This window comes from Crinia signifera, chromosome 1, assembly GCF_055691185.1.
Source record: "Crinia signifera chromosome 1, ASM5569118v1, whole genome shotgun sequence".
Classification (NCBI taxonomy): domain Eukaryota; kingdom Metazoa; phylum Chordata; class Amphibia; order Anura; family Myobatrachidae; genus Crinia; species Crinia signifera.
Window position 1 is genome coordinate 92916569 of NC_139217.1, and position 63879 is coordinate 92980447.

The 63879-nt window shown below is 46.0% G+C and overlaps 1 protein-coding gene across 1 annotated transcript; it reads right to left on the bottom strand.

Annotated features, from left to right (window-relative positions):
* Positions 1-22483: 22483 nt before the first annotated feature.
* Positions 22484-24421, bottom strand: LOC146035802 (protein FAM200C-like). The gene has a single exon (XM_083159480.1). It carries the CDS (start codon positions 24419-24421, stop codon positions 22484-22486), a length of 1938 nt encoding a protein of 645 aa, XP_083015606.1.
* Between the last annotated feature and the right edge of the window lie 39458 nt (positions 24422-63879).

A 63879-nucleotide genomic window follows, 5' to 3' on the forward strand; every position in this document is an offset into this window, starting at 1 on the left:
TGACAGGGTCATTAGGTTGACATGGGTAAGGTTGACAGGGTCATTAGGTTGACATGGGTAAGGTCGACATTGAAAAAGTCAACATGTTTTTGTTTTTTTTAAACTGGAATGTCAACACAGTCAACATTAACACTAAACGTAGCTCACACCAAGCCCTAATGGATGGTAGGGCATGAAATACCACCTGTAGGCACATGTCGTGTCGATATGGACACCAAAACGTAGCACTGTGTCCCCCTTTATCACCATTGCCCTGTTACATGATGTGGCTATCTTAATTGACTTAACATTTTCTTGAATGGATGGATAAGGGCCCTCATTCTTATCTGGGAGCGCTGTTTTGGTTCTGCGCCCGTGCATAAGTTTTTCTGCGCATGTGCAGACTCCGTTTGCAAGCGGGCACGGCAAAATAGTTATTCGTCCGGCTCATTCACACGGAGCAGTGCGGGTGGGGAGCATGGGGCGGCGGTGAGGGGCAGTGCCCATGGGAATGCCCAGCGTTTAATGGGCGTCCACCATGAAAATGCTGGGCGTTCCCATGCTAATGAGGCCATGACGTGGGTGCGGAGGGCGGGCAGTGGAGATCTTAGGTCAGCAGATGCCACACGGCTAACGTCACAGTATGCCCAGTTCTCGGACCCCGATGCCTCAAGTCTAAATCAACCTAGACTGACTAAGATTTGCAAGCAGAGTAGAAATCATTCGATGGTCGGTGACCATCGAATGATTTAGGCTCCGCACCCTACCCTGGTAATGGATGTTTATGTAAAACATCCATTCGCACGGGGGCGGACCTAGCAGGTGGCGTTAGAAGGCTCAATAAGCAGCAAACTACTGCTGCTTAGTGAGCCAACCGGAATCACCCCCATAATGCCCAAAAAAAGTGCTGCTTATACAAATGCCCACAGTAGTGCCGCTTATACACACAATGCCCACAGTAGCAGTGCCCGCTTACACATACAATGCCCACAGTAGTAGTGCCGATAATACACACAATGCTCATAGTGGCAGTTCCCACTTAAACACACAATGCCCACAATAGTAGTGCCGCTTATACACACAATGCGCACAGTAGTAGTGCCGCTTATACACACAATGCACACAGTAGCAGTGCCGCTTATACACACAATGCACACAGTAGTAGTGCCGCTTATAACCACAATGCCCACAGTGGCAGTGCAGCTTATGCACATAATACTCACAGTAGCAGTGCCGCTTATACACACAATGCACACAGTAGTAGTGCCGCTTATACACACAATGCCCACAGTGGCAGTGCAGCTTATGCACATAATACTCACAGTAGCAGTGCCGCTTATGCACATAATACTCACAGTAGCAGTGCCGCTTATGCACATAATACTCACAGTAGCAGTGCCGCTTATGCACATAATGTCCATAGAAGCAGTGCCACTTATCCCACAGTAGCAGTGCCACTTTTGCACATAATGCTCACAGTAGCAGTACTGCTTATGCTCATAATGCCCACAGTAGCAGTGCAGCTTATGCACATAATTCTCACAGTAGCAGTGCCGCTTATGCACATAATACTCACAGTAGCAGTACTGCTTATGCTCATAATGCCCACAGTAGCAGTGCAGCTTATGCACATAATTCTCACAGTAGCAGTGCCGCTTATGCACATAATACTCACAGTAGCAGTGCCGCTTATGCACATAATACTCACAGTAGCAGTGCCGCTTATGCACATAATACTCACAGTAGCAGTGCCGCTTATGCACATAATGTCCATAGGAGCAGTGCCACTTATCCCACAGTAGCAGTGCCACTTATGCACATAATGCTCACAGTAGCAGTACTGCCTATGCAAATAATGCCCATAGTAGCAGTGCTGCTTTTGCGTATATTGCCAAAAGTAGCAGTGTTGCATATACACATAGGACCTTATACTGGTTGTTTGCAGCGCTGCGTGTGTTTAAGCCTGCCCGCAAATATGCCCACACGGCTGTGAATGGTTGTTTTGCATAAACCTCCATTCGCAGCCTATGGGGCGACACCCACATCATTTTATGGTCACTGACCATCGAATGATGTGATGCATACACGCAAAACTAAGACACTCAGTTTTACGTGTGACCTGTATGAGGATGTCAGCTGCCTGTTCCCTGGCACCCACGTCATCTGGGCATTACCATGGGAATGCCCAGCGTTTTCATGGGAATCTCCCGGGCCGCTGCACCATGCCCCTCTTTTCGCTGTGGCCGCACGCACATGCGCAGAACAAGAACATTGTGCTCCCGTGCGAATTCGCATGGGAGCGCACCAACCACCAATACATTAGTCACAAAGCTGCCTGACAGCTACTCACTACGCGATGTAGGTACCCACCATTGGCGATACGAGTGGTAGTGGGGAGCCGGCAGGGAGTTGTCAAAATGAGCGATATAGTTTACTCTATTGCTTAGTGCAGTGTTTTTCAACCACTGTGCCGTGGCACACTAGTGTGCCTTGAGCTGTTCTCAAGTGTGCCCCCAGATCTAGAGATGCCCAAATCAGTTTATAGGCACCACCAGTTCAACTGTTATTTACCAGCCTCTTCTTTTCATGTAAAGGGCCAAGGTATTCTATTTTTGTTACCTGTGGGGACCAGTGTGATTGTTTTTATATGGGGGCCATTAGGTTTTGTTTTTTTCCGGTGGGGGCCAATGTGTTTTGCCCTGTGGGGATCTCATGGTGTGCCTTGGCAATATTTAAATCTTGTTTAGTGTGCCGCAAGGTAAAAAGGTTGAAAATCACTGGCTTAGTGTGTATGGGGCTTTAGTGTGCTTGTGGCAGTGGCAGATTTGGGACTCCAGAGGGTGTCTACATGGTTTAACTACATACCCGCCGTAATAGCCGACCCAGCGGGGAAGGTGGCCTCCAAATACTGTTGATGAAACGCAGTCCCACACAATTCTGGACATACGCCATGCCAGAAATGGAAGCTGCTGGGATGGAGTTTTCTGTTGGAATGAATATGCAGGGCGGTGGTGGAAGTGGATCTAGTTCCACCGTATTACACCCCCCCCCCACACACACACACACACACACCAACCTTCTTGATCAGTATTGCCCTGAACTAGCAATATTCCCTATGAGGCTGCTTACAAGGTCAGGCCGCCCCTAGGCACAACATACTAACACCCCCCCCCCCCCCCCACCCCCCCTAGTCACATTGGCTGGTGCACTGCACACAAGGCAGGGGCACCATATGCCATGGAGAATGAACAGATTACACTACAGCCAGGGATGGGACAGATCCCAGCGGTGGGAATTGTGTCTCTCCCTGCTCGCCTTCTCAAGTAGGAGTGCAGATGAGGAGAGAGCCGCCACCAATGCCCAGCCCGCATTCAGCTGCTGCAGCCTGATTCAGCGAGGGATGCCCAGGATTGCCAGGCTGCGATCTGGCCATGAGTATGGCCTCACTTACTTGCACCACACAGCTTATAGGATTGGCCCTTTGCAGTTAATGTGTTAGTACTGTATATAACTATCTGTCAGTAGAATATATCTGCAGTCATTTACCACCCTGTCATCAATGTATATTCTCTACTGGAAAGATATCGTACACAGTGTGCACAATAGTTGTAACACAAGAAAATACTTCACTATGTACTACTACTTGGGAGCTACTACTTAGTTCTGATGTGGACGCACATAGGGGCCCACTTATCAAATAATGTTTGTGCCTATTACCCTGAAAACACATGTTTTCTGGGTTACCCACAAATATTAAGTATCCCTGGAATGTATATAGGAGGGACCGCTGTAGATATCTCCATTGCCTTCCTGCATCAGCCACATCACATATAGGTTTCCATGGGGGGTGCAATGCTGCCAGATTGATCAATTCACATTCCAGAGATAGACCCTGGCAGCTGCCGCCATCTAAAGGGGGCTATAGCCCACTGCTGGGCAATTGCGGCCCTCCAGATGTTGATGAACTACACATCCCAGGATGCTTTGCATTAGTTTTGCTATGTGGCCATGCTGAAACTGATGCAAGGCATGCTGGGATGTGTAGTTCATCAACATCTGGAGGGCCGCAATTGCCCAGCCCTGCTATAGCCTCTTGTAGCCTATGGGTACACTTCCCATTTGCAGCCGGAAGAGGGTTCCCAGTCACCAAACTCTGCACATCGCAGGGATACGGTTGCCACCTGTCCGGGGTTACTCCGGACAGTCCGCTCATTTAAGCTGTGTAGACACGGGGGAGATATATCGCTCAGTGTCTCCTTTTTATCAGCGACCAGAGATAGTCACTGATGAAAGGGAACCTCTGCCGGGGGAGCCACAGAGGGAATCAGCTGGTCGCAGGAGCCGATTAAAAGGGGGCTAAAAACGAGAGCGTGCACCCGCCGTTTTTTCGCCGGTGCACTCTCCAATCGCTGGCCAGTGATAAATGCCCATGTGTGCGCACCTTAAGACCGGCGTCCAGAGGGGTGGCGTTCCAGGACTATGGAATGTCCCTAAATGGGCTATTCCCAGACATTGTATAGTCCGGGAATGCTACCCCTCCGGACTCCGGTCCTAATTACCGGAGTAATCCGGGATGGGTGGTGGTACCCCTAAGCAGGGATGATATATCCCACTGATGTAATTGCATTCTGCTATCAGTGATAATCATATTTTTGTCCTTTACTCATGTTTTATTATAAATGCACTTATTGAGTAATCAATTTTTTCTACTTATAAGGAAATGCCATAAGGCCCAGATGCTGTATTTATGTTACTCCTTTTAAGTAAATAAATGTATTTAATTTGCATATAGAGGGCAGGCGCATATTCAGTTTAGAAACATGTTAAGTGGACTTACAGTAGCTCATCACTTTAACTTTACACCCCTATGGAGGTGGGAAGCAAAATGATAGACTTTGCTGCCACGTTGTTATGACTGTTCACAACCAATCCAATTTCTGGGCACCAGCATCGCTCCGATTGAATTGCCCCCCCCCCCCCCCCTATGTCTAGTCATCTTACCTACAGTACATACATATTGTATAGGGACTATAGAGTTTGTGAAAATGTAGATTTCATATTTCAGTTTATATATAACTGATTGAACACATTGCAGCCAGTGTATGTACCCAGTGTTGTGTTTGTATCTCCACGTAATACAATGGTTTAAGCTGCTAATGAAACTAAGCTGTAATAACGCTTAATTTGTCCTTATTGTAGCTGTGAGTGCTGAGCACAAGGCTTCCATAGCTGTGTATGCAGTGCACAGCTCAGCCTCACATGCTAGCTGCAGGGAGAGGGAGCAGGCAGGGAAGTGCACGCCACCGTGCCACCAGGGCGCATGACGCACAGCCAGAGGGGGAGGAAGAGAACAGGGGGGACCTTCTTTCCTCCAACTTTATTCTCTCCCACGATTGCCTATTTGAGAAGTTCCCAACCAGCCACCCCAAGTCCAAGTCCGAGCCCCTTGACTGCATCTGAGAAAGCCTGTCCAGAGTCGTTAAAGCAATTAAGTAAGCCTTTAATAGGCTGTTCCGCCAAGTTCAAGGGAGATCTTTGCGAGACGTTTGTTCTGGGGATTTCTCACACGACTTGCTGACACGTCTATCTTTATGAGAGATGGCAAGCTTTTTGTTTACCCTTCTTTATTTGCCCGGACCCATCGGCAGGTGTGGGGCTGGGGCTGGCACACGAGGCTCCTGCAGGCTTTGGCACACGAGGCTCCCGGACGCACTCCCCTCTTCTTTTTTTGGAGAGGCTCAATTTGTAGTCTATTATCCTATAAGAAAATGTCCCATTGAGTAACTGTGAATAGTCTAATTTTTTTTTTTTTTTAAAAGAGAAAGAAAAGAATTGCAGCTGCTCCTATACGTGTATTATTATTCAGTGTCACCTGCGTGGGGAAGGGGGCACCACGCAGCCACCGCCTCCCCCAGCCCTCACTACTCATTTGCCTAATTTTGGTCAATTTAACAAACTTCAGGAGAAATGATTCTGCCATTGTTGGAGAGAGCAGAGCTTTCTGATCGAATTAACAGCATGTTTTGATCCGGTAAATGTCATTAAAGGGAAAGAAACAATCGCGTTTAAAGATCCCTGGGTAATGCGCCAAGTGGAGACGCCTGAGCGCAATCATGACAAAGGCAGCAGTGGATACTTTTGTAAACTTAACATTGCTGCATTCTTTTTCCACTTTGACACAAAAAAAGGGTATTATATCATACTTGAATACGTTTTAATCCAACAATTGTCTAAATTTCTGCAAACATATTTGCACAGCATTGTCATGCTGGATGTCTGGGTGCTGTTGTGCCAAGGAGCCTTTCTTCATCCATCACATGGAGCGCAGGCACTTTCTGCATGTCTGTGCCTGGGAATTGGCGGATTGTTCATTGAAGCTGTCTTGATGGTAGGTTGGAAATGTTCTGAAAAGAACAGACACATTGCAGAGGGTTAGAAGGAGGGGAAGGCTTGGGCACCCCAGGGCCCCCTTATCCGTCCCATAGTCTGGAGCGCGTTCAAGGCACGTTTAATGCATTGGGAAAGCCTCTGGAGCGTGGAGGGAAACTTCTCCTCGCACATAACTCGCCAGTTTTGTTATTTAACAAGGTACAAACGCTGTTTTCATGTTGATCACGGGGATTTTGCCTATAATCACTTAATGCAGCGTGTTCAGCTGTTGTGGCCATAGACACGTTCAGCTCAGTGGCATACAATGCCCATTGCCAGATACCCATACAAACATATATAATACATTTTTTTACAATCAGGATCTCTAGTGTTTTAAAGTTACAGTAATGTTAATTCCTTTTTAATTTATTTTTTATTAAGATTATGTTGTAGTTAATAATAATTATAAGTGCTGTACTTTAATTACATTTTATACATGTATTATTTAGTTTATTTTACAAGTATGTTCCTTATAGTGAAATAAAATATATACTGTTGAACTGAACACTTCATAAGGCGTGGAAGACTGGAAAACATACATGATAGGGTATGGGATGTACTAATTATACTTACTATATATTGGCAGGTATGATCCCACATCCAGTATTAAGCAGGCATATCCCAGCACCAAATACAGGAACAATGACGTACAGTATTCTGCACACTTTGTAGCTGAATGTGAGTATACAGAGAATGTAGCTGTATACAGTTGACCATATCTTTGGCAGCAGAAAGCCTCCTTCTGATTGGGAGTCAGGCGCAGGTGGGATTGCAGTGGTACCGAATTCAGCATACAGTGCATGCACCATAATAAGAAATTGGTGAGTGTGCATACGCCTATGGGGCACATTTACTGTATCATTTAATATTTGCAATTCATTTTCCGGGGTTAGCCACAAAATTAAATACCACTGGCATGTGTGACAGAGGGACCGCAGCAGGTTTTTCCGATACCTAGTGAAATCCTCCTTTCCCGCTCGCAGCCACATCCACCATAGATTTCTATGGGGAACGCAATGCTCCCCGATGTACCAATATCCAAAATGCAAATATCAGCCGCTACCGCCATTCTGAGATGGTGGTAGCCCATTGTAGCCTATAGGCTAATAACCGCAGCACCGGCTGAGCAGTGCTGTCAGCCTGGGGTCAGCCGTAACCACGCATGCACAGACCCACCCGGCAGAGCAAATCACGGGGAAGGGCTACCTATCCTTGTATCTGCTTCTTAATGCATACCACCAACAGGATTGTATATTGCAATGAGATCCTTGGTGGTAAGATCCCACCCAGATCGCATTGTATATGCTATCCATAGTAAATGGGCCCCTCAATCACATATGGACAGAGATAGCAAGTGCGGAATGGATCGAACAGATCACTCTTTCCATAAAAAAGGTGTTCTGGGAAATAACTGGGTGACAATCATCGACATAAGTAACTTGCATGTTGTGGGGGTGTAAGCCAGCTTCAATACTGTAGTTTGCGGATGAATATGGGTCACCTGTAGTAGAGTTGGTGCATTGTCAGATAGTAATGGTGACAGCTGTGGCTTAGATGCAAACACAGTGGGATGGCGGCCAACCTTCTATTGGCAGTCATTTGGGTATTACACACTTTTTTAAAACTATAGATTCAGCAGTTCTTATGATGATTTAGGTCCAAAGGACTTAGGGTCCCACTAAAGAAGGTAACTATATACAATGCAAACTCAGTGGAATATTACCTCACAGAATCACATTGTAATATGCCATCCTTATGTCCTGATGTATCTCCCTACACACGCAGAGCCCGAAAAGGAGCCCATCATTGCATTGCGCTCAGCCGGGTGTGTGGGGGGTGTCTGCGAATGTGTGGTTAGCGCTGATCCCCGACTGACCCGTGTTGACCACACTATCCCGCCGGCAGTGCGGTCTGTAGCTCATAAGCTACAATGGGCTGCCGCCATCTCAGAATGACGGTAGCCCCAGGACCCGATGCTGTGCAATATTGATACATCGGGAAGCATCGTTTCCCCCATAGAAACATATGGGGATGTGGCTGCGAGTGGTGCAAGAGGGGTCGCAACACGTATTGGAGGTTCCTGCTGCGGTCTCTCCTGCCGCCCGCCACTGCCCTGTATGCGGTTTGCAGTGGCTGCATGTACGGGGATCCCACCGTCTACTCCAACCTGCTATGGCAGCTACTACCAGCAATCTACATCCATCAGCTACCTGCCACCAGGCTTTGGAGCTCCTCTTCAAGGAGGAGCCGCTGATGGTGCCAGCAGCTTGGACAGCACCCTGGCCGTGCTCTGCCCCATGCAGGAGCACATTGCCCCCCCCTAGAGGAGATGGTGCAGGAGCTGAAGAATGAAAAACAGCAGCCAGAGCAGCACCGCTTGCACCCTGCAGGAACAGGAGGAGCAGCTGAAGGGCCAGATGCGGGAGCATGCCAAAGCACAGCTGCCAACCGGTCTTCTGAGGGCCCTAGCACAGCCTGTCTCAGATGTGTACCAGCACATCTGAGTCAAAACACCGACAGTCGGGTTCCCGATGGCTGTCGGCTATTTTCCCTCGTGAGGGTTCATGACCCCCATAGAGGGAGAATAGAATAGGTGGCTCGCGTAGCCCGCAAGGGGCTTTGTTGCGCTCGCCATGCTGTCTAGGTCCGGCCAGTCGGGATCCCGACGTCGGGTTAATGACTGTCAGGATCCCGACTGTTGGACCCCTGTACCACACCCCTGGTGGCTCTATCCTCCAGACCCTCTGGGGTTAGAAGAGTGGGGCAAGAAGCTCAGACCACTGAATCTACAAAGAACTGAATCTACTGAAGGAGGTAAAGAACTGAGCAAATTGATAGTTGAGGGGGCCAAGAACTATTGTGTGTGGCATAATGTGTAATGAGCGTTATGGTGTGTGGCATGTGTAATGGGCACTATGATGTGTGGTATTATGTGTAATGGGCATTATGGAGTGTGTGGCATAATGTGTAATGGGTAGTATGGTGTGTGGTATAATGTGTAATGGGCATTACGGTGTGTGACATTATGTGAAATGGGCATTATGTGTAACAGGCATTATGATGGGTACATTTTTAGTGGTGCAGGGCCGTACGCCCGCAGCTGCACTCTGCATATATGTGGTTAAGGGGTCTACCTGGTGTAATGTGTACACAGGCTGTGTAACTCTCATTTACTCTTAATAGTGGCACTACTGTGTGATTTAATGTGAATAATAGACACTGCTGTGGTGTAATGTGAATTTGTACTGCTATGTGGCCGTGACCCTTCCCCATGAAGTCTTGCCCCTTAATTTTTTATGCTTGCCTTCAGCGCACACTGGCCTTGTTTTCAGTATGGATGGGGGCACCAATTCCTTTTTCTTGCACAGGGCACCACAATGTCTTATTACGGCACTGGCTCCCTATGACTGATAGACACAGTTGGTCTATCAGTGATGGGGAGCATGCAGCTGTACCCCTGAGGCTACTACCAAAGTAAGATAATGTGTTTTTTTTCCATTTAAAGTCACTTTTCTACCCAGCTGCTGTTGCTTACCCCCTTCTCATGTGTGTGTTTGTCTACCCCCCCACCTCTCTCTCTGCACATGTTACATATGCCCCACCTGCAGTGCACATGGTTTTGTCCAGCTAAGAAGGAATTTGCCTCTAAGAGTGAACTAGAATAAGGCCCTATGTGTCAGTGTCAGCATCAGCATCTTTCTTCATGTCAGTGTGTCATCATCAGTGAGTGAGCATTGGCATGCAGAGGAGTATGTTGGCATAATAGTGATATGTGCAGGCTTTTAATAGCATAATAGTACCACTTGGATGGGTCTGTTGGCATAATAGTGGCATGTGGAGCAATCTATTGGCATAATAGTACCACTTGGAGGGGTCATATGTAATAATAGTGGCATGTGGAGGAGTCTTATGGCATAATCGTGGCATGTGGAGGATTCTTATTGCATAATAATACCACTTGAAGGGGTCCGATGGCATAATAGTGGCATGCTGAGCAATCTGATGGCATAAGAGCAACACGCGGAGGAGTCTGATGGCATAATAGTGGTGTGTGGATTAGTCTGATGGCATACTAGTTGTATGCAGAGGAGTCTATCAGCATAAAGGAGAAGTTAGATGGCATAATACTGGCATGCAGAGGAGGTCGTAAGTGTAAAAATTAGAACCACCCATAGACGCCCATGTTAAACTCATACCATGGGAGCCAATTGAGTCCGCTCCTGATTGGCTGGGGGATGACTCATTCCCTGACATCAATGGGGCTTCCCTCATTCTCGGGGAGGAGGCTCAAGTGTCAACACACTTGCGGCTCCTCAGGTCCGTTTGGGGCCAGGTCAGTGGATGCTAATTGGAATGAAGGGGATGCCGATGTAGAGCGAAGAAGATAATATGATGAGTATTAAAGTTTTAGTTTTCTTGGTGTCAGTGTCAGTTATTGGGCTATTTTTTCTGATATGGAACTACAAGTACAAGCAGGCCCATTAACCCCTTCAGTGGTGGGGTTTTTTTTTGGGAGCGCTCCACACTGGGCGAGTTTTTTATGGGGAGCGCTCCCTTTAAAAAAAAAACACCACTGCCCCCCTGGGTCCGGGCAGCGCCGCTGAACTGTCAATCAGCGGCTGCCCGGACCTGCGCCCCCCCACCGCATCGCTGTCCCCGGCAGCCGGCTTGTCATAAGCTGGCGCCGGGGACTTCTATTGAAAACCCGGAGGGGAGGGAGGGAGGAGGAGGCGACGCCGCAGAGGGGAGGGAGCCGGGCAGCGCAACGCTGCCTGAGATCAGAGTGAACTCAGCAGCGCTGCCCGACTCCAAACAGTGGCAATCCCGAGAATTTTCCGGGCCTGCCAGACTGGGCACTGAGGCACAGCCCGGAAAATTCTCGGGATTGCCACTGAAGAGGTTAATGCCCCACATCCTTGGACTTTTGGTTCTCCAAATCCCTGCATGTGGGGGAGGCTTGCTGGGACTTGCTGGAACCCAATAGTCAGGGCATTTGTCAGGTGGCGTGCGGCACTTACCTGCTCTGAATATACACTGCCTAGCGCGTGGGTCTAAATCAGGCCCATTGTACTGAATACGACTTTTCCACAAAGTATGATTACTACTCAGGTCGATCTAAAAAAAAATATATATATATTTATTATTTTTGTGTCCTTTTGCATGCGCCATCTGATTTGGGTGCTCTCCAGTCATTTACTTTAATTTACTGTATTCCTGGCACATTTGCTCTTTGCATACATAGGTTTGCTGAATTGGTGCCGGGATTCCGACGGTCCTTTCTCCGATATCGGAATCCCGGCAGTCAGAAGCACAACAGTCCACGTGCCCCATAGAGGACGAATAGAACAGGTGGCCCGCACAGCTTGCCGACGAGCCCAAAACGTGGCAAGCCCACAAGGGGCTTGAATGCGCTCTCCCCCCTGTCGGGCTCCTGACAGTTGGGATTCTGATCTTGGAGAAACGACCACCTGAATCCAGACTGTCGGAGAGTTATATCATACCCTGCTTACTACTTATGCAGAGTTGCAGCATGTGGCTCTTGAGCAGTAGGAATGCCAAACAAGACTTAATTTTGCTAAATTTCTTAGCAATGAAGGCAAATTTGAGGAGAAGAAATGCGGAACATAGACAGGTGAGGAGGAATGCAGGGGCACAGACTGGTGAGAAGGAATTGAGTCCTTCTCACCAGTACCACAAGCATAACCCTCTGAGACACTTATGTATTATATAGCTTCCCTCCTGGACCTGCAACTTGGTGGGACTGCTATGCTATTACTGATGCCTGTCCTTGTGTTTCCCTCCTATGTCCCTATATATTGTAAGCTTGCAGCAGGGCCCTCTAACCTCCAAGTCTGTCTGTTGTTACCCAGTTAGTTTTATCACTGTCTTCAATTGTAAAGCGCAAAGGAATCTGCTGCAATATATAAGAAACTGTAAATAAGGAATGCAGGGCACAGACTGGTGAGGATGATGAATGCGAGGCACAGACTTGTGAGGAGGAATGGAGGGCACAGACTGGTGAGGAGGATGAATATGATGCACCGAGAAGAGAGGAGGAATGTAGGGCAAACAGGTGAGGAGGATGAATGCAGGACACAGACTGGTGAGGAGGATGCAGGGCAGAGACTTGTGAAGAGGATGAACGCAGGACACAGAGAGGTGAGGAGGAGGAATGTTGGGCATATACAGGAGAGGAGGAGAATTGCCAGGAATAGACTGGTGAGGAAGAATACAGGGCACAGACAAGTGAGGAGGAATGCGGGGCAAAGACAGGTGAGGAGGAAGAATTCAGGATATAAACTGGTGAGGAGGGCGAATGTGAGGCACAGTCTAGTGAGGAGGAGGAATGCAGGGCACAGACAGGTGAGGAGAAAGAATGCAGGGCATAGAAAAGTGAGGGGGAGGAATGGAGGGCAGAGACTGGTGAGATGGAGGACTGTGGAGCACAGACTGATGACGAGGAAGAATGCGGGTTACACACTGGTCAAGAGGAGGAGAACTGAGCGGAACCCATACTCACCCATCCCTTGCTCAGATTGATTCCTCTTTTCTAGTAGGCATCCAGGGCATTAAAAAAACACAGGCTGGACCAGGTCTGAGGTGCACAGATTATTGGTGAGGAGGCCTGAGGTGCACAGATTATTGGTGAGGAGGCCTGAGCTGCACAGATTGGTGAGGAGGCCTGAGCTGCACAGATTGGTGAGGAGGAATGAAGTGCACAGATTGATGAGGAGGACTGGGGTGCACAAACTGATGAGGAGCTGGACTGAGGTGCACAGATTGATGAGGAAGAGGACTGAGATGCAGAAAGGGGTGGAGGAGGACAGGTGCACAGATTGGTGAGGAGGAAGTCTGAGTGGCACAGACTGGTGAGGAGCATGTGGAGCAAGACTAGTCAGGAGAAAGAATGCAGGGCATGGATAAGTGAGGGGGAAGAATGCAGGGCAGAGACTGATTAGATGGAGGACTGTGGAGCACAGACTCCTGAGGAGAAAGACTGCGGGTTACACACTGGTCAAGAGGAGAACTGAGCAGAACCCATACTCACCCATCCCTTGCTCAGATTGATTCCTCTTTAATAGTAGGTATCCAGAGCATTACAGAAAACACAGGCTGGACCAGGTCTGAGGTGCACAGATGATTGAGGAGGAGGCCTGAGGTGCACAGATTGGTGAGGAGGACTGAGGTGCACAGATTAGTGAGGAGGAGGACTAGGGTGCACAAAATGGTGAGGAGGAGCACTGAGGTGCACAGATTGATGAGGGAGAGGACTGAGGTGCAGAAACTGGGGAGGAGGAGGACTGAGGTGCACAGATTGGTGAGGAGGAAGTCTGAGTGGCACAGACTGGTGAGGAGGAATGTGGAGCAAGACTGGTGAGGAGGAGGACCAATCAGCACCCATACTCACCTATACCTTGTACAGATTGCGTCCTCTTCTCTAGTAGGCATCCAGGGAATTAATAAACAAAAAGAGGTTTGAACAGCGCTGGGTTTCACTGAATGATGCTGCAGTGCATATCAATTGTCACAATAAATATTTATTCTAAACATAAAATTTAAATAGGACATATAGTTAAAACAGTGTGTATACACATGTGGATTAATAAGAGACCATATTGGCGTTCTCAATTCCTGATAAGTGGTCGGTAAAGTGCTGAGCAGCGTTTATACAGGTGGGCTGCTGGTGGTTGGTATAGTCAAAGAGCCACGCTCATAGATATGTGTGGCATGGCGACGGTGATGTGAAGAGCTTCTCCAAAGGGACGCTGGTCCAGAACCACTGGTTTGTAGATTTATTATCCAGGGTATTAAAAATAAAAAATAAAACACAGGCCGGACCAGAGGAGCTATATCTGGATCCACATACAGCTCCTCTCCGCTAATGCCACATCCCATCATTTGCAGAGCACCAGCCAATCAATGCCTTTACCTTGGGAATTGGCTGTGAGGGGCCTGACTGTCAATTAACATCAGTCTAGCTGTTGATTGACAACTGTGCCACCCAAGCTTTGCCACTGTGCATGCTACAAAGCCGCACTTCGCTATCAGCACAGAGGATTTATTAACCAGGGGTGGCTAGAAAAACACAGGTGCATCAGGTCCATTTTCTGGGTGTTCCTAGTAAGCTACTGCAAATTACTTTGTGCCGGAGAGGCCTTGGCATCTTAGGATGGGTGCTCTGTCTGTTTACAGTTGCATGCTTACTGCTACTGATTTTCATTGTATAGACCTACTGAGGAGGGTTATGGTATGCGTGGTCGACCCCCTATGGTCGACACCACTGAATAGCTTCCCTCCTGGACCTGCAACTTGGTGGGACTGCTATGCTATTACTGATGCCTGTCCTTGTGTTTCCCTCCTATGTCCCTATATATTGTAAGCTTGCAGCAGGGCCCTCTAACCTCCAAGTCTGTCTGTTGTTACCCAGTTAGTTTTATCACTGTCTTCAATTGTAAAGCGCAAAGGAATCTGCTGCAATATATAAGAAACTGTAAATAAGGAATGCAGGGCACAGACTGGTGAGGATGATGAATGCGAGGCACAGACTTGTGAGGAGGAATGGAGGGCACAGACTGGTGAGGAGGATGAATATGATGCACCGAGAAGTGAGGAGGAATGTAAGGCAAACAGGTGAGGAGGATGAATGCAGGACACAGACTGGTGAGGAGGATGCAGGGCAGAGACTTGTGAAGAGGATGAACGCAGGACACAGAGAGGTGAGGAGGAGGAATGTTGGGCATATACAGGAGAGGAGGAGAATTGCCAGGAATAGACTGGTGAGGAAGAATACAGGGCACAGACAAGTGAGGAGGAATGCGGGGCAAAGACAGGTGAGGAGGAAGAATTCAGGATATAAACTGGTGAGGAGGGCGAATGTGAGGCACAGTCTAGTGAGGAGGAGGAATGCAGGGCACAGACAGGTGAGGAGAAAGAATGCAGGGCATAGAAAAGTGAGGGGGAGGAATGGAGGGCAGAGACTGGTGAGATGGAGGACTGTGGAGCACAGACTGATGACGAGGAAGAATGCGGGTTACACACTGGTCAAGAGGAGGAGAACTGAGCGGAACCCATACTCACCCATCCCTTGCTCAGATTGATTCCTCTTTTCTAGTAGGCATCCAGGGCATTAAAAAAACACAGGCTGGACCAGGTCTGAGGTGCACAGATTATTGGTGAGGAGGCCTGAGGTGCACAGATTATTGGTGAGGAGGCCTGAGCTGCACAGATTGGTGAGGAGGCCTGAGCTGCACAGATTGGTGAGGAGGAATGAAGTGCACAGATTGATGAGGAGGACTGGGGTGCACAAACTGATGAGGAGCTGGACTGAGGTGCACAGATTGATGAGGAAGAGGACTGAGATGCAGAAAGGGGTGGAGGAGGACAGGTGCACAGATTGGTGAGGAGGAAGTCTGAGTGGCACAGACTGGTGAGGAGCATGTGGAGCAAGACTAGTCAGGAGAAAGAATGCAGAGCATGGATAAGTGAGGGGGAAGAATGCAGGGCAGAGACTGATTAGATGGAGGACTGTGGAGCACAGACTCCTGAGGAGGAAGACTGCGGGTTACACACTGGTCAAGAGGAGAACTGAGCAGAACCCATACTCACCCATCCCTTGCTCAGATTGATTCCTCTTTAATAGTAGGTATCCAGAGCATTACAGAAAACACAGGCTGGACCAGGTCTGAGGTGCACAGATGATTGAGGAGGAGGCCTGAGGTGCACAGATTGGTGAGGAGGACTGAGGTGCACAGATTAGTGAGGAGGAGGACTAGGGTGCACAAAATGGTGAGGAGGAGCACTGAGGTGCACAGATTGATGAGGGAGAGGACTGAGGTGCAGAAACTGGGGAGGAGGAGGACTGAGGTGCACAGATTGGTGAGGAGGAAGTCTGAGTGGCACAGACTGGTGAGGAGGAATGTGGAGCAAGACTGGTGAGGAGGAGGACCAATCAGCACCCATACTCACCTATACCTTGTACAGATTGCGTCCTCTTCTCTAGTAGGCATCCAGGGAATTAATAAACAAAAAGAGGTTTGAACAGCGCTGGGTTTCACTGAATGATGCTGCAGTGCATATCAATTGTCACAATAAATATTTATTCTAAACATAAAATTTAAATAGGACATATAGTTAAAACAGTGTGTATACACATGTGGATTAATAAGAGACCATATTGGCGTTCTCAATTCCTGATAAGTGGTCGGTAAAGTGCTGAGCAGCGTTTATACAGGTGGGCTGCTGGTGGTTGGTATAGTCAAAGAGCCACGCTCATAGATATGTGTGGCATGGCGACGGTGATGTGAAGAGCTTCTCCAAAGGGACGCTGGTCCAGAACCACTGGTTTGTAGATTTATTATCCAGGGTATTAAAAATAAAAAATAAAACACAGGCCGGACCAGAGGAGCTATATCTGGATCCACATACAGCTCCTCTCCGCTAATGCCACATCCCATCATTTGCAGAGCACCAGCCAATCAATGCCTTTACCTTGGGAATTGGCTGTGAGGGGCCTGACTGTCAATTAACATCAGTCTAGCTGTTGATTGACAACTGTGCCACTCAAGCTTTGCCACTGTGCATGCTACAAAGCCGCACTTCGCTATCAGCACAGAGGATTTATTAACCAGGGGTGGCTAGAAAAACACAGGTGCATCAGGTCCATTTTCTGGGTGTTCCTAGTAAGCTACTGCAAATTACTTTGTGCCGGAGAGGCCTTGGCATCTTAGGATGGGTGCTCTGTCTGTTTACAGTTGCATGCTTACTGCTACTGATTTTCATTGTATAGACCTACTGAGGAGGGTTATGGTATGCGTGGTCGACCCCCTATGGTCGACACCACTGAATAGTCGACAATGTCTAAAGGTCAACACAAGCTGGGATGGTCGAAAGCCAAAAGGTCGACACAACTTTTTCACATTTTTGTTTCGAATGTTGACATGGACACTAAAAAAGTGCACTACGTCCCCTCGCATGGCTCGCTACGCTTGCCAGGCTTTGGGCACTATTTTATTCCCTCACCACGATATAGTGGATGTACCGCCTGTCGGCACATGTCGGACCAATAAAACGTGATAAACGCGTGTCGACCATCCCATTGTTGACCTAAAGCTTGTGTCAACCTTTAGACCCCGTTGACCATGAGTATGTCAACCATTCAGTGGTGTCGACCTACTGACTTTCTCAAGGCTGACCTAAGGTCAGCCTTGAGAAATCTTATGAGAAAAATGCGCATCGGCGGCATGTTTCTGCTGCCGCTGTGGATCTAATCTTATGTGTCCCGTACTCTAATAGTTGTAGACTATACATGTGCCTCAAAAGAAATATGTTATAATATGTATAGGTCCTGAGAAGTGTGCGTATACCTGAACAGCGTGTGTGAGACGCTGCAGGATCACACATGCAAATATCAGGCTTTAACACGCAGCCACAGTATATACTGAAACAAGTGACTGCAGCCACTATATATATTAATATATGGGTGTCAGCTCATGCTTATGGTATACTGAAAGAAGTGAAGGACTATACATGGGCATTAAGAAATATGTGATAATATGTATAGGTCCTGAGAAGTGTGCAGGTAAAATGACAAACTCTGTGAAACAAAAATCTGATCTAGCTTGTGGCCACAGCAAATCTAATATCAATCTTGGATATGATTGTTCATTTATGAGATTAGGGGTCCCTTTTATGAAGGATCGCATTTACAATACAATTTGGGCAGAATATTACCGCCCAGGATCGCATTGTAATATGCAATCCTAGCGCAGGGTTGTATCATTCCCCCAGTTGCAGGGACAGGGCTTCGGAAGGAGCCCGTCCCTGCAATGCACTCAGCTGGAAGCCGGGGGGTCTGCACATGCGCGGCTAGCGCTGCCGACCCCACTGAACGCACTGCCCCGGCAGTGCAGTGTGTAGCCCATGGGCTACAATGGGGTACTGCCATCTCAGAATGGCGGTAGCCCAGGGGTGCAAACCCATGCTGCCCGATGTTGATACATCGGGCAGGTTTGCATCCCCCATAGAAACCTATGGGGGATGCGGCCGGCGGCAGTGCAGGAGGGATCGCAGCAGGGGTCGTAGATTCCTGCTGTGATTCCTCCTGATACATTCCAGTGATACTTAATATTTGCAGCTAACACCCGAAAACGGGTGTTTTCATGGATTTTGGTACAAATGGTGTGTGTGTGTATGTGTGTGTGTGTGTATATATATATATATTAGTGCCATTGATATAAGTGGTTTGAATATACACCCTAAAATTACTTAGAAAGAAGGAAACTATACGTGATACATAGTAATATAGTAATTAAGGCTGAAAAAAGATGTTAGTCCATCGAGTTCAACCTATCTAACTTGTAACTACTGACTTGAGTAAGTTATATCTATAGGATTCCCTTAGTGGCCAAAAATGTATCCAGTTTTGATTTAAATGCATTAACAGCAGTTGCTGTAACCACCCCCACCGGCAATGAGTTCCAGAATATTACTGCTCTAATGGTGAAGAATCCTCTTCTTAATTCAGTACGGAATTTCTTTTCCTCGAGCCTCAGTCAGGGCCGTTTCTAGACAATTTAGCTCCCAGGGCGAAAAAAAAAAAATGCGCCCCCCCCCCCCCCCAAATACATAACATGGCATAGGAGAAATTGAGCGCGCCGTAGGCGCGCGACGAAATAGGGGTGTGGCTTGATATAAGGGCGTGGCCTAGCCTGAAAACAATTACCTTACATCACACTTTTGCGACCTGCGTGACCAGACATTGGTTACCGCAGGAGTTGTCATTGTCCTCCTGCACTTAAGTTGGCTGGCTGAAGGCCACACAGTGACATAAAAAACATAAAGGCCCACACAGTTACCTAGTACACCTCACAGATCAAGGCCAAACAATGACAGGCTACTTAAATCATTATACACTATTTATCCATGATGCCAATTACACATGACGCCGCACACCGTGATGACAATTACACATTACGTCACACACTGTGATGACAATTACACATTATGCCGCACACTGTGATGCCAATTACATATTACGCCGCACACCGTGATAAAAATGACACATTTTTGTTGCACACCGTGATGCCCATTACACCCCACACTGGGATGGCAATTACGCAATACTCCCCACACCGTAATGCCCATTACACATTATGCCCCACGAGCCGCTGCCGCACAACTGATGCCATTTACTAATATGCCCCCACAGTGCCAGATATGCCCCCACAGTGCCACACATATATGCCCCCACAGTGACACACATATGCCCCCACAGATATGCCCCCACAGATATGCCCCCACAGTGCCAAATATGCCCCCACAGTGCCACACATATGCCCCCACAGTGCCACACATATGCCCCCCACAGCGCCACACATATGCCCCCACAGTGACAGCTATTCCCTCAAAGGCCACACATATGCCCCCACAGCGCCACACATATATGCCCCCACAGAGACAGATATGCCCCAACAGTGCCAAATATGCCCCACAGTGCCACAGATATATGCCCCCACAGTGCCACAGATATATGCCCCCACAGTGCTGGATATGCCCCCCACAGCGCCACACATATATGCCCCCACAGTGACAGCTATTTCCACACAGTGCCACACATATGCCCCCACAGCGCCACACATATATGCCCCCAGTGACAGCTATGCCCCAACAGTGCCAAATATGCCCCACAGTGCCACAGATATATGCCCCCACAGTGCCAAATATGCCCCCACAGTGCCACAGATATATGCCCCCACTTTGCCACAGATATATGCCCCCACAGGGCCAAATATGCCCCCACAGTGCCACAGATATATGCCCCCACAGTGCCAAATATGCCCCCCACAGTGCCACAGATATATGCCCCCACAGTGCCACAGATATATGCCCCCACAGTGCCAAATATGCCCCACAGTGCCACAGATATATGCCCCCACAGTGCCAAATATGCCCCACAGTGCCACAGATATATGCCCCCACAGATATATGCCCCCACAGTGCCAAATATGCCCCCCACAGTGCCACAGATATATGCCCCCACAGTGCCACAGATATATGCCCCACAGTGCCAATATGCCCCACAGTGCCGGAAGCAGCATATACAGTTAACTCACTGTGCCTCCCCCTGCTGCCATCGCCTCTGCTGCTGCATCTTCTTTATCTTCCTTCCTTGGGGAGGGGAGGGGAGCGCATCGCATGTCTCTCCTTCCCCTTCACTGAGCTGTCAGCCATCCATACATCGCGGGCTGTCTCCTGATTGGCTGACAGCCCAGTGACACAGTGAGAGAGGGGAAGGAGAGACGCACGATGCGCTCCCTCCCCTCCCCATGGAAATCAATCAGCGGCGCCGGCGGTGGACGGTGAGCCGTAGAGGGGGGAGGAACTGGAAGGGAGGCAGCGCTGGGGGGAGCTGCTGCCGGGCGCCCCGGCTGTTTATTAGAGGCGGACAAGCCGTGCGGCGCCCCGGGCTGCTGCACGGCTTGTCCGCCTCTAGAAACGGCCCTGGCCTCAGTACATGCCCGCATGCCTATTAGTGAACAAATAATCTGCCAATTCCATATGATTCCCAATCCTGTATTTGAGCCTACAAATCATATCACCTCTCAACCTCTGTTTCTCCAGTGAATACATATTCAGCCTGGTTAACCTATCTTTGTATTTTAGTGAATTGAGACCTTTTACATGCTTAGTCGCCCTTCTCTGTACCCGTTCCAATTAATTTATGTCCTTTTTAAGGTGTGGTGCACAGAACTGAACACAGAATTCCAAGTGTGGTCTCACCAATGCCTTGTAAAGAGGCACTATCACATTGGCATCCCTTGAATCCATTCCCCTTTTAATGCATGCCAGTGTCCGGTTTGCTTTTGCTGTTGCACTTTAACAATGTGCACTATTACCCAATTTTTCATCTATGATGACCCCCAAGTGCTTATTTACAGCAGAATTCCCTATAATAACTCCATTTAGCCTATAAGTAGCTTGTTCAATTTTGTTCCCATAATGAATTATATTTATCAATGTTAAAGTGCATTTTCCACCTTTCACCCCATCTTTCCAGTTTAATTAAGTAACTTTGTAGTGTATCCACATCCTCTCCTGAGTTAATTTCCTTGTATTGTCTGCAAATATTGCAATTTTACTCACTTTGTCACTTCCTATATCATTATTATATTAAACAAGGTGGGTCCCAATATTGAACATTGCGGGACTCCACTTTACCCCAGGTGGAATGTATGCCATTTACCACCACTCTCTGTCCCCCATTTGTGCAACCAGTTTTTAATCTAATTACGAATTTTATCTCCTAACCCTAAATTACCTAGTATCATTAAAAACCTTTTATGAGGCACTGTGTCAAACGCACCTAGTAGTAACTGTTAGTAGTATGTCATTCAAAATCTGATATGCTTGCATATCACCATTTTGGTGAAAGTGTGGAATATAATCACTGATATTAGGTATAAATTATTAAGACATTACAATTGTAAAGCTCAACGGAATCTGCTGCGTTATGTAAGAAACTGTAAATGAATAAAATAAATAAATTCGATAAATGTGCATATACAGTGTGAATATCGCACATAAACTTATAAATTGATTGCACTAATTTAGTGGCCACAATCATATCACAAAATCGGACTGTGAGATACGTTATACATACCATAAAAATATCTGTACATGTGTGCCTATGTGCACATATGTATATTATTGTAATCAAACCAGCTACTGATATGTACCAATATCATTTCATGTATTTTATAGAATGTATTTGAACATACTACATAGGCATTACAACAGTGCACAGGACAAATACAAGTCAAGCCAGCAAGGGATGATAATTGCACAAAAGATTTCAGTATACCAGGGGTCAGGAACCTTTTTGACTATGAGAGCCATGAAAGCAAAATATTCGGAAATTTATTTCAGTGAGAGCCATATAATATATTTTAAAAGTGAATTCAACTAAATGTCAATATAAAACGCCTCTGAATTTATTCTTTTAAAATTTAAAAGAATAAATTCAGAGGCGTTTTATACTGACATTAAAATTTAAATAATGTTGTTATAATACTCACCATTAATGCGACTTCTGGTGCTGCATGGATTTGCTGATGTCTTTGTAGTCTGGTTGGTACTTGGTGAGGTTAAGCTTCATGCAAGCGTTGAGACTTTCATCCGTTAAACGTGATCGTAGATTGGACTTGATGTTTTTAAGATGTGAGAATGACTGCTCACATGCATACGTAGATCCAAACATGGTCAACACAGCATTACTCACACGCTGCAGTGTGTGGTATGTGACAGGAAGCGCGTTCCAAGTTTTGAGAATCAGCTGGTCTTCGGTTTGAAGTTTTTTCATTTCTGTCCACATGTGCTTGCTCGCCAACTCCGCTTTCTGTCGTGTGATTCTTTCCAAATCTTCATTCAGTGACTTGAACTTGTTCACCCACATGTCTGAGGCCTTCAGGTCAGCCACTTCAGCTTCAAAATCTCTGATGGAGACACCAGCAATGTAACTCAGATCGGCTGTGTTTAGTGAACACTCGGTTGGATGGGTGATGAACTTAAAAAGACTAGCGTGCTCACGAAATTCTCCAAAGCGCGCTTTGAAGGACTGTAGGAGACTGGATGTGAAGCCAGCTAGCTGGTGGAGATCCAAGTTTTGATTGGGATCACTTGCTGTGCATGCATCTTTAAACTGGCTCAGTTTTTCAAAATGTAGTAAACGACCTGTTTCAAGATCCATAATGAAGAGCTCTAGCTTGTTTTCAAAAGCAAACACAGCTTGTTGAAGGGATAACACTGTATTTCCAATGCCTTGCATTTTCACGTTGAGCTGGTTCAGATGTTCAGTCATATCTACGAGATAGTAAAACTTGAGGAGCCACTCAGTATCGGCTAGCTCAGGATGCTCGATGCCTTTCATTTGAAGGAAAGTCTGGATTTCGTTCAGGCAAGCCGCAAAACGGCTAAGCACCTTCCCTCTTGACAACCAACGCACATTGCTGTGCAAAAGCAGACCAGGATAGTTATTTCCAACTTCATCCAGCAGTGTTTTAAACTGGCGATCATTTAAGGCTCGGGCAACAATAAAGTTGATCACACGAATGACCAGCGACATCACTTCGCCAAACTGCCCATCACACATCTGAGCACAAAGTGCCTCCTGGTGTAGAATGCAATGGAAACTTAGGATGGGTCTATTTTCATGTTCACGAAGAAGCGCCACAAATCCTTTGTTTTTCCCCACCATACACGGAGCACCATCAGTACACACTGAGAGAAGTCTATCCATAGGTAGATTTTTTTCTTGAGCAAACTCCATGAAAGACTTGAATAAATCCTCACCTCTTGTGGACCCTTTTATTGCCAGAACAGCAAGACTTTCTTCGCGCAGTGTGTCACCAACAGCATATCTTGCAATCACGCTGAACTGCGACAAATGGCTCACATCTGTCGACTCATCCAAAGCCAGGGAAAAGAACGGCGCTGCATTTATGTCCTTCACTTGCGTTTCCTCCACTTTGTTTGCCATCATGATGGTACGATCATGAACAGTTCTTGCCGACAGAGGCATGTCTTGTATCCGTTTGATTATCTTGTTTTTGTTCGGAAGATCATCAAAAAGTTCATTGGCTACATCCAGCATGAACTTTTTAGCATACTCGCCATCTGTGAATGGTTTTCCGTTCCTCACTATTGCTAAAGATCCAGCAAAGCTAGCGGAATTATAGTCACCTTGCCGGGACCATACGCGGAGTTGCTGCTGGCTAGCTTGCACCCTGCTCAGTAGCTCTTGGCACGCTTTCTTTCTGCTGTCTCCCACAGGGTATTTTGATGCAAAGGTAGCATGGCGCGTGTCGAAGTGCCGCTTTATATTTGACCGTTTCATCGATGCAATTTTGTCATTGCAAATTAGACACACCGCAGAACCTGCTCTCTCCACAAAGGCAAATTCTTCGGTCCATTCGTCCTGAAATGTACGATAGTCGTCATCTTTTTTTCTTTTCGCCATCTTGTGGGCGGCCCTGTGAGCGGTGGTAGATTATAACTGCTGAGAGTGTAGGGGGGTGGTGCTGTGGATGGTTGCCCCTACCCAGGCTTTCTTCAACCGCAGGACCTGAAGAGAAAGGGGTCTCCTCTGATTGATTAAGCCAGGCCCAAAATCTTAAATAAGAGAGGGCATATCCCAGTGTAGGTTTGAGGTGAGGCTACTCGAGTCTCCTCCTGGGCATTAGCTGCTGCAGCTACCCCCTTAGGGAGTCTGTCTGTTGTCCCTATCTGACAGCAGCAAGGAGTCAGGAGGGGCTTGGATAAAGGGGTATACGGGAGCTCCAGTGAACTGGCTGCCTATCAGGGTCCCCGCAAGTCCCCTTCTCACCAGCACACATACAGGCCGCAGCGCGTCAGCCACGCCACAGCAAACAAACTCCGGGTCCCCGCCGGGTTCCCCCGCGTCTCTTGGGGCCACAAGGTGGAGGTGAGGGCACAGAGAGTGAGGCTGAGGAGAATCTTCCGGCGGTAGAACCGCCGGGCGGGAACACAGATGCCGCCGGGCTCCTCTCCTAATTGAGCTCCCGGCTTCCACCACCGGACCAGGCCACAACCTGCAAGCGCACCTAAAAGTGCACTCCGGCTCCGCGGCTCGGGTCGGTGGATTCAGGATGGTGGTAGGTGGCCTTGGGAGGTCGAGAAGGGTGGGTATCAGGGCAGGTTCAGGGCTGATTACCAGGGTCCTTACGGGAGCTCCTCTCAGCCGCGTCCGGTCCGAGCGCCAGCCACGCCACGCCTCCGCCCAATTAAAATAATGGGCGAGCCATATGAAGTCATCAAAAGAGCCACACCTGGCTCGCGAGCCAGTGGTTCCCGACCCCTGCAGTATACCATGATACAGCGCTCCATCTATTTCTGATTTTATAGCTTTACAGCTGAAAATAATAATAATGGATACAGTTGTCTCCACTGAGTTTCTAAGAATAATGGGTACTTGTTTTCTAGCACGGCCACAATCGCGGGCATCGGGTGTAATTTTTAGTGGTCTGCGACGCGACCGACGCGATGCCCCCGATTTTCCCATTGAAAAAAGTCAAAATCGCGTCGGTCGCGTCGTATGCGGCTAAAAAGGCTTAAATGGTCCAGACGCGATGCCCCCGATTTCCCATAGGAAACAATGTTAAATGCCTCAATTTACCTGCGATGCCCCCGATTTTTCATAGGAAACAATGTTAAATGCCTCAATTTCACCAAATCATCATAGGGAACAATGGTAAATGGGCCAGAAACCCCCAAAAACACCCCTGAACAGTGAAATGTCCCCCCAAAAGTAGTTTACGCCACCCCACGATCAACGCGAACCCGAAGCGTGGCGAGCGGCGGCGGTACGCGTCCTCCGACCTTTTCATACTCCCACTATCCGCGTCGGTGTGGAGTTGAGAATAGAATAGTGTGGCGAGCGCAGCGAGCCACCGAGCCCGAAGCGTGGCGAGCGCACGCGGATACCTTCACAGGTAAACGCGTCCCTTCGCGGGCTTCACAGGTATCCACGTCCCCTCGCGGGGCTCGCTGCGCTCGCCACGCTTCGGGCTCGGTGGCTCGCTGCACTCGCCACACTATTCTATTCTCAACTCCACACCGACGTGAATAGTGGGGGTATGAAAAGGTCGGAGGACGCGTACCGCCGCCCCTCGCGGGCTCGCCACGCTTCGGGTTCGCGTTGATCGTGGGGTGGCGTAAACTACTTTTGGGTTGACATTTCACTGTTCAGGGGTGTTTTTGGGGGTTTCTGGCCCATTTACCATTGTTCCCTATGATGATTTGTGTAAATTGAGCCATTTAACATTGTTTCCTATGGGAAATCGGGGGCATCGCGGGTAAATTGAGACATTTAACATTGTTCCCTATGGGAAATCGCGGGCATCGCGTCGGTACCATCGCACCCGATTTTTTTAGTGCATGCGATGCCCCCGATTTTTACTCAAGATGCCCACGATCATGATCGTTGTTGCCGTGCTAGGAAACAAGTACCGAATAATGATACAATTGTCTCTATTATTAGACACAACAGAACTCTGAAGCAACTCTTTGTAAAATGTGTATTATACACTATTATTACATATAGGAAGCTTACATTATTATTCTGTTGAATGTGTCACTGATAATACCACATGGTGAAGGTATATAGCAGCATCTTGAAGGACCAACAATCACTAAATATTTGAAGTTCACATTTATAGTAAACGAACGGTTTCATTATTATCATTTACATATACAGTATTACTAATAATACTTAAGGAATAGTACATCTAAAAGGGACCCAGAGAATATATATGACCCAGTATTGTCTAAATAAATAGAATTAGGACACAAACAGTGGCAGACAGACTAGTTTTTAATCTTTATTTCTTGCACAAATTGATCTTTTCTTATTTGCACATTCTACCACACTTGATTTTATTTTACATACTTCGCTCTTTACTTCCTATATAGGATTTTGGAACATTAATTATGTGAGGTACCATTATGTACCCATGCAATCCAAAATAATGGATATCAGACTTAAAGTAACTTTTTAATAATACTGATCAATAAAGTATGAATTTTAACTATAATATCAATTTTGTTTGTGGAAGGAGGAGTGCATCTTAATAAACTGGTTACTGGTATCTTTTGTTTCGTTTGCAACCATTCAGTGGTGTCGACCATAGGGTGTCGGCCTAATGAATCTCGACCTTGACAGGGTCGACCTAGGGTCCGGATAACCTGAGGAGTCACACTTCCATGATGCAAGGATAGCACACATTCAGGGCCAGATGCACTAAGCTTCAAACGTGATAAAATGGAGAGTGATAAACCAATCAGCTCCTGCCTAACATTTTTCAAACACAGTCTGTGACATGGCAGGTAGGAGCTAATTGGCTGGTTGTTTATCACTCCATTTTATCACTTTTGAAGCTCAATATGTAAATGCGGACCCTCAATGTATGTGAGAATATATATGGAGGATAACCAAAATCCTTGTAGAAGTCACATGGTATGCGATTAAACACATTTGGAACACAACCACTTTTTTTATGCAAGAGAAAAATGGGTACTTGTTTCCTAGCACGGCGCCACCGATTTACATTGTATGGCATCAGGTGTGTGAAATTGGTCGCATCGCATGCGACCAGATTGCATGCGACGCGATTATACCCAATTTTTTTATTGTACAGCCACCCTGATGGCTGATTACAATGTTAAATGCCCCCCAGACCCAATTTTTCATTGTATACCCACCATGATGGTTAATTAGTATGTCAAATGACCCCCCATTGTTAACGCCACGATCAACGCCAACCCGAAGCTTGGCAAGCGGTGGCGGTACGCCTCCTCCGACCTTTTCATACCCCCACTATCCACGTCGGCGTGGAGTTGATTTTATATAGTGTGGCGAGCCACCGAGCCCCGAAGCGTGGCAATCGGACGCGCATTGTAATGGCATGTGATGCGATTTTAAAATTGTATGGGAACGTCTTTAAAAGCCTAAAATCGGGTCGGTCGGGTCTGATTGGGTCCCATCGCATACCTTGATACCGCTTTCAGACCGCACTCTAGACCCGGGTTATTGCCCCGTGTTCTTGCGGCTCCAACACGGGTCAAGGTGCGGTCTGAAAAGGCCACCACGGGTCGAGCAACACGGGTGTTCAACCCTGGTAATGACCATGGTTGAACACGGCTATGACCCGTGTCAAGTGCAGTGTGAACGGGTGCCTGGGTCGAGCGACCCGTGTCCCGTTCACAGTATGGAGGAGGCAGCACTGTCAGCTCCAAGTACTGCCTCCTCCAGAGCCCCCGATGACGCGCCGCCGCCCAGCTCCACCCCCCTGTGACGTCACCGACTCGGCAATATGCTGTGTCGGTGTCGGAACTTTCAGACCGCATTCCTAGCACGGCATTTGCGGTCTGAAAGTAGTATTAGTTATGGTATGCGATGGGACCCGACGGGCGCCGTGCTAGGAAATCAGTACCGAAAAATGTTGTAAGTAACAATAAAAGATTGTTGGCACCAATGCACACTGCTCATGTACGATGGGTCTATCCATTACTGAGAGTTTTACCTAGTGTAATTTTATAATAAACATACCTGTGCCACATTATACACCATCATACACATCTCTAAAAAAACATATACTCTCTCTCTCTCTTTCTGGCCCGATTTAGTGCCGCTCGCCCGCATCCCCTCGGTAAAATGTGAGGGGATGTGTCTGAGATCACATCCCCTTGCATGCAGCCAATGGGGAGAGAAATCGGTGACCATCGAATGATTTCTCTCCCCTTTGGAAATAAGTCAGTCTAAACTGACTTTTATTTCCGTTGGAGTCTGCCAAAGACGGGGCCGGTGCTGGCGTCATGTGACATTGGCCCGCCTGCGCTCCCAGGGAAACACCCATAAAATACTGTGTGTTCCCCTACAGCAGCCCCCTGCCCACACCCTCCCCTACCCGTGCAAACCAGTCAGCGAGTGTGATTATCACCAAAGGTGTTCGCACAGGGGGTCTGCACATGCTCAAACTTCCCACCATCGGAACAGGGCTGAATTGAGTTGTAACTCACCCCCTCTATGTGGCAGATGTACTAAACCTTGGAAATGGATAAATAAAGGCCCATACACACTAGACGACTTTCAGCTGAAAATCGGTCAAAACAGACGTTTTGAGCGATTTTCACCTGAAAGTAGCCTGGTGTGTATGCCCCCCCCCCCCCCCGACTGCCGACTGGCGATGATGCGCGCTCCCGCATCATCGCCAACGAGGTGGGCAGTCTGCTGGTTTTACCAGCACATCTAGCGATGATGGCTGGTTTTTCATTCATCATCGCCAGGTGTGTACGCAGCGCGGGCTGAAAGATGATACACTTTCAGCCCGGCTGACCGCCCCGCTCCCTCCCCCTGCTCCCCCGCCGGCTGCAGATCATACTCACCGCCGCTGAAGGACCGCCCCGCTCGTCTGCCCGGCTCCATAGTTCTCCAGGCTGCAGCTGCTCCCGCCCGGCCACAGCACAGACTGTCAGCGGACGCCCCGCCCCTCCCGGCTTCTATCTGCCCTGCTCCCTCCGACTTGCTCCACACGGAGCACAGCATACTGCACACTGGCCACCAATGTTATTAGCCAGTAATATATACATTGCTGGCACATGCCAGCAATGTATATATTAATGGCACCACTACCCACCAATGAATATTTATGTATTGGCCAGTATAATAATATATATATTGCTGGCACATGCCAGCAATGTATATATTAATGGCTCCACTACCCACCAATGAAAATTTATGTATTGGCCAGTAATAATATATACATTGCTGGCACATGCCAGCAATGTATATATTAATGGCTCCACTACCCACCAATGAATATTTATATATAAATATATATATATATATATATATATATATATATATATACATACATACACACACACACACACACACACACACACAAAATTACAGATGGAGCGGGTCTCTTCTTTGCAGGGGATGGCGATGGCGACGCCATCCCCCGCCATCCGCCATCTGTATCTGCGAAAGGGGACGTGCGCGCACGAGATGCGTGAGCATCCTCTTCCGACGGTGCTTCCTCCGCCGGGTCTCCGCTGGCTTGTCGGCGGTCAACCCGGGGTCCTCACAACCTCCCTGCACCCCCCCCCCCAACCCTGTCCATCTCTAAAAAAACATATACTCTCTCTCTCTCTTTCTGGCCCGATTTAGTGCCGCTCGCCCGCATCCCCTCGGTAAAATGTGAGGGGATGTGTCTGAGATCACATCCCCTTGCATGCAGCCAATGGGGAGAGAAATCGGTGACCATCGAATGATTTCTCTCCCCTTTGGAAATAAGTCAGTCTAAACTGACTTTAATTTCCGTTGGAGTCTGCCAAAGACGGGGCCGGTGCTGGCGTCATGTGACATTGGCCCGCCTGTGCTCCCAGGGAAACACCCATAAAATACTGTGTGTTCCCCTACAGCAGCCCCCTGCCCACACCCTCCCCTACCCGTGCAAACCAGTCAGCGAGTGTGATTACACATGCCAGCAATGTATATATTAATGGCACCACTACCCACCAATGAATATTTATGTATTGGCCAGTATAATAATATATATATTGCTGGCACATGCCAGCAATGTATATATTAATGGCTCCACTACCCACCAATGAAAATTTATGTATTGGCCAGTAATAATATATACATTGCTGGCACATGCCAGCAATGTATATATTAATGGCTCCACTACCCACCAATGAATATTTATATATAAATATATATATATATATATATATATACATACATACATACATACACACACACACACACACACACACACACACACACACACAAAATTACAGATGGAGCGGGTCTCTTCTTTGCAGGGGATGGCGATGGCGACGCCATCCCCCGCCATCCGCCATCTGTATCTGCGAAAGGGGACGTGCGCGCACGAGATGCGCGAGCATCCTCTTCCGACGGTGCTTCCTCCGCCGGGTCCCCGCTGGCTTGTCGGCGGTCAACCCGGGGTCCTCACAACCTCCCTGCACCCCCCCCCCCCCAACCCTGTCCATCTCCCTGAAGCGGAGACGGACAGGGTTAGGGGGGGGGGGCATGTGCCAGCAATGTATATATTACTGGCTAATAACATTGGTGGCCAGTGTGCAGTATCAGTCTCAGTCAGATGGAGAGCCGGGCTGCTGGCGGATCGCCAGTGGTGACGTTCTGGCGATTCGCCAGCAAGAGGGAGCCGGGCCCCATCTGTATGGAAGAAATAAAGTCACTCCAGGCTCTTGAAAATACAGTACGTTTTAATGCGCTTCCAATGGCGTTTCGGGATTTTACCTGATCGCTGGGCTCCAAATATACACAGCCCAGCGATCAGTTCTGAATCAGGCCCCAAGAGCAGACATGCACTGAATAAAATGGCCCCTGCTCCCACCCTTGGAATTCTAACCCCGCCCATTATGTAAATAGCCTTTTATATGAAAGATTTTTAGCAAAGTCTTTTGCCTCCTGAAAATCTCTCGCTCTTTGGGAAAATAGCTCAGTGTGTACGCACTATTTTGGTGACAGATATATCTATCAAAGATTTTTGCAAAGTCTTTTGAAATGAAAATCTTCGAGTGTGTATGGGCCTTAAGAGAGAAAATATCAATCAACCAGCTCCTGTCATTTTTAAAACACAGCCTGTAACATTGCAGTTACGCGTCGAGCCTTATCCCATCTGCCCCCACAGAGTCTGCAGTTATGTTAGATGGTAATAAATTGATATTATATTGTAAGAGGGAGTTGCAGGTAGAAATTGACAGGGCTGCATAGTGGATTGTTTTATACATGAACTGATTTGTTGTTGGAACACTGGTACATCATCAGGAGGACAACAAACTTTCTAAGAACACCCTACCTAGGACATGTATGGAAGGGCTCTTCAGACGGACCCATGTGGTACTACATGAATTAGTTCAGGAGTAGAAACCCCTGGGCAACAATGCCTTATGCCGTATAAAAGGTGGAATTTTTGTCATGGTTTGCATTTTTGTTATAGACTGCTCTGAACATTTAACACTTCTATTATCGCCTATTGACAGTGTCCCAGGACGCTTCAGCATTGATACTTTTTGTGACATTACCATATGCTGTATACTCAGTTCAATGTAAAATGTGTTATTTTAGGTTTTATACTGACCTCTATTGGTCAGTTTGTGTAGTGCATTAACCCTAGAATCCAAGTATCCTGTAGTTCCAGTTTCATTTAAAATTATTAACTTTTATCTACATAACACCATCCTTGTCCAAACGGTGTTTTTCTGTGCAAATATAACTGGGCCTAAAGTGCAATGTTGCCTAAGTGCAGACCAAAATCTTTTTTGATTTGTGCCAGTGTTTCTATATTTCGGCAACAATTGTGGAGAAAGATGGCAGGGTTTCCTGATTAAACGTTTTCAGCAGACAAGTGGAAGAACAATGCTAAATATTTTACAAATGTTGGCAGCTACATCCAACTCATTGGTAACTTAATAACTTCAATATTTAAATCTGGGCAGCGCTGCGTACTTCAGCTGGTTTATCAGTAAATATTTGCAGAATACTGTATCCCCCATTTCAATGTGTACCTGCAAATATGATGTATTTCCCAAATGTATCTACAGGGACCGTGACAGATAAGAGAAACATCAGCTGTGAACCCCCCCAACAGCAGCCTTCTGAAAAAAAATTGGGGGGCAGATTCTCTAAACTAAAAATGCGGCAAAAACCCAGTTATCTGGGTTTTTACTGCATTTTGGGATGCTCTAAGCATCCCCCTCCAAGTTATCTCGAGTTCTACTGTGACCCACCGCCACCCCGCACCACCCCCCCCCCCCGTCCTCACCTGGGTCCGTGCAGCACCGAGCTGTGCTACCTGGACCTGTGACCTCCTCCTTGCACTATGATCCTCTTCAGGGAGGAGGAGAGCCCAGCGCAGCAGCACCACCCCCGCCCACCCCCCCTCACATGGTGGGTTCGTCCGCACGGCTGCGAATGGATGTTTAACATAAACATCCATTCGCAGGCCAGGGGCCATTGAATGATGTGAAAGGTGCATGCATATGCGATTTGCGTGCACCCTTGACAAGAACTGGGCTGGCAGCTAACATCCGGTGATGTCAGCTGTCCCCCCCCCCCCCTTCACTGGCCAATTTCCATGGGAACGCCCATGAAACGCTGGGCATATCCCCATGGGTGAATCCCGCTGTCCCATGCGGGTGTGTGCACCTGACGTGGATGCACGCACCCGCATGGGACATGAGCACTTCTAAAACATCGACCTCGCATGTGAATTTGCATGCGAGCGAAACAATCAGCATAACCCCCTATATGCTAATCGCTATTCATTTATTCATTGAATCTTGTATGTCAACTGGGCATAAAGATAGTGCAAATGTTACATCATTTACAATCATAATGGTTTATGCTTGCATATTATGTAATGTAATTTACAAATACGAATGCATATGCCATCAGGCCTAGCGGCCAATCAGGAGTCGCTAGGCTACAAGGCGGCCAATAGCGATATTCATGAGGAGCAGCCTCAGGATGTAAACAAAGACGTCTTGCGGTTTCTCCTCAGTCCAGTTTGGTGTTGCGTGTGTCTGTTTTTTTGCCAAGACCCGTGGATGCTACTTGGAAAAAAGAGGACGCAATTTACACCTGTGGACCCCCATAAGTATGGATTGTTCCACAGGTACCCCTATGGATTTCTTCAGGACCATCGGATGGATGGATGGAGGTAGACCTACCTTTGGTGTCAAGATAGGTAAGTATCAGTATGGATAGGCTGTGAATGTAATAAAGGGCCTTATTTTGGTTCATTCTTTCTGACAAAATCCTTCTTAGATGGACAAAACCATGTGCACTGCAGGGGGGCAGATGTAACATGTGCAGAGAGAATTAGATTTGGGTGAGTAATTTTGTTTCTGTGCAGGGAAAATACTGACTGCTTTATTTTTACACTGCAATATAGATCTCACTTTGAAGTAAAACCCCACCCAAATCTAATTCTCTCTGCACATGTTACATCTGCCCCACCTGCAGTGCACATGGTTTTGCCCATCTAAGAAGGATTTTGTCAGAAAGAATGAACCAAAATAAGGCCCAAAGTGTTATTTTTCTGGTGTGTGTGTGTGTGTTTATTTAAATATTGGTTCTGCTGTGGAACTAAGAGTCCCAGCAAGACTATTAATAGGCCGCATGCTAGGACTTGTTGTTCTCCAAGTCCCAGTATACGGACCAGACTTGCTGGGACTCATATTTCCACAACAGAACCCAATAGTTTATTCTATTTTTACACATTTATCAGCCAGGTACCCACAGTCCAGGGATAACAGGGACAGCCCCAGGCTTCAGCCAAGGCAGGAAAGTTCTGGATGGGGGGGGAGTCCCCACTTCCCCAGGATTCCTGCCTAGGTTGACCGGTCAGGGGGTTAATGCTTTGGCTGTGGTACCTTATATAATAAGTGTCCCCTGGCTGTGGCATTACCGTGCTGGCTGGTTGGGCCTGGTGCTGGTTTTAAAAAATACCGGGAACCCCTACATGAAATACCGGGAACCCCTACATTATTTTTTAAAACCAGGACCGGCTCTTTGAGCCTGGGGCTGGTTATGGCCCTAGGGGGGAGAGACCCCACACTGTTTTTTTTTATTATTATTATTATTATTATTTTTCTATTTTTTTTTTACACTGCAGCCTGCACTGATCTGACTTATCCGTGCAGGATGCCTATACGCCATCGAAAAATATGAAGCAGTCAAATATGACTTTGTCGTATGTCAAAATGCTTTGTAATTTTCCCTCCGGAATACGAATTTGTAAATGAAATACGACGGCGATGCCAGTCCTATTCATTCGTAATAAGAATACGTATACGTATACGTTTATAAAATAAAAAAGATATTTTGGTGTCTAATTAAAACTACCCTCAGTGTTTAATTTATGTGTTAAACAGCTGCATAAACTTTCTGTTCATATCTGTATGGTTATGGCGGGTAAGATCACCATGGTGTTACATTACTCAGTATGAGACAGTGAAAAGAGACATGTCTCTAAGCCGTATTTAAAGGAGGTCACCTAACATGCTAGCACTGGTCTATCTGGTAGGTTGTTGGATTCTCATAAAATGCAGGATATTTGTGTGCTAAATAAATAATTAACATGAAACCCAACGGTTGTTTGGGACCAATGAAATTATTTATGGTCAATGTAATAGGCAGAACCAGTGCTTGTTGCTGCCAATCATTTTTTATTTCTGAATTCTTTGGGCTTGATGCAGAAAATTGTAACAATTTGTGTAGCATTACTTGTGTATTTTGCTGTGCGCTTGCACAGAGCCGTAGCCACACATATTTGTACTAATGTGGATTTCCACAATCCTAGCACATATACCTGTTTATATAGCTGGATAGGTGGAATAGGAGCATTCTAAAATAGGCTGATCGCAGTAAAGTTCATACAATTATAACACATGCAGATTAAGGGGCACATTTATCAAGGATCGCATTTATAATGCAATGGTGGAATATTACCGCTCAGGATCGCATTGTAAAATGCAAACATAACGGCGGGATGGAGCACGTCACTGCGATGTGCTGATTTTTGGAAGCAAAACAAATGGTTAATAATATAAACATAAGTGTATTTGATGTATGCCTTGTCAGAACACTTACAGTATATGCATGTATTATTTCCATGAATTGTTTTCTTGACAACGATCGAAGAAGCATACAGCATATAAAAAAGAAAAAACCCGTATGAGATATTTCAGATGTCTGCTAGTACACGTGCTTATTAAATATGGAAAGGCATCTCAGCGAGGTGTATAATTTACAGGCTCCACCAATCAGAGTGGGGGGTGTGTTGTTTAGTTGCCTCAGGCACATCAGCATGTGTCATAGAATAACCTTTCCCCTATTTATTCACAAAGTCATTGAAGTATCCTCTGGCACTGACTCCTTGTAACCTTTTACCTAGATATTCCACAAACTAATATTAACCGCTGATACTTTTTCCATTCTTATGTCACCGGAGACGGCTTGTGATACTTAAACTGGTTTTTTTCATTGTCAGTATTTGTATTGTAGATTCAAGCCTTTAGATAGTGTTCCGTGACAAAGGTACAGTATAAGAAAGGACTGAGATGTCCTACGGGATACGGTTGTTCGGTCAACACTATGAAGGTCCACATATATTAAGTCGACCACTAAAGGTCGATAGGGCACCGGAAAAATGTTGGCAAGGTCGACACAAGCATTAGGTCGACAATGGGAAGGTCAACAGTCAAAAACAGGCGGTATTTCATACCATACCATCTACTAGGGCACGGAGGGAGAATATAATAGCAGCCAATGCATGGCGAGCGCAGCGGTACATGTTAACAATGAAATTTCAGGACAAAAAACCATGAAAAACAAATGTCGACTTTTTGACTGTCGACCTCCCCATGGTCAACCTAATTCTTGGCTACCATAGCCACCTCTTTCACGTGTCGACCTAAGCCCTGTTGACCTTTCGTGGTCGACCTAATGTATGTCGACCTTAATCGTGTCGACCCTATGATGCGCACCCTTTCCTACAGAGCTGCTGTCACTATAACATAACATGACCTCTCCCACCTGACTGGGAATATCCTGCTGCTGGTATCTGCACTGCACTATTGCAGTTCCAGTTAATGTTTAACGTTCCCATTCTCACCAGGTAACTGCATTTGTAAATGTGGAAACTTCAGTCGAGAATATTTAGGTTTGGATAGAAGATGACCTTAGGGGGTATATTTTGTCATTGGTTAAAATTAGTGTGGCCAATCCGGGGATCGGTGGCGGCATCCCAGGGTTTGGCCACAAAAACGCCGGGATTTCAATCCTGGGTTTGGAGTTTCCAATCCTGGGATTTCGGGATTAGACTGTGCATGCACCAGCTCAAAGGCTGCCCGGCTTCTCCCGTCCCTGTTGTGTGTAGTGTGATGAGGTCAGAGGTCACTCTGCACATGCCACATAGCTGCACCGCCTGCATAGACTGCCTCGATCCTGTGTGCCCACCTTGCCAGCCCTGTTCTTCTACTCCTGCCCGGCTCCCAGATGCGCAGCTCACCCACCAGGCTCCCGGGCCGCACCAGCACATGTAAGTAAATGTGCAGGATGGCCGGGGCATTTTTTTTTAGGGATTCCCTGGATTGAAAAAAATGCCCTGGTATTGGCTTCCCTAGTCAAAATGTTGATAGTCATTCCTATGAAACGACAATGTCAACATTGTTTTCTTGCCGACATGTTCCTGATGTTGACTCTTACATGTTTATATTCAGTATTTGGATCCTGATGTAATGTAATGTGTTTTTAGAACATGTCTTTCACTAACCCATGTGCTGACATTTTCAAAAAGTTGATTTTCCATTTGTCAACATGTGCAAGTTTACATTTTACAGGTATCGACATTTAGGATCTGGCAGGTGACAGGAACTGTGCATGCACAGTCACCGCACTGCAACTGACTGCACCGACAGTAGCCCATAGAAGCCAGACTGGACTACGCATTAAGGCAAGGAATGTCTTCTTATAGAAAGCCAGCTCTGTACTTATCTCAGTCCTGGAAGGAGGGAACAGCTCACAATGGGACTGCCTTGTGTGCCTGAGACTGACAGGTAGGACATCCAATAGGAAGTCATTGCCAGTCACTGTGAACCAGTGCAGTCTTATGGACTGCATCTGGCTTTAGAGGCACTGAGCGTGGGTGGGGGATTTTTCCTGGTGTGGGGGGGGGGGGGGGGGTGTAGCAGCATTCCTGCACCCTCTAGGTAAAGTCCGACACTGCATCATTGTCGACTGTGAATGTTAACTTAATGACTTCATATAGTACCTCATGCCATGGTGCTAGTTATTTTGTGTCTACATATTTCAGCTGACCACAAAGCTTTCCTGTGATCCTTTAACATATGCAGCAAACATATCTCCTACAGAATGTAAGGACATTTTCAGACTACTCCAAACTCTGCATAAAATTGTATTTATTGTGCAGTTTGTAGTGAAGTGAAGCCAGTTCATTATTTTTGCTCTCAATTTAATTTAACTGCTAAACATAGTCTTCACAATACATACGGTACATAGCAATAACAAGAGCACCATCTGTAGGTTGATAGAGGTACTACCCAATGCAGTAAAAGGGAGGCTAATCACTACAAAATGTTAAACATATATTGAATATATTCAAATAAATGTGAATTCAAATCCTGATTATTTTTTGTCCAGTGATATTTTAATCGTTTTTTTCAATTTACTTCAGGCATCACTTAGGTTGTATAGTATACAACATAAGCAGGGGCGTAACTAGAAATTTGTCGGCCCTATAGCAAAATCTTAAAAGTGCCCCCCTCTTCCCCAGCTCCAGGTTGAGTCTCCTATACAGAATACACAAAATGGAAGCCCATTTACACATTACGCCACATACAGCCCCTGTTACACATTACACCAGGTAGAGCCCCTGTTACACCAGATGGAGTCCTCACAGAGCCACCATTGCACGTTATGCCAGATATTTATTTATTAACAGTTATATAGCGCACACATATTCCACAGCGCATTCATAGGTGTGTGCGCATTGAGTGCTATGGGTGCACAGGCACCCCCTAATGCTGTGTCCCCCCCCCCCCCCACCACCACCACCCTTATTGCTGCTAGCAATACCAGCAATACCTTTTACCAAAGACTTTTGCTTTTTAGAACTGTTTTCCTTTAAAATAAGCGCCCATCAATCAATTATGTGTGTTTTGCATTATTAATTGTATTACACCATTGTCATAGCACTACATACCTGCGTCATCCATATATGGTTTTGACTTTATTTGCATGTACTGTTACACAGAGTTTGAAGATTAAACCTGAAATAGGCAGGAGAATTATGGTGTGGCTGAGAGATGTTTTATATTGTAGTGAGTGCATGCCTTATTGGCGGTGTTAGACATGCCCAACAGGTGGTGCTAGACACACTGTTTTGACAGTGCACCCCCTAATTTTGTACCAGTACATTTTTGGATTGTGGGAGGGGGACATCACAAAAGAAAATTCCTGCACCAGTACCATATATCACTTAGATGCGACTAGGCATTTTGACAAGCTCTAATAAAGGCTGAGAGAGTATTACAGTTTGGTGATATTGATACAGTTATAATTCTATTTGAAACCACAGAGAAACTGCAACAATATAACTCTTATAATAAGCCTGGAAAATTCCTCTGAACAAGAGCTGCCACAAAATGTATGATATCCAGTTAGCAGCTTTGAATATATACCAAAAAGGGCAACGCTTGCCCATGAAAATTAAAAAAATAAACTAAGTAAAAACATATTCATCTGTCCTTCTCTCTTATTTTTAAACACCATATTTTCTTATTCTTTATTCACATATCTATCATTTTAATATTTCACTAAGAAAAGGTAGTTTGGTCTCTTGGCAATAATAGGAGACATTTTTACGTCATAATAAAGGTTAATTTTTAAAAGATCATTTGATCCTCAGTGCACCCTAAAGGTTACTTGCTTTTTTCTTTGTGAGTATGCAGAGGACTCTGATGGGGGAGGGTACTGCCGGACATTAGGCCCTGCCCTCTAAATTCCCACACATCGCAGCACTTTATGTCCGATTCCTGGCTATATTCTCTGTGCAGCACTGCAGCTGCAACCTCAGAGAATGAAGGGAGTGGGCAGGAAGGTTTATGCTACAAGCGGTGCTGGCAGAATTCTTTGGTGGAGGGGAGTGGAGCTGCTGACATTCGTAGCTGCTGGTGATTGGGTGCAGGGGGAGCTGCAGGCCCTCCAAGCACCAGGGCCCCATAGGAGCTGCACCCCTGCACCCTCAGTAATTACAACACTGAACACCAGTGTATGCTTTGCACATAGGGACTGTAGTAGAATTGCACATAAGGCTGTTTGCAATGTACATGAATAGCACAGCTTATGCTACATAGCTCAGCATACACATCTATGGGTAATTCAGAGTTGTAGGCATTTTACTTCTCAAATTGCAGCTGAACAGTTCTATCTATGTGGTAAGAGATCATTGACATGTAATGTGCACCATGGCCAATCATTAAAAGGCTATGGGCCGCATTTATCAATAAATAGTTGCAGATAAATCCCTGAAAACAATGTGTGGTAATATTCCATCCAGATCTCATTGTAAATGTGATCAATGATAAATGGGCCCCTAAAGCTGGCCATACACTAGTGCAAGGCTCCTCAAAGTATTTTGCTCTGGGACCCCATCAGACAATACAAATTAATTGCACGACCCCAGCAAGGTCCCGCAGAAGGTCATCACATCACATGTGTAGTCAGCAGACTCCTTGAATCACTGACTGAGATTAGAAAAGTCATCAGCCTAATGGTCAGCAACATGGAGTTGCGACCCCATGCTGAGAAGGTCGGGACCCACTTTGGGGTCAGGACCCACAGTTTGAGAACCGCTACACTAGTGCGATTTGGCCACTTTTCATCTGATTCCGATGAATGGGGCCGAGCAATCGGATAAAAAGTGGCAAATCGGATGTCTTTTTTTTTTCTATGATTCCAATCCTATGAGTGGTCACTGCACATCAAATCGATGTCGGAGATCGGACATGCTGCTGTACAAAGGCTATAATGAGGCTTTTTTTGGCTTGCTGTCTAAGCTTACGTCCATTATTGTGAGGCTTAATGGCACAAGAAAAATGATGTATACGATGTGGACTGCTCCAAGTTTTTCTTTTTGGGAGCAAACAGACCTCATTATGATATTTTACTGCTAAATGTAATATAGCATACCACTTCCAGTGTTGGTAGTCTCAGAAATGCCATCATGAGGTCTGTTTGCTCCCAATAAGAAAAACTTGGAGCAGTCCACATTTTTCTTATGCCATCAAGCCTCACAATAATGGACATAAGCTTACACAGCAGCCAAAAAAAGCCTCATTATAGCCTGTAATAATCATTTCCAGAAAAACGGGACTTTAATACTTCTGGAAAAGTGAAAAACTCTTTCATTTTTTCCCTTTTATTACAATTGATTTGTCGACATTCATATATTATTTTTTTATTTCATTTTATTCCCTCTTTTTTATTATATGTGCATTGAATGTTATTTTGTTTTTTTATATATCATTTTTATTATTAATCATGTCTGCAGTAGACTACACGTGGAGATGCTACAAAGAATGTATAGTAGTACAAAATGCAAAAGATCCATCCTCCAAACTTCCATACAGCTAGAAGGATACATGTTCCTATCTATGCCCAAGATGTACTTGTTCCAGGATAGATAGGTGACAAATACATAGAAAATAACATGGGCAATGTACCGCTGTGCCCGGCATATCTGGCACAGCATTAGCAGAATATAGCCTGCAATTGACATTGTTCTTTATGAAAGCAAATGGTTACAGTTCCATTTTATTCTCCAGGGAAACACAATTACAGGAACAAATATCTTCTGCTCAGCAGGTAAAATATGTTTCCTATTCATTCCCATAAGGCAGATAGAACACAAAGCTTCTCTCTGGGTTACACTGAATCTGCTTGTCCTCTGCAAATAGTTTGGTTTGCTTAGCTAACACACGTTTATTCATAACGCAGACGTCACCTTTCCCTGTATAGATACATTATACTCTTCACAAAAGGTGAGCGGCAGGCATTAAACTATAAATGACCTTGCAATACAACACTTTCACTTCATTATTTCACCAGGAAACCTCCCTCTACCATCGTCAGATCAGGGGCAGGTACTAATTATAGGGGATTTTAACTATCCAGACATTGATTGGACAAATGAGTACTGTAAATCAGAAAAAAGCAGAGGGTTCATAAACTTACTCAAGGATCAATTTATCACACAATCGGTAGCAACTCCAACCCGTAACGAGGCATTATTGGATGTAGTATTAACAAATAATATAAATTTAGTGTCAAATAACAAAGTAATAGAACTCCTAGGGAACCGTGACCACAACATGGTCTCAATAGAAAGCAACTTCTGCAAACTACAACATACAGGAACGGCTAAAATATTAAATTTTAGAAAAGCTAACTTCAGATTATTCAGGGAATCTTTAAAACAAATTAAGTGGGAAGCTCTATTTGAGGGGAAGAATGCAGAGGAAATGTAGGAAACACTAAAAAATGTGCTCGAATCACTAACAACTAAATACATCCCTAAAAGCAATAAATGTAAAGTCAATAAGAAAAAGCCATCATGGTTGGATAAAAAAGTAATGACAGCAATCAACAATAAGACAAGAGCATTCAAATGTTATAAGGATAACGTGAATGATGAAGCATTCAGCAAATACAAATAAAATAAAATTTGTAAAGGGGTAATCAAAGTAGCTAAAAGAGAAAATGAGGAGCGCATAGCCTCTGAGAGCAAAACAAATCCCAAGAAGTTTTTCAAATACATCAATAGTAAACGAATAATTAAAGGGAACATAGGCCTATTAACCAATATTGTTTGTAAAAGCTTTACAGAGGATAAGGGAAAAGCAGAACTGTTAAACAAATTTTTCTCATCGGTGTTTACTAGGGGAGAACAGACATTGGAACTTAAAGATACCAATAGTGGGTAAATGATTTGAGGGATTTTTAAGGGATGGTATCCAGGAATATTTAGATCTTAATAGTTTAATAAGTATCAACCAACATGGGTTTGTGAAACATCGTTCATGCCAAACAAAGTTACTAGGATTCTATGAGGATGTCAGCAAAAATCTTGATAATGGAAATGCTGTAGACGTGGTCTTCTTAGATTTTGCTAAGGTATTTGATACAGTACCACACAAGAGGTTGATAAATAAAATGGAGGAACTGGAACTATGGGCAAGAATTTGTAGATGGGTAGGGAACTGGCTGTGTAATAGAGAACAGAGAGTGGTTGTGAATGGAGCAGTATTAACCCCTTCCCACCGCAGCCTGTTTTTGCCTTCCTGACAGAGCCCTTTTTTTCAAATCTGACATGTATCACTTAAGTGGGGATAACTTTTTTTTTGCTTTTACTTATCCCAGTGATTTTGAGATTGTTTTCTCGTGACACATTGTACTTCAAGTTAGTGGTAAATTTGGGTCGATACAGTCTGTGTTTTTTTGTGAAAAATACCAAAATGTCGTAAAAAAAATGAAAATTTAGCAATTTTCAAAATGTTAAATTTTCTGCTTGTGAGACAAATAATCATACCACTCAAAATAGTTAATAACTAACATAGACCATATGTATACTTTATGTTTCCATCATTATTTCAACCTCCTTTTAATTTTTTTGGACACTAGGAGGCTTAAAATATGAATAGCAAATTCTCAAATTTTCAAGAAAATTTCAAACACTGATTTTTTTAGGGACCAGTTCAGTTCTGATGTGACTTTGAGGGACTTGTATGTGAGACACCCCCATAAATGATGCCATTTCAAAAACTGCACCCCTCACAGTATTCAAAACAGCATTTTGGAAGTTTGTTAACCCTTTAGGTGTTTCACAGGAATTAAAACAAAGTGTAGGTGAAATTTCAAAATTTCATTTTTTTTGCAGATTTTCAATTTTAATACATTTTTCTAAGGAACACAGTAGATTTTACTAGAGAAATGTGACAAAAAATTGATTCCCCCAATTCTTTTGTTTTCATAAATATCCTATATGTGGCCCTAGTGTGCACGTTGACCAAACCACAGGCTTCATAATAGAAGGAGCACCTACTTGATTTTGGAGCCTCCTTTTTATGAGATTATTTTTTAGGCACCATGTAGGTTTCTAGGCACCATAAGATGCTAAAAGTTAGGAACCCCCCCACAAGTGACCCCATTTTGCAAAATACACCCCTCAGGGAATTCATCTAGGTGTATAGTGTACATTTCAAACCCCCAGGGGTTTCACCAATTGTGGTACAACTGGGCTGTGAAAATGAAAAATTACATTTTTTACACAAAAATGCAGTTCTGGCTCAAAATTTTTCATTTTCACAAGGAATGAAGGAGACAAAGCACCCCAAAATCTGTGCCCCAATTTCTCCCGAGTACGGCAATGCCTCACATGTGACCAAAAAATACCATTTGGGTGCATGGCAGGACTCAGAAGGGAAGGAGTGATATTTGGATTTTGCAGCACAGATTCTGGTGGAATGTTGGTGGGTGCTATGTCGCATTAGCAAGACCCCCGAAGCACCAATACAGTGGAACCCCCCCACAAGTGACCCCATTTTGCAAACTACACCCCTCAGGGAATTCAACTAGGGGTATAGTGTACATTTCAAACCCCCAGGGGTTTCACCAATTGTGGTACAACTGGGCAGTGAAAATGAAAAATTAAATTTTTTACACAAAAATGCAGTTCTGGCTCAAAATTTTTCATTTTCACAAGGAATGAAGGAGACAAAGCACCCCAAAATCTGTGCCCCAATTTCTCCCGAGTACGGCAATGCCTCACATGTGACCAAAAAATACCATTTGGGTGCATGGCAGGACTCAGAAGGGAAGGAGTGATATTTGGATTTTGCAGCACAGATTCTGGTGGAATGTTGGTGGGTGCTATGTCGCATTAGCAAGACCCCCAAAGCACCAATACAGTGGAACCCCCCCACAAGTGACCCCATTTTGCAAACAACTCCCCTCAGGGAATTCAACTAGGGGTATAGTGTACATTTCAAACCCCCAGGGGTTTCACCAATTGTGGTACAACTGGGCAGTGAAAATGAAAAATTAAATTTTTTACACAAAAATGCAGTTCTGGCTCAAAATTTTTCATTTTCACAAGGAATGAAGGAGACAAAGCACCCCAAAATCTGTGCCCCAATTTCTCCCGAGTACGGCAATGCCTCATGTGTGACCAAAAAATGGCAGGACTCAGAAGGGAAGGAGTGATATTTGGATTTTGCAGCACAGATTCTGGTGGAATGTTGGTGGGTGCTATGTCGCATTAGCAAGACCCCCAAAGCACCAATACAGTGGAACCCCCCCACAAGTGACCCCATTTTGCAAACTACACCCCTCAGGGAATTCATCTAGGGGTATAGTGTACATTTCAAACCCCCAGGGGTTTCACCAATTTTGATACAACTGGGCTGTGCAAATGAAAAATTACATTTTTTTACACAAAAATGCAGTTCTGGCTCAAAATTTTTCATTTTCATAAGGTATGAAGGAGAAAAAGCACCCCAAATTTATGCCCCAATTTCTCCCGAGTATGGCAATGCCTCATATGTGACCAAAAAATACCAGTTGGGTGCATGGCAGGACTCAGAAGGGAAGGAGTGATTTTTGGATTTTGCAGCTCAGATTCTGGTGGAATGAATGGTGGGTGCTATGTGGCATTAGCAAGACCCCCGAAGCACGGTGAAATGATGAACCTAATAATCCATAGATGTGTGGTATATTTTAAAACACTCCTTTATACATAGGCCGGGTTTGTCGGGGCAAGTTTCACAGTGGAAAATAGTATCCTTTCTTATTCCCTTTTTATAGCAAACTTTGCACCTTTTTTGTGTCCTGCCCTTTTTTGCAGTGGAGGGGATTTCGTTAGGAAAATGCTGCCCTGGTACAATACGGGGGCCAGTACTAGAAGTACTTGGGCCCTCTGCCTGCTGGTTCCCAAATATTAGGCCCTTTATGACTTCCTCTTGAAAGTGCATAAATGTCCCCCTCTGGCTGGTAGAACGGAATAGCACGTAAGCGTTATACAGTGCCATCTGGATGATATACACGGCCAGCTTCTTGTACCAGATTTTTGTTTTCCGCAGGGCACTGTACGGCTTCAGTACCTGATCTGAAAGATCCACTCCGCCCATGTACTTATTGTAATCTAGGATACAATTAGGTTTTGAGGTGTGGGTACTGGTACCTCGTACAGGGACGGAGGTGGTACTGTCTCTATGAATTGTTGTCAGTATAAGGACATCCCTCTTGTCCTTATATTTGACCAACAACATATTTTCGGTGGATTGTGCCCTGCTTTCACCCCTCCTCAGTACTTGGGCAATGTGCGTTTTTGGGAGGCCTCTTTGGTTCTTGCGCACAGTACCGCAAGCTGCTGTACCTCTTGAACCAAGGGCCTTAAACAGGGGGATGCTAGTGTAAAAGTTATCCACATAGAGGTGATAACCTTTATCCAGGAAGGGGTGCACTAAATCCCAGACAATTTTTCCACTAACACCTACGAGGGAGGGGGGGCATTCTGGCGGTTCAATTCTTGAATCCTTCCCTTCATATACCCTAAACCTGTGGGTGTACCCTGAGGTGCTTTCACACAGTTTATACATTTTTATGCCATACCTTGCCCTCTTACTGGGAAGGTACTGGCGTAATTTAACCCTTCCTTTAAAATGTATAAGGGACTCGTCGATACAAATAAATTTTTCAGGGATGTACATCTCTGCAAATTTGGCACTGAAATGATCAATGACCGGCCTGACTTTGAATAGCCGGTCAAAGGTGGGATCATCTCTGGGTGGGCACTGTGCATTATCGGTGTAATGTAAAAATTTAAGGATTGTCTCAATACGAGTCCGAGTCATGGCCATACGGTAAAGTGGGGTGCTGTACAGAACATCTGTACTCCAATATTGCCTAATTTCTGGCTTTTTTACTATGCCCATATGTAACACCAGACCCCAAAACGTCATCATCTCTACTGCATCTACAGGGGTCCACCTAGCAAATGATGACGTGGGGTTTTGAGCAATAAACTGCTGGGCATATAAATTACTTTGGTCCACCATTAAATTTATAAAATCATCAGAGAAAAATAATTTGAAAAAGTCAATTTCTCTGAGACCTGTTGAATCAAATTGGATTCCTGGGATGGCCAAAAACTCAGGAACCTGGTGCTCAAAATTGTCTGGTGGTGGGGTCCATACGGGATCAATCATTTGGGGGGGGGTCTCAGCTGCTCTACGGGGGCGTCTTTGAGGGGGTCCCTCATCACTAGAGGAGGAAGATGAGGTTAAGACGAATCCTTCAAATTCCCCGCTTGCATCACTGGCTGTGTCAGAGTCAGAGGCAAGCATGGCATATGCCTCCTCCGCTGAATACATTCTTCTGGATGACTGGGATGACATTTGGGATGACATTTGGGATGCCATTTTTATTTTTGTGTTTCTGTAAGTGTAATGTTTCAACACATGTATAGTGTAGGGGGGGTACAAACTTTATTTCAACACGGGGGGTATGTAGTGTGTATGTAGTGCAGAAAAAAAAATACTTTATACAGGAATTTGATCCCAATAAAAAAAAAAAAAAATAGATCAACCCTGTGGCAAAAATGCTGATCTGTGATGTACGTCACTCAGCAACTTCAAGGCAGCTTTTGGTACAACCTTGAAGGGGTTAAAAAAAAAAAAAAGGTCCTGCGCCAAAAATTGAGCACAGATGTCGGTCAGTAACGTCCGTCACTGAACAGCGCTCAAAGGCAACAGGAATTTGATCCCCAAAAAAAAAAAAATAGATCAACCCTGTGCCGAAAATGCTGATCAGTGATGTACGTCACTGATCAGCGCTCAGCGGCCACAGGACACCCACAAAAGCAACGTGGGTGTAAAAACAATAAAAAAAAAATAAACCACAGCACTCTCCAAAAAAAAAACAATTTAAAAAAACTGCAGAAAAAAAATTATATCAACCCTGTGCCAAAAATGCTGTTCAGTGATGTACGTCACTGATCAGCGCTCAGCGGCCACAGGACACCCACAAAAGCAACGTGGGTGTAAAAACAATTTAAAAAAAATAAACCACAGCACTCTCCAAAAAAAAAACAATTTAAAAAAACTGCAGAAAAAAAATTATATCAACCCTGTGCCAAAAATGCTGTTCAGTGATGTACGTCACTGATCAGCGCTCAGCGGCCACAGGACACCCACAAAAGCAACGTGGGTGTAAAAACAAAACCCCACTGCACTCTCCAAAAAAAAAAAACTGCAGATCAGTGATGCAGTGATGCAACACTGATTAGCAGTGAGGGGCAGCAGGCACACAACTGTGGGTGCAACCTGACAGGGTATATATAAAAAAAAAACCCTGCACCCCCAAAAAGTTGCTGATCAGTTAATTTATACTGATCAGCACAAAAGGGGGGCAGCAGGGGGGGCAGCAGTCAGTTGCACAGGCAGCACAACCTTTGGTGCAACTGACAGGTATATATATAAAAAAAAAAAACCCTGCACCCCCAAAAAGTTGCTGATCAGCACAGATATACTGATCAGCACAAAAGGGGGGGCAGCAGACACAAAATATAGCACTCTCTATCACTCTCTGTCACTATCTCTCACTATCTCTCACTATCTCTCACTATCTGTCACTCTATGACACTGCAGCAGCAGCACACAGGAAGTCACAAGATCCAGGAAGCATCCAGCTGCTGGCAGCACGCTACCAGCGGTGATCAGGTAAGTATCAGGCAAGGATCAGGTCAGTATATCACGACAGATTGGCACGGTGACCGCTCTGCGCGCAATTCCAGACCGGAATGGCGTCTGCAGCGCAGTCACCGTTAGTTTAAATCACGCGCCATGGCTGTGATTGGTCCGTCGGTCCGACGGACCAATCACAGCCTTGGGGGCAGGTGGGGTGAGGTGTGGTCATCACCGGTGACCCCCTCACGCCCCCTCACACCCGGCGGTGATTGATCCCTGTGTTACCGAGCGTCTGATTCGCCGGTAACACAGGAAAACGCTGCGATTGGCTGTTCACATTGAACAGCCAATCGCAGCGATCGCCGACGGGGGGGAGGCATCGCCGCCCCCCCTGGGCATGCTGCGACATGTCTGCTGTCAGGGACAGCAGACATGTTTAAACTGTCACCGCGTCTATAGACGCGGTGACAGTTTAAAGTCATGACGTATATATACGTCATGTGTCGGGAAGTACATCCCGGCCATGACGTATATATACGTCAAATGTCGGGAAGGGGTTAAATATGATACCAGTACTAAGGGTCGGTACTAGGACCCATTTTATTTAACATATTTATTAACGATATTGGGGTGGGAATACTCAGCAAAGTTTCCATCTTTGCTGACGACACAAAATTGAGCAGTGTAATTAGATCAACCGAGGATGTCTCCGCGCTTCAGAAGGATCTTAATAAACTAGATGAATGGGCAAACAAGTGGAAAATTAGGTTCAATGTGATAAATGCAAGGTTATGCACATTTGGGAGACATAACCAATGTGCTAGTTATAACCTAAGCGGGGAGGCATTGGGTAATTCAGAACTTGAAAAGGATCTAGGAGTCCAAATAGATAACAAACTGGGGTGTAGTGCTCAATGTATAGCAACAAATAAGGCCAACAGGATACTAGCATGTATAAAAAGGGGTATGGAAACTAGGGACTCAAAAGTAATTATGCCACTGTACAAAGCATTGGTTAGACCACATCTTGAATATGGAGTACAATTCTGGGCCCCGCACTATAAAAAGGACATCATAGAACGGGAAAGAATCCAAAGAAGAGCAACAAAGCTAATAAAGGGTATGGAGAATTAAGCTACGAGGACAGATTGAACAAATTGGGATTGTTTATGCTAGAGAAGAGGCGTTTAAGGGGGGACATGCTTAATATGAACAAATATATCAGGGGCCAATATACAGATCTGTCAAGCGCCCTTTTTACCACAAGGAAGGACTCTAGGACACGTGGGCATGAGTTTAGATTAGAAGAAAAATATTTTGTTCCCTTAGAAGTAAAATATTTTTAGGTGGTGTCGGCAGACACATTAAATACATTTAAGATAAGGTTGGACAAACATTTATTGGTTAAAAACATCCAGGGGTACAAATAAGAATAATAATCTGTCTTTAAAATAAAATATCTGTATACACTACATAAAATAAGGGTTAAGCTAACAAACCAAGGTTGAACTAGATGGACGCAATTCTTTTTCCAGCCTTAACTACTATATAACTATGCAACTATGTATACCATATTTATAGAATATGTACCAGAGTACCAACTCATGTACAGAATTATCTCCTCCAGTTAGAAATACATGACACAAAATGGTGGAAGGGGGTCATCAGATTTTGACGGCGATTCAATTGTTCTGAATATCCGGAGCGTCCATCTAAAATGGCAGGAGCTTTTTAATTGTTTGTGTGACTTGTCATGCACTGGTCGGGATGGTCGCATTCTTGTGCCCAAAATTCACAGATTTAGCTGCACAAAATGCCTTCTCTAGTGCTAAGTGCAGGGTGCACTGCAGTTAAGGTGTGCCCAAGACTCACACCCATCCCTGATGCCATACTTTACATGGATTTATGCTGACACTCAGGTGGTAGGAACAGAACTCCACATAAGAGCACCCAAAAACATTCCAGATGGTGTTATAGTTAGCATTACTCACAGCACTGAGGTTTTGAGTTCAATTCCCACCATTGCCTTAATTGTGCAGAGTTTGTATCATACTTGCATACCCTCCCGGAATGGCCAGGAGGGTACCCCTCTCGGCCCCCCGGGAATTTGGGCTAGTCTCCCGCATTTTTGCAGGAGCCATGGCTCCCTCCTTTCCTGCGGTGATAAATTTCCGAATTTCGCGGGTCCGCGGGGTAGGGGCGGGGCTAAAATGATGCAAATCACCTCATTTCGCGTCATTTCAGCCCCTCCCCCGTCCACGGACCCGCAAATTGATGCTGCTGCCCTTCATGAGTGCGGATCTTGGTGACGTCAGCCTCGCCCCGCCCCCAAAATGTAGCCTCGCCCCCCTTTCACTCCTCTCGCCGGGCTTCTCCCGTAGAGGAGGTTTACAAAGTCGGCAAGTATGGTTTGTATATTCTCCCCATGCCCATATAGGATTCCTCCAGGTGTTCCAGCTTCCTCCCACAATCCAAAAATATTCTGTTAGGTTAAGAGGCTCCCAACAAAATTAACCCTAGTAGTGTGTACGTGTGTACATGTTCCCTACATGTGTTTAGGACAGACAAGATGGGCCAAGTGGTTCTTATCTGCCATAAAATTCTATATTTATGTTTCAAATAAATTTCTCCTGCCCACTTTAGACAGGAGCTACAGGTGGCCAAAATGATTGAACCGCCCCCTTTAACTGTAACCTCCAATAAGACAGGTACTGATGTAAATCTCTTATATATTTGGCTACATCTGTCACTCAAAGTGTGTGAGTGTGTGTATAACAGGAGGGACACATTGATTCGCGGCAACCCCCCGCGCCCTCCCTCCAGCGATTCGCGGCAACCCCCCTGCCCCCGCTCCCCCCCTCCTGCAATTCGCTGCAACCCCCCGCGCCCCCCCTCCCGCAATTCGTGGCACCCAACCCCCACGACCCCCCCTCCAGCAATTCACGGCACCCCCGCGACCCCCCCTCCCGCAATTCGCAACCCCCCCTTGCGCGATTCACGCCCACTCCTGCGCTTTGCGGACCCCCGTCCCCTCCCGAGATTCACCGACACCTGCGCCCCCCCTCCCGCAATTCTGCCCCCTCCCTCGATTCATGGCACCCCCCATGCCCCTCCCACAATTCACGGCACCCCTGCTCCCCTCTTTAGTCCCCCGTATGCCCACACACCCCTATCACTACCCAGCTTCCTGCTCTCCCGAACCATAACTTCTATCACTGGGGAGTCGCTGACGCTGTGTTGCCCACATACCCCTATCATGCCTCATAGCCCAGCCTCCTGCTCTCATGCACCCTAACTCCCACCCAGTAGGAGGAGACACTGACTCAGGGCCACCGTCCTGTACTGCCACGCTGGACCCTCACCCACTGGCAGAAGCTGCACTGTGTCTCCCACCCTCCTCTTTAGTCCCCCTTATGCCCACACACCCCTATCACTACCCAGCCTCCTGTTTTCCTGTGTTGTGACCTCCGCCAGTGGGGAGCCGCTGACTCAAAAACACTCTACTATACTATTGCACACACACACACCCACAAATGTCACTGTACCATCCACACTATCAATGTACATCTTACTCTGTAACTGCTTTTTAATTAAACAAAACAATACACACCCCCTTCCAAATCATATGCTCTCTATTTAACACATTTCACCTATAACTCAAGTTGCAATACAGGCATCTTTCATACAATTCTAACCATATTTCTCACAATACAAACGTTCAAAAATTAAGGGGGCGCAGCCCCTTACGACGGTGTGAAGAGCGCCCGAAGGACGCGATGAATCACCTAGTGATCATATATTCTCTTTACAACACTCATAGTATATATAGTGGTGGCTACAGGTCACTGGGGATTGGCAGAGCTGTATATCTCAAAGCCGCAGCAGAACCCAAGGTGCTGCATTTGGCTCCACTCTCCTTCCGAGCCCACCCTCAGACTGCTATGAAAACTAGCCAGTGGGAGTCTGGGGGCTGATTTAGAAGGAGAGTGATGCCCAATGCTGAGTCCTGGGTGCTGTAGCGGTGCCGATCCCCAGGGACCTGCAGCCAGAACATATGTTACACACATTTCTGCATGTAAGGCAGTGGTTCCCAAACTGTGTGCCGTGGCTCCCTGGGGTGCCTCGGGACACATGCAGGGGTGCCCTTGGTTGGTGGTCCAGGACCAACTCAAATTTTTAATGGTTAGTTATTAATGAGCAAAACCAGTGCTGGTGGCTGCCAATCATAAAATGTGTACAATCAGAACCAAATCCTGCCCTTTACCACATAACTGACCCTAAGAATTGCATATAAACCCAATCTAAATTTAATTTTTTTGGCCGAGGGGTGCCGTGAAAAAATTCTGATACTCTAGGGTGCCGTGATTCAAAAAAGATTGGGAACCCCTGATGTAAGGTCATGTGTGCTAACCAGCTCCACTCTGCCCGATGTGGTGAGAGCTGCAGCCATCACTGATAATATGTAGGCACTATACAGTATAAATAGAAGATCATAAGTTCATGAATGCACGTGTACTTGAGTAGTTGATTGCATTATGAATTTGCTGAAGATGTTCAAAGTACATGGGTGTTGGGCAGCAATTTGACACTTGTTCACATGGCCAGAAATATACCGTACAGGCCAAGTGTCATAGCCACAATCACATTTAAATCAAGGGCTCCTAACTGTAAATCTGTAAGCCGTCACGTTTCCCTTGTTTAAACCCCTGGATAATACCAATATCTCTTTGCAAATCTCTATTAGGCTTTTTCTTTATAATGAATCTACAGGAATAAAATAATGAAGTAGTGTACAAAGTTGTGATTGCAGAATGTGAGCTGTTTTACTATACAGAAGGTGAAAATTAATGTTTGATGAGTGTGATCGCTCCACAGATAATTCAGCAGGAAATAGTCCAAGGTTTGCTAGCAAACAGCTGGATGGATCTATTAATACAGTACAAGAGTGCAGAATAACTGATATAATAAATGAACAGCTAGACTCAAGACCACTAAGGAATAATTATCAAATGTAACAGCAATAGACGGAACCTGAAAGGGATCAATCCTATTGGCTGCAATGGGGGCAGGCGGCTATTGCAATGGCATGGAAACTATTATTATATGCATAGCAAATTCAGCGGTACTGTTAGTGGGACATACTGCATACCCGCACTTACTTGAACCTGTGAGTAAATTGTAGCTAATTGGATTGAGCCAACCAAATGAATAAAAGTCCTGATTCAGACCGGATCACAAGGCTGCTCATTTTCAGAGCCCAGCGATCAGGTACACGCCGCCCCACCAGCTGGTGAAGATATTGCAGGCCTGCGAATCCATTCACAAGCTGCTCACCATCGAATGCTTTTTTGTGCAGCATGTGCATAGCCCAGGACTTCGATAGAAAGAGAATGATTGGGGCTGGAACCAATGTCACACCAATTCCCCTAAAACGCCTAAGCATGCCTGCTTTTTCCCTGACACTCCCAGAAAACGGACAGTTACCACCCTCAAACGCAGTATTTCTGTCAATCACCTGAACGCCCAGCTTTCACATAAGTAGCAAGATGTCTTAACCGGATGGCCTTGAGCATGCGTACTACAAGCCGTCTGTATGTGCAGGCTATTGACAATCTCCCAGCCTGCAAATTCTAAACTGTGCAATCCGGTCTGAATTAGACCTGAAGTGTTAATTGTAAAAACTTTCTAAAGCTGGATACACAGAAGACAATAATGGGTGTATTGGGGGGGTTGATCAGGGATCATGCTGCAGGGATTATCCTCCATCACGAGCATGCATTAGTATAGTTCGTACATACTAGACCAGGGGTGGCCAAACCAGTCCTCGAGATCTACCAACGGTCCATGTTTTCCAGAATCACCTAGCTGGTGCACAGCTGTAGTCATTACTAACTGTCACATTCTCAAACCTGCTGCAGTCATTCCTACTATAGATCCACAGGTTGCCTGAAAAACATGCACTGTTGGTAGATCTTGAGGACAGGTTTGGCCACCCCTGTACTAGACTATATGCTAGGGTTGCCTACCCTCCCGGAGTGGCCGTGAGTCTCCCTAAAATCCCCACTGCGCCCCCCCGATCGCAGACATCTTCCCCCCGATGTTGGCATTTAAATGCCGCAATCCGTGGGTCTCAGAGGAGGGAGCGGAGCTAAAATGTCACAATTGCGTAATTTTAGCCCCACCCCCTCCACAGAGATCCGTGAATTCAGCTATTTTGCATCCTGGGGCGGGGCTTTATGATGCCACGCTCAAGTCCCGCCCCCAGAACTACTGCTGAGGGGCTTCTCCCGGAGAGGAGATTCTTAAAGTCGGCAACCCTGCTATATGCACTAACAAACATTGTTGTCTTGCATATTGTCTACTATCTCATCTAGTGTGTATGCAGTATCAAAAAGGTAGGTTTACAAATAGCATACAGTAAATAGAAAAAACGGCAACATGGAGGCGGAAGCAGAAGCAAAGAGAGATCAGTAGCCGTTACCCATGGGTCTGCCTATGTAGTGAGAAATCGGCAAGGGCGTAAAGTCAGCAAGTAACAAAGGCACCCAAACTTGGGTGAAAATATGTTCCCAATCATGGAGGTAATAACTTATTTCCTCCACCACTGCAACATGCCAGACCTGGGACTTAAGTGCAGAGAGAAGAAGAGGAGAGCGCTTCTTACAATTTTGCACAAACAAGGTTTTGACGGCCAAAATGTGCGCGGACAGTTTTTTTTTTTTTGAGAATTTACGGAGGGGGGGGGGGGGGGAGGGGATATCACATCAAAAATATCCAGGGATCTTTTGGTACCAATGTCGCTAGAAGAGAGTTCAGTAGGCTATGAACCAAATCCCAAAAGAGGACAATAAACGAACAGGTCCCCCATATATGGGTCAACGAACCCCTACAGCCACACTCACACCAACAGCCAGGTGAAGAGGACGGGAACATTCGAGTAAAGGTGCCCACACACTAGAAAGATCTGTGATCTTAAGATGTGCGCATAAATTAGCCTTGAAATCTTTTGTCCGTCCTGGACAAAAGATTTCAGGCAAGCGCACATCTTCACCAAAGATTTTTCTTAAGATCCCATGTGCATTCCTATGGATCTTTTGTTAAATCTTCTCATCTTTCATACAGCATGTAAGATCAGAAGATTTAGCAAAAGATCCATGGGAGCGCGCATCAGACCGATATCGGACGATTTTCGACAGATTATCAGTAAACATCGACCGGCTTATCAGCCAATTGGCAAAAAAATCGTTCTAGAGTGTGGGCACCTTAAGTCTCACAGGAGTATAATACCACCGTGTATGCACCTTTAAAGGTCTTCAATTAGCATCACAAGGACAGGTGCTTTCGTTGTAAATTATACCGTTGCCTTGAAATGATGACAAATCATGCGCGCTCCTTTCCCACCTTTAGTTGACCTTAAAAGTATTACAATTTAGGATATTTGAAATGAAGGTAACTTTATTTTAATCTTTGATAGTGCTGTTGTTGGCCTCCAAGTGTCCTCTGTGATGAGTTTTTTCTGTGTCCTGTCATCAGCTCTAGAAGTACGTCCTGATCTTGGCAATGTCTCTTTTGTGACATTTTCTTTTGTTATTGATGATAATCTTCCCGGTGTGCTATGTACATGTAATGTCCTTTCAGCTTTGAGGTGCTGTAGTGGCATTGTAAGCAGGTAGCATTCCAAGAGCAGCTGATCTGTTGGGCTAAGCACAATCCCTGTCATTACTGGCAGGTACACGCTTATTACCTTTGAACTGTCACTGAGATCTACGGTCACTTTCTGGAGACAGAGAGGGGGTGGGGCTCGCACGCCGCGATTTCCCGCACGGCTGTGAATGGATGATTTGCATAATAATCCATTCGCAGCCCTGAATGCAAGGGAGAAATCATATCATGGTCGGCAACCATCGAATAATTTCTTCAGCGATTGCAGATCTGAGACACCGCTTTGGTGTCTACTCTGCAGCGCCCTGTGACATCTCCTGACGTCAGCTGCCCGCCCCCCCGGCACCCGGATCACCGGGCAATTTGCATGGGAATGCCCATAAAATGCTGGGCGTTCCCATGGGCTGTGCTCCCTGCCACCTGAGCGGGATGGTGAACATGCCGTTGAAGTTTGCCGTGCCCGCTCGTACCCTGCTTCTGCACATGCACAGATGAAATAAAACTTCCCCGCTGATATTAGAATAATCCCCTTAATACGACTGCCCCAAAATGCTGCCTGTGTGTGATTCACATTCAGAGCAACCATACAGCATCCTCTATTTCCTCCCAAAAAGCTCAGGAGTCAGATGCCACAACCCAATCTGCTCCACCTCGAAGACCCCTAAAATTTGAGGACCATTGGGCAGCTGTCCATTGAGCCCATGTCTTAAGATGGCTCTGAATATATCTAGGAGGGACTGCAGCAGGAATCTCCTATCACTGCTGCGATTCCTCCAGCCCCACCACTGGCCGCATCCCCCATAGGTTTCAATTCTGAGATGGTGGGAGCGGTTCGGTCGGTGGGTCTCAGTGCTGACCGCACATGCACGGACCCGCTCAGCACCCGGCTAAGTGCATTGCGAGCGCAGGAAGGGAAATCCTGCTGAAAGGGTCACATATTACAATGTAATCCTGGGCAGTAGATCCCGCCCAAATCGTATTGTGTATGCGATCCTATAATAAATGGGCACACTTTATTATAATATGTGACCACTTTCCTATTTAATCACCACTAACCTATTTAATCCCCAGAGGCAGGATTTGTGCCATCAACTAGTCAGAGTTCTAGGAAAATCAACTAGGGAGAGTTCAAGGAAAATCTGAAGATATATGTAGCTTCATATATATGTCTGCATAGTGGATGGGAGGCACCCTCTGCATTTAACGCTCTGGGAACCCATTAGATTTCACTTTTCAAATGAAATCAGTGGGCTTACGCTTGTTACAGGAGGTATTACCGCACAAGAAAAAGGCTAAATAATTGAATAGCTCTGGATGCTAAGCGGTAAACCTCTGCCCTAAGATGAACTATGTAGTGTAGTGTATATTGATCACTAAAATATGTTCAATTTAAAAATACAGTTAAAAATATGTCCAAGACATATTAGTAATACATGTAACAATAATGCCTCAATACATAAGTAAAGCCTAGTTACAGGTTTAGTTTAGCCACTTCATAGATCACAAACAAAATTTTTTAGAACAAACATCACAAACTAGAAGACACATTATGCAGCTATATTACTAAGCAGTGGTGGTCTTTACGTATGGGCTGCAGGGCAGCAGCTCCCCAGGTAAAATCAATCACTGTAGTGAAGCCATATGCAGTCAGTGAGACTGTACTGGCTTTACTGTAACTGGCAGTGGCTTCCTATTGGAAGTCAGACCCGCCAGTCACCCATGACAGTCCCATTGGAAGGTGTTCCCTCCCTCCGGGATGCCTCTATGGCAAGCATGTCCAAACGATGGCCCTCCAGTTGTTGTGAGACTACAAGTCCTATCATGTCCTGTCACAGTTTTGCTATTAGGGAATACTAAAACTATGGCAAGGCATGCTGGGATGTGTAGTTTCACAACAGCTAGAGGGCCACAATTTGGACATTCTTACTCTATGGCTTCTATGGGCTGCAGCCTATGGAACTTGGACAGTGGCATAACTACTTATTGTGCATCCCCCCGACAAAAAATTCCCCCTAATCCTGCCTTACCCCTCCGTAGTAATCGGCGTCCCTCACTGGTCTTGTCTACGGTCCCGGCACTACTCAAACTCCTCTCCTCCTGGCTCCTGCTGCTATTAAAAATTGACCCTCACAAAATGGTTGCCCCTAATAGCAGACCATTTTTAAGGATGCTAGAGGAGGCTGCCACCTTCTCTGGCATCCTCAAAAACTGTCTGCTGTATAGGGGCGGCCATTTGTTGAAGGTCATTTTTTAATAGCAGCAGGAGCCAGGAGGAGACGCAGCAGCGGTGTAACAATAGCCCCACAGACCCCCGGCACCCACACTTTCCGCGGGGTCTGCGGCGCTATAGTTATGCCAATTAACTTTGGGTATGTGCATGTGCTGTACACAGGCTGAAACTGTGCATGTGCTAGTCAAGGTGCCTGTCACTGGCATTGTACATGGGCTGGGGCCGTGATTTGGCTTCTATGGGCTGCACCTGAAGCAGCCCACCGAAGCTGGGGGTATGCGCATACACAGTCCCGAGAATGATACAGTACATGCGCCAGTCCTGGTGCCTGTCACCTGCTTTGTACAGGCTCTGGGATTGTGAAGTGGGGGGAGCAGGGGAGCAGCAGCGCAAGGGGTGTGTGTGTGCCGGCATTGCTGACAGCGGCAGCCATCCCTCCTACAATGAGGTAGGAGCCACAGTTGTTTATAAGGATCTGTCAGATTTGTACAGAATGCTGTTTTTTTTAAGCAATACCACCCATATTCTAGCTTGGTTCTTTGTAGGTCATGTGTCTGAGGGATTTGTATCAAAGTGCTATAAAATACTGTATACTGTACGTCTTATAATAGAAAGATATGGAAATTACTGTATTGTGACAGATTGTTTCCCAATCTAGTTAATAAGTCACAATGGCAAATGTTCTTTCTAAGAACTGCTCAATAAGTCTCCATTGCACAACACAGCAAAATATCTGGCTAATATGCAGCAGCAAGGAAGCAGAATTTACATTACTGAGAAATAGCATAGCTGTGTAACATGGGTGTTATAACTCATAGACAATGTCTAGGTCGAACGCAAAAGGTCAACATGCACAAGGTTGAAACTGGAATAAAAGGTCCACACAGGAAAATGTCGACATGAGCATTTCACTGTTTTTGGTGTATACCTAACCATGTGGACCCCCAGTTACTGTACTGTGTCCTTGTGCATGATACCCAGCTCCTCTACCCCTGCAGCACACGTGATGGTTTCGAATTGCGGTCATTGTTGATGGTGAAGTATGAAAAACTACAAAAAAATTGAGGGAAAATTTATTTTTGAAGAACTCTGTTTCCTTTTTCAACCTTTTCAACATGTCAACCTATTGACTACCGCCCTAGACATTGTCAGTCAGCAATCCATCTGGATATCCTGTAAAATGCCACTGGAATGTTCTTAAACATAGAAACAGAATTTGACAGCAGATAAGAACCACTTGGCCCATCTTGTCTGTCCTTACCACATGTGTCACGTTTCGTGAAGCACCAGCCGGAGTGTAACGGAGGCTGGGTGCTTTAATATAAGGTTGTTGCATCAATGACAAAAGGGAGTGAAACGATGAAATTAAATAAATCTTATTTAATAAAGATACTGCGGTACAAGTTGTAAATGATGGCACAATTAGTATACTGTAGAATATGCAATGATAAAAGTCAATAGTAAAATACTTTATTGAAGAATATGAAGATGCTTGGTAGTTGGAAGAAGTATTGGAGAATTGGTTGAAGTATTGGCTGAAGGATTGGATGATTGGTTGAAGGATTGGATGATTGTATGAAGATTGGATGGTTGGAAGAATAATTGGATGATTGAATGAGGATTGGATGGTTGGAAGAGTAATTGGATGAGGATTGGATGGTTGAAAGAATAATTGGATGATTGGATGAGGGTTGGATGGTTGAAAGGATAATTGGATGATTGGATGAGAATTAAATAAAGAATAAATGATTAAGTCTATTGTCCTTGCTGGATTAGATCGTAGCTGCAATCAGGAGTGACCGTGGAGAATAACAGTCGGGAATGAGGAAAAGATAATACCCCTTTGGGGGGCTAACCTTGTCCAATCCGTATTGGCGGCAGCAGGTTCCGTGGTGTACAGGGAGAGCAGTGAGATGATCAGCAGGAGTAGAACACTTCACCGGAGGCACAGGGATTGTAGCGAGTACCACAGAGCCAGGGAAGAGCAATGCTTAGGCATGGACATCATTGTACTGACTGCCGGTCTGCCCGGCCAGTCAGTACTTAAGGAGTGAGCTGTGTGGCTATTGGATGACCGTTTGACAGGGAGAGGCGGAGCCGCACAGTACAGGCTGTAGAATCCAGAAAGATGGCGGCCGCCAGCAGAGGCTTCAGAATCCAGCTGGCAGTGAGCGTGCGCAGCTGCGCAGTTGCCGGCATTTCCAGACAGAGGTCTAACACAAACACACATGGCGGTTCATGTCTCATGCCACTCATGTCTTGCATGGCACCGGAGCACACAGCGCCACTGTCGCCACGCGGTGACAGTGCGGAATCATGTACCCCACCAGAACAAGGAACAAGAGCGGAGGTGAGCGCCAGGGTGGGAGACAACTGATGCAGGACCTAGGACTGGGCACAGCACAGGGGACTTGGGTGACAGCCATGGTGGTCGTGACAACATGTACATAAGCACACACAATAGGGTTAATTTTTGTTAGACCAATTAACTTACCCTAATATTTTTAGATTGTGGGAGGAAACAGGAGTACCCAATGGAAACCCACACAAGCACCAGGGGAATGTACAAACTCCACACAGTTAGGTCCATGGTGGGGCTCAAACTCATGACCTTAGTGCTTCTTTGCTAACAGGGTTTAGAGGAGGACCCCTATCTACAACGTTGTGCAAATACTGCTACAAATTGCATCCATAGTGTGTAGATGACAGCATATGATCTACACGGGCCTGGCTATAGTCTCCTGTGGCAACAAGTTTTGAGATGTACTGTATAATATCTTTTTCAAGGCATGGAGACATCTGTGTTTGTTGTGTCTATATAGCAATAGGATGTTTTCCAAAATGGTGCTACTTCCGGATCAGGGTTTGCAGACAGACTGGTTGTGGTCCATCATTGGTAATTTAGAGAAAGTTTCTAATCATCTGGGTGTAAGTGTTACTTATAACTAAGTGGAAAAAGTAATTAGAGACCAAAAGGCAATCTTTTAAAATGGTTAATCCAGGGGACGTGGATAGTGGGGGTATGAAAAGGTCGGAGGAGCGTACCGCCGCCACTCGCCACGCTTCGGGTTGGCATTGATCGTGGGGTAGCGTTAACAATGGGGGGGGGGGGGGGCATTTGACCCATCAGGGTTGGGAAACAATAAAAATTGGGGTCTGGGGGCCATTTAACATTGGGGCCAATGTAAAATCGGGTCTCAGGGACCATTTCACATTGATTCCAATGTAAAAATTGCGTTGATCACAACGCATGCGATTTGGTTGCATGCGATGTGATCGACGTGATTTTTGGGGGTCCCGATGGATACAATCTTTATTGCAGGCGCCATGCTAGGAAACAAGTACCAAAAAAACACACTGACACACATGAAAAATAAAACTTGGTACTTGTTTCCTAGCACGGCCACAATCGCGGCCATCAGGGGTAATTTTTAGTGGCCTGCGACGCGATGCCCCCGATTTTTCCATTGAAATGCATTGAAAACAGTGAAAATCGCGTCGGTCGGGTCGTATGCGGCCAAAAATGCTTAAATGGTCCACCCGCGATGGCCGCGATTTCCCCATAGGGAACAATGTTAAATGCCTCAATTTACCCGCGACGACCGCGATTTCCCATAGGAAACCATGTTAAATGGGTCAATTTACCCAAATCATCATAGGGAAGAATGGTAAATGGGCCAGAAACCCCCAAAAACCCCCCTGAACATTGACATGTCCCCCCAAAAGTAGTTCACGCCACCCCGCGATCAACGTGAACCCGAAGAGTGGCGAGCGCAGCGAGCCCGCGAGGGGCGGCGGTACGCGTCCTCCGACCTTTTCATACCCCCACTATCCACGTCGGCGTGGAGTTGAGAATAGAATAGTGTGGCGAGCGCAGCGAGCCACCGAGCCCGAAGCGTGGCGAGCGGACGCGGATACCTTCACAGGTAAACGCGTCCCTTCGCGGGCTTCACAGGTGTCCGCGTCGCCATGGACACCTGGGAAGCCCGCGAGGGGACGCGTATAACTGTGAAGGTATCCGCGTCCCCTCGCGGGGCTCGCCAAGCTTCGGGCTCGGCGGCTCGCTGCGCTCGCCACACTATTCTATTCTCAACTCCACGCCGACGTGGATAGTGGGAGTATGAAAAGGTCGGAGGACGCGTACCGCCGCCCCTCGCGGGCTCGCTGCGCTCGCCATGCTTCGGGTTCACGTTGATCGCGGGGTGGCGTATAGTACTTTTGGGGGGCCATGTCAATGTTCAGGGTTTTTTGGGGGGTTTCTGGCCCATTTACCATTCTTCCCTATGATGATTTGGGTAAATTGACCCATTTAACATTGTTTCCTATGGGAAATCGCGGTCATCGCGGGTAAATTGAGGCATTTAACATTGTTCTCTATGGGGAAATCGCGGGCATCACGTCTGGCCCATCGCACCCGATTTTTTAGTGCATGCGATGCCCGCGATGGCCGCGATTTTACCCCCGATGACCGCGATCATGATCGTTGTGGCCGTGCTAGGAAACAAGTACCTAAAACTTTAATACATCCAAAGCCCACACATACTGACCTTTCTTGAGCCCATAGGTAGCCCTGGGTCCGGTGTCCTGTGGTCCCAGGACCCCTGCCCAGGCTGACTGTCGGTAGGAAGCCGCTGACTGTTCTGATAGGCGGGGAAACGCGTCATCCACAAGGTCCGTTCTAACCACGCACAGACACTTCCGGCCGGATGACCCAGAGACCGAAGCAGGGAAATCCCAGAGAAGGCTGTAACACTAGGGAAGCACCAACAGCCGGGGACCTGCTCCAGGTGATCAAGGGCGGGTGACAAACGGATTACAAATGGAAACTGAGCAAGTATAATTGACCTATGCATACAGTAATTACTGCTCTAACTAACTGCCCTCCCTGCATGGGAAACTACTGAAGTGGTATTAGCTTCACAAGTGGTCTAACACGCATGTCCAACAGTTATACATGCAGCGCTGAAATCCTTAACTAGGAACTGTTTTTCATTTATGCTCATGGAAAAGCAATTGGCTGTCTAACAAGCTTGAGAGGATCTGCTTACTAATAAAGCTTGCTTGAATGGACGTTTAACATACTAATACTCTCTAACCAGAGCCCATTACTAATATATATGATATTTGCCCGTATGCATATCATTGAGTGATAGCTGCTAACCACTGTGTGTCACTAAAGTGACTTTTTATTGTAATCTTAATATACCGGCCGGTGCAATTTGTATGTTATATGTAGTTATGTGTAGTTTATAATTAATAAATCTTTTTATGTATTGAAAAGATATATAGTCTCATAGGGGGTTATTCTAGTTCATTCTTTCTGAGAGTAATGTAAATATCCTAGCCCACATTCCCTTCAACTTGGGGCAAGACCAGAATATATGGAGTAGTGTTCCCACTCCTCCACATTGTCTCCAACATGCGTTGGAGGTGGTCGGCCAAATTGAGTGGAGAAGGGCCGGGGTTAGATATTGCCTGTGTACCAATTTGTAGAATTGTTCTACGTGAGACTGGCATTTAGAGAGATTGAAGCAGTTATGGAAGATGGTTTTCCAATCGTCATCAGACAGAGGGCTCGTTAGATCGAGTTCCCATTTACATTGGGAGCGAGCTTTAATAGGGTGTTGCGGGTCCGTAAGCAAATTGTACCACCAGGTTATGGAGCCTTTGGTATTAGTTCTTGT

Bases quoted from the DNA above. Each gene is read 5' to 3' on its own strand.
- LOC146035802 (XM_083159480.1), bottom strand. From the start codon at position 24,421: ATGGCGAAAAGAAAAAAAGATGACGACTATCGTACATTTCAGGACGAA.